Raw genomic sequence first — 69804 nt, 5'->3', positions numbered from 1 at the left:
CTGGTTCTCCCACACTCCCCCAAGGAATAAACAGAGCATCAGGGAACAAAATCAGGTGACAAGGGCTCCAGGAGGTTGAAAGAGAAACACAGATATGTTAATACCAAAAAGAAAAGCCATCTGGTGCACTAACCCTGGCTTGCCACTCCAAAAGAGAGTCCTGTGTACAATACTTACACGTTGTGGGCACAGATGCTGCAGTCGTTGTCATAAGTGAACCCATCTGTGCCACACACCGGGAGCAGGATCCTGGGGCACCGGACCAGGTCTTTGCCACCCTTCACCTTTCTGGCTGGGAATTTACTGCAGTCAAGCTACAAAAAAAAAAAAGCAGCAGCATCAAACCTGAGGAAGACCTTTTTCTCCAATAAAATAAATTCCATCATAACCTCCTGCCATGTCTCTAATGCTGGGATGCTGAGATAACACCAGTGCTATGACTCAGTTCTTACTAAACCAGGCTGAGTCAGCTCTGCCTGAACCCTCTCACACAGGGGGAACTGCACAGCACTGCATGAGGCGCCAAATCCCTGGCTTAAGCACCTTGGTCACTCCCAACTACAAGATATGTCAGAAAAGAAAAAAAAAAATTGAAACATGGACCCTTTTTAACTGTACAGCAAAAGAAGTTGGACTTTGCACTTGAAGGGCCTCATCAAAGGAAGATCAAAGCCCAAACTGAACAACTTCCACATTTATGTGTTAACATGTCCTACACAGCAGCTGATACATTCCAATCAAAACTTCAGGTGTGCTCCACGTTTCACAATATGTCCCCACCCCAAAGGCTGCCGTAGGTGTGAATTCATCATGAGAACTCCGTGCATGGCTCTCACCCAGCCCATCTGCCAGAGCTGTCGGGCAGGGAGGGCCCAGAGGACACCTGCCTCAGGACAGGTGAGATTTGCAGGCACCCTCGACACAAGGAGCTGACAAGACTTAAAAGCCAGGTGGAGAAAGCCAGGCTTCAGGCCAGCTCACTTTCAGAGTAGATGTCACCTCAGAGAACCCTTCAGCTGATAGAACTAAGAGGAGTAAGCCTTATATTGAACACTTACCTCATCAGTTTTCTCTCTGCACTGTCCACTGTGCCTCTTGCCAACATGGGTCTTTTTTTCCCTGGAAGAGGGAAACAGTAAAATAAATGCTTATACTCTTGGTCAAAGTTATGTGCAAAATGAAGCAAACCATGGCTTCAGACTCTTTAAAAAGTGTTCAGAATTGCTACTTATTACCAAGCTCATCCCATCTTCTCATAACGTGCAATTTAAAGCAATATTCTGAATTGTTCCTTCCTCTGCCCAGCCCACGGACTCATCCAAGGAGATGCCTCATGACTTCATCATGAGAAAGAAACTCAAAGCAAATCCAAAACCATCCCATTGCTAAGAGACTTGAAGAAACAGTCAGGAGCAGAAATGCAGCAGGACAGTTCTCAAGACTGAGGAGGAGCACTCTGGGCATGGCACTCACACGTTGTGGGCGCAGATCATGCACTCGTTGTTGTATGTGCTGCCATCTGTGCCACAAACTGGATTCCAGTCCCTCGGACAGGCTACCAATGTTTTTCCGTCTTTGCTGGTTTGTGTTTGGTACCTGGTGCAGTCAACCTGTCAAAATAAGGATGAATTACTCTGGAGAAGCCCTTGCTATGCAAGAAAAGTTGAATCAAAACCTTTTTGGTCTGTATTTCAGCCTCAAATGTTTTTGTAACAGGACAAAGCCCTGTTCCACTGAAGCTAAATCTCCAATCAGAAATTATATTTCTGAATATTAGCCTAGTTCTCCAGGAGTCAAGAAAAAGGACCATCTTGGAGAAGAGGTACTTCAGGCATAAGAACATGTACAAAATTTTCAGTCTAGTCTCATTTAAAAAAATCTTGAATTTGCTAAGAAACATTTTTCAACAGCTGTAAATCTGAATAACACTGTTTCAGTTTGTGTTGGTTTTCTCCACACTTTTCCAGCTCTGTGATTTCTTCTTACTTCAGATTCCCTGTAGTTCAGTACAGGATTTGAAAGGATAGGAAAGAATGGTTATCTACCTGTTGGAGAATGGACTTCCTACATCCCAGAATTTTAGCACTGAAATACAGAATCTTCTCCTTCCAAGGCATCAGACTGTTGGCCTCAGACAAAGATACAATAAACTATGCTCTATAAATATTTATGGTTAGTGCTCTTATGAGTCTCACTACATCTGTGAATACAACCAGCATGGGAGTTTTGAATCCCTGCTGCTGAGGGTGGAAACACTTGTGGTCTCCAGAGAGAAAGCTGCCAACCTGCACAGCATGCTGGCAAGAGAAATCTTCTGGCCCTCCTGGGGACACAAATCAGCTCCTCATCCCATATCCATCTCCTTCCTCTTTCCTCAGTTTGGTGTGGTAAGCATGGGGTGACCTCTCAGGGAGGATGCCAAATCCACCCCCACCATGTAGAAAAGAAAATTAAGGACTGGGACCCTCGTACACCTTGTCCTATGGACTTCTTGCAGCTTCCTAGTGAAATCTGTGAGGTCCTCATGATTTTATTAGCAGCCCTAAGAGACGGGGTTTTGACCTCTATTGCACTTACAGCAACAGATTCCTTGCAGGGTCCTTCATGTATTTTGGTAACGTTGGTGTCATGCTCTCTGAAAGGAAGAAAAGCTTTGGTTAGGGAACATTGAGGATAACTTTCCCCATGACACTGCAGGCACTGGGACAACAAAGCAGGGTCCCACCCTCCCCCTGGGAAACCACAACTGCCTGAATTCTCTGAATGTGCCCTGCAGATGGCAGCTGCTAATGTACACTATTCCCATGGGAATTGTTAGGAGTAATTAGGTGTTACAAGCAACACTTTGATCTGCTCATGTCTCTACTCTGGTTCTTTTTGGGATTCCCTTCATGAGCACAGGCCAAAAAAATGGGGAAGAGCGCTCGGGTTGGCTGAAGAATCATGAGAAGCCAGCAGCAAGGAGACATACAGAGACACCTGCCTTAAAACGGGCATTTTACAGAAGACTCTGGGAGCCTCAACTTGCTGATTATCCAGAAGGACATTCCATGCACAGGACTTACGCATTGTAGGCACAGATCCCGCAGTCATTGTCATAAGTGAAGCTGTCTGAGCCACAGACTGGTTTCATTATCCTTGGGCATGCTACCATGACCTGATCATCTACTACAGCTCTACGGTAATTACTGCAATCAACCTGTAAAAATAGCAGGAATAGAGAAAAAAGAAAGCATTTTTTTGACATAAAGATATAACACTCTTACACAATCTTCTCACTCTCCCTCAGCCTTTGGGGACAAATCCAGCATCAAAACAATTTCATTAGCACAAGTAGAAACCAAAAATTCTGTGGGAATTCTCTCCAATGAAAAAAAGAAGGGATAGTAAAGAAGACTGTGATTTGGGTTTTGTGAGGTCCTTCATAGGATCCTGCTGGAGGCATCCAAGTGGTCAGATCCAACCTTCAGCCAATGTATTATTTTTATTTTATTCCCAATTAGAAAGGTTTGAAGTCTGAAGTAGAAAATAACAGAGAGATGGTATCAGATAACCTGTAAAAACCCTCTCAGCTTTGGTTATCACCAGATTTTATTTCGGGCTGTGCACACCAGCTGTGCACTTTCTGTCCCACACTTCTGCATGGTGATTGAGTTGTCCCCATTACAGACATTACATCTTACCACGATAGGTTTTGGGTCACATTCTCCATCGTGTTCCTTCTCCACACTGGCACCATGTTCCCTGGAAGAAAGCAGACCTGTCTCAGTGATCAAGGGACAGCATCACCTCAAGGCTGGTAGTGTTGTCACCCAGCTGCAAAGGCACATGCTCCTCATCCCTAGGGAGCAAAGCTGCCACCCCTGCCTGGAACCCCCTGCCCCGAGGCCTCTGTGGGGTCCCCAGCAAGACTCACACGTTGTGGAAGCAGATCCCGCATTCGTTGCTGTACGTGTTGCCATCGGTGCCACACACCGGTTTCAAGTGCCTTGGGCAAGCAACCCCAGGCTTCCCATCCTTGCCATGGGTGTACTGGCTGCAATCAAGCTGTGGAAGCAGCCCAGAATCAGCCTCAATTTTGGCTCCCCCATGGAGTGAAACCCCCCAGCATCCCCCCACCACCGCCGTGCCCGCCGCTGCTGCTGGGAGGTAAATTAGAGGCATTATTGGGAATCTGCTCAGGCAGTCAGGAATCTTCCCTACAGAAGTTTCTGATTATGCACTTCTGCTGGGGTCCAGGGAGGCAGGATGGCTGTGGGTGAGACAGTGCCTAATGAAGGCAGTGGTAATTGGGAGCCCCTCGGCTCCGCAGCGGATCCTTCCAGATCGTGCTGCACTCTGGAGAGTTCCGGGAGGCTCGGAGCTGCGTGGGAGGAACCTGCAGACAAATCCACGGCTCAGGCCCTGCTGGTTTTCTCTCTGTGATATAGGTAGAGAAATTTATGCAAGGAATTCTTTGTGCCTTGCTGTATGGAAGCAATTATCAGAGTCACAGTGTTTGATGTTTTCGAGCGTGTCATCCTAAGACAGTTTTCCTCACGAGGAGGCAAACTACTGCCTTTGGCTGGGAGTAACTAAATTATGTCTAAGAGTTAATATAATAAGGGTGTACAATTACTTCTTGTTTTTTCATTTTATTTAATGAACCGAAAATATTGCAAAAAATGGGGATCTTTTACTTTCTCGTGAAATTGGAAATGTTGTTCAACCATGCACTGGCAAATATTATTTTAACAGCAAAGATTTTATTAGATTTAACCCATGTGCTCATTGGGTAGCTACATACTGCTTCTACTTTACCAGAAGCCTGAAAAGAACATAATAAATAGATCTGTAACTCACCTGAACTCCAAAAGCAGTACCTGAAAGAAAAAAATGGAGACAGGAAAAAAAACAACAACAAATAATTAACATGCAGAGAACACATATGTAAATATTTTCATTACATGAGTTAATTCAGTGATTAGTCAACACTAATTTATTTTGTTCAGGAAAGTGTTGAGTTTTACATTATTCCAATAAATGGCTGTAGGATGTATTAAAAGTTACTAAATAAAGTTTCATTGCCCTTCTGAGGGGAGACAAACCTTGTGAAAGCACATGTATTTATCTACCCCCAAAATGTTACAGGTAAGTGATACAGGTACCTTCAATTATATACTCTTGGATTTTAACCTCTTCTAAGAGACTTTTATGTTTGACTTTCAAAAGTTTGGACATGCATGTTTAAGATAATTATTGCCACCATCACTGTCCACCTCCAAATCCAACATTCTCAGTTACCACGATTAACACAGCAAACTCCCAGTGCAATCCTAGAGGTTAAAGTTTGCATTTCTATTGCTCACATGGGTAATAAGGCCATTTTCTACAGCTTTATTTTGCCTTTATACTCAGGACTGCCATGTGCAAGTCCCTACCCTGCACAAGAACTGCTCCTACAAACCAAGAGGATAACAGCTGTATGATGTTTGCTGAAACCTCAGTCTTGAAACCTAATTTCTTTGTTGTGCTCTCTCAGGAAAGCAATTTCTTCATGGAACAAGGCTCTCCTCCATGTTGCAAGACCCAGAGGCTTTTACTGAAATAAAAACTCAACTCTGACTCAGCCAGATCAATCTTTGCACTACCCCAGTGAACACTCACCTAAGCAGCAGCAAAGGGCAATAGCTGCCCTCACCAAAACTCCTGTCACCTTCATGGCAGCCAGGGACACCCCTCGAGTGCAGCCTGCCTGCTCTCTGTGCGGGAGAGGAAGATTGCAGGGAGGAGCAGGAATATATAGCACACCACGCTACCAAGTGGTCCCACCTCATTAGGCAACGCTCCCCGCCTGTCATCACCACTCAAAGCCAAAAACGTGTTTACCCAGCTCTGGGTATCTGGCTAATGATTGATACAAGTGTGTGTGCCAGAAAGGGGATTTTGTGTGGCTTGAGGTGAGTGGGAACCGTGCCAGAACCCCCCTTGTCCCGCACACTCTGCCCAGCCCTGGGCTGCCCCTCGCACGGCTGCAGCACATCGTGGGCTCACATCTCCCCTGTGCCTACCTAAATGCAATTAGCACTTTCCCCTCATCCACAATTTTCAACTGAGCTGCCAACTGATAGCCAAACCCCCCCTTATTTAACCACAGAACATGATTTTGCACTCTTCTCCATTGTATTTCAGGCCAGTTTGAGCCCAGAAGGTCACCCTGTGCTCTGCGGGAGGAATCCTGCTCTTCTCCTCTTTAAAAAACTCAGCAGTGCTCTGCTGTTCGTGCCAACTTTTCCTGTAACATAGCAAGGAGCAAAAACACTAAGTTTGGTCCTAAAAATCCATCTTTTTGGTTGTTCACTGATAACTCCCATGGCACCTTCTGCTCATCTGCTCCCACCCCCAACATGGCCAGTCCCTGACCCACCTTACTGAGCCTAAGTGACACCATCCCCCAGGGCAGCAGGCCAAATTGCCTTTAATGTCTGCACAGACTAGATGTACTGTACTTCCTTTACCTAGGAAGTCAGCCAACTTTGCAAAGATTGGTATTAGCCCACGCATGGTTTGCTTCCTGAAAACTCACTGTGTACGTTATCTCTTTATGCTTTATATCTTTAGTTTTCTTCAAACATCTCCTTAAGGTTTGCCCACTATTCAGGTAATGGAACTTAAGATTGGCCTTGAGCACATTTTTGTCCTTTATGTAAGGAAATTTTTGGCAATTCTTTGGATTAATCTCAATTGTAGACTTCTCAGTTGGGATCCTAAATCCTCCAAATCTCTCACTAACTTTTCATTTTTCAAATTCTGTATTTGGTAATCAAAATCCTTGCTTGCAGATCTATTTTTGACATAATTTAAACAGAGCGAGCTTGTGTTGAATCATCACAGTTTTATTTTCTAAGAGAAGGACATTTCCAACATTTTTCCCACTTGAAAAGCAAATCCACAACAACACAATTTTAGGGATTACCTAGTGGAAAAATATTTGCTTTCATATCCAGGAGTTCTGCTAATATTAGTACTTTGCAGTGTGCATCTGCAAAACTAAAGCCTCTCCAAATGCCAACATTTCCTGCTACATTAGGGACACGAGGGATCGTGTCCTTGTTCAAACTCCTCATTTTCATTCCTTCCCCCTGATGTTCTGCCCTGTGTTTCCTGACCTTCCCCTTATCTCAGTTCCACCAAGTGTCCAGGACTCCAGACCTTTGGCTGGATGCAGATCTCGGCTACAAGGACCCCTTCTCATCCCAATTACAATATCCATCTCCCAGGGCTTATTCCAGCCAAGGCCAGGATCCATTAATGCCTCCTGGCAGTGGAAAATGATTCCTGACAACTTAATTGCCAGGCTCTGTAAAAGCTGTCATGGTCAAGCAAATTCCTGCCAATGTCCACAGCGATGACACCTGAACCCTATCGGAAAGGAGATATTATTTGCAAACCAAATCTGCAGTTAAAGTGGATTGACTCAGCATGTTCTGTCAAGAGCAAAGTAATTCTCTTCCAACCAAGCTATTAAATTTGGGAAGTAGTTTGCAATAGGAGAAAGAGTAAAGGGACAGGAGAGCAAACACCTGTCAAGGATCTAGAGAAGGAGCTCAGATTTAGAAAACGCTGCAGCTACAGCACGTGTCTGCTGTCCCCTGTGTCAGCCGAGGCACACAGAGCTCAGCTTTGCACTCCTGCCCTGTGCAAGGGAAAGATCCATGCTCTGACTCTCCCAGCGAGCTGCCTGCTTCACAGAGTGTGATTCAGCAGAGCTTTTCCCACCAGGAACTAGGAACTTGTCCCTCAGAACAGAGCCTTTCAGGAGCAGAGAGGCAGGTGCAGCACATTCCACCCACACTGGACAGGGAGACCTTTGGCTGTGTTTACACCCTTCTGCTTGTGCAACTCCCACTTGCAGTGATGCTGTGTTGACATCTACCTGTTTATTTTCCTTTGTTGCTAATCCCACCTGGCTGAGCAGCCCTGGACATGAGCACTCCACCCCCTTCTTCTGCTGCCTCTCCAGGTTACCTCTGGTCCTATGAATCATCTGTCTCCATCTCTGCAGAATCTCACTGACACAGGCCGAGAAAGAAAGCAACCCCTTTGAGGCAAGAAGGCAACAAAGCCAACTCATCTGTTTTTCAGAAATATATGCAGAAATTGTCTGTGCTTCCCACCCTCAAACCACAGGGATGGTTGTTACCACACCCAGCACTAAAATATTTCTTTTGGGACCTCCTGCATCAAGGGTCTGGATTTCTAATTTGCAAACAGTCACATCTCGCTTTTAGTGAACAACTTGAGTAGAATTTCTCATACCTTTATGCAGAGGAAAGCATTGGAAGTTCTTGTGTTGCAAAACTTCTTCCAGGGGAAGAGGTGGGCAGCAGGAGAGATCTTGCAGCAGAATAGAGCAGTGAGACCCCAGGGAAATTGCCTGGAGAAGAGCTCCCTGTAGTAGGGAGAGCCTTGCAGGGAAAGACAGATGTTCTAACAGCTGCCAAACAGAAGCCCTGAAGAGAGGAAAGAGAGAAGCCCATTCATGAGTCCCCAAGGTGAAAGCAGATGGGCCATGGAGCATAAATTGTGATAATCAAGATGAATAACATTGAAATCCCCAGGTACCCATAGCAGAAGTTGTGTGGTGGGACTGAGCATCACAGGGATGTAGGGAGAGTCAGAAAAGAGAGCTCTGCAGCAGAGCCACAGGGGCTTCCCTACACAAACAGCATCAAACTCTCCATGTCACAATTCACCAAGTTCTTAAAGGAACAAATGCCCCTAAACTGAGAGATTTCCAGCACTGCCTGCTGTGGCAGCCTGCAGAAGGTGCCCTGGGCAGAGCACCCCAAGAGGCCATGCCAGGGCTCTCCCTCGGTGTGGCTGGAGAGCAGCAGGGAGTTGCTGGGCAGAGCTCCCAGGCTCCAAATGGACAGAGGATTGAAAAACACCACTGGGAGTTCAAGGTCTGCTGAGGCATCTGCCAGAGTCAACAGACTTCACTCTCTACCAAGAGCAGCACTTGTATGCCCTGAAGACTTGCATAAGTTCCTGACACCTTCTATGAAAAAAAGGAAGAAAATCCTGAGACGCTTAAGGTCCCGGCAGAGGGCAGTTTAGCTCAGAACCCAATAGCACTGAGAGGCTGGAGACCAAAGAGTCAGTTCATAATGCCAGTTCTGCAAAACCTCAGGAACTGCTGTGAACCACATGGGGTCTGTGGTTATTGGCAAGCAACACCCTTAATAAAGTGTAATTTACAGCAAACCGAAGAGTCTCCAGAGCGCTGGTACCTTTCCAGTTTCATAGAAGACTGGCGTGGCCTCGTTGCCATTTTAAAGGGCAACACAAAGGGCAACGAAGAGCAAACATAAAAGAAAAAGTGGTAAACCTCCAGCACCTCACGAGCCTTTGCCTCCTTCCCCCCAGGAGTAAAAACGCGTGGTGTCCCTCCAGAGCTCTGCTGCGCCACCGGGGACATTCCTCATCGGCCAGCCCTCGGAACAACCTGCAAAAGGGGGTTGAAAGAAAGAGGAGAGCAGCAGGCAGACTGCTGGGAGCAGGATGGAGCCAGCCCTGCTGCTAACAGCAGCACAGGCAGCTTTAGCAAGTCCCTGTCCTGTGCCCCCTCAGCAGATGGGCTTGGAATCTGATTAACGATCCCTTATCACCAGCTGCGATTTTTGTGGATGGTAATTTCTGCTGGCAGCAGGAGAAATTTAGAAGGTGCTCAAATACTGACAGAAGAGGCTACTGGGGCAGTCTTCATCAGTTTATTGCTTTTCAAGCATAGATAATGAAGGTTTTAGGGGTCATTATTTGAAAACTTAAATACCTGAAATCACTACAAATCATAGCAGCTTTCAAGTGCACTGATTTTCATTTGCAAGAATTTATTTTAAGCCACAAATTGTGTGCTGCCTTTGTGAAATCATGATGTCCCTGCACATGATGTTAGCTGGAATCAGTGAGCAGACATCATCAGAGAACATTTTTACTGTCTGACATTCATCTCAGACTGCATAAACAACATTCAAGAATGTACTTGTTTCATCTCTGCTCAAAGACAAAATCTGCATTCCCCAAAACAGTTAACCAGCCCCAAACTGGTGACTCTCACCCTACATGACTCTACTTAGTGAGGGGATTTTCCACGTAGAAAGAGGCAGTCATAATTTGTTTCTAAATCATAGTGTTTGCTCATGTTAAAAATAAGCATATGAACTATTAACAACCACTTATGGCAGTGTGCTGATAATAAAATCAATTTTTATTATTATCAGCTGCAATAAAACATGATGCATGCGTAAGCATTTAGGAGTTTAAAATCAATTCTCATTAGCTGCAGTAGAAATAGAGGAGTTGATAACTTATTTGAAAGAATTCTACGTCTTTTGTGGGAATGAAATTAATTGGTATTAGGTAAAATCCTGTCAAAATCTGAAAATCACTTCAACCTTATCTGCAAGAGAAAAGTGTTTACAGATCAGGTCACAGCTAAAATGGACTCAAACACTGCAAATGTTCATTCAAGGTCTTCTGGAAAGGTCCTGCAATACAGTTTATACAAATAAAGAACCTATTTGCTTTAAGTAACAGCTATAGAAGAGAGTACAGGAAGTACGTGCAAACCACCAGCAAATTTCTAGTAACTTGCCACCAGTGCCTCCTGTTCTATAAACCCCATCCCAGGCCCAGATCCACTGACCCCAAAAAACCTTGGGAACCCAGGGAACCCTTGGCTCAGAGGCCTGGCTTCTTGTGAGCACAGTTTCAGAAGATGAATGAGTTAGAACCATCTGTAGGTCAGTTACATCGCAAGGCAACAACCCTTCTCCTTAAAAAAATTACAGTGTTCCATACCATGGAACTTCTCCACCTGCCCCAGCACCAGAGCCCCAAAGGGAGGATCCTTCCCTTCTTGCAGGAGATGGTTCCTGAGACAGGAACTGACTTGAGCCTACAGGGAAGTTCAAGCCAAAGCAGAGGGTGACCCAGCAGCAGGTGGTCCATGGGCCACCACAATGGCTGAGCTTCCTGCACTGCCTTGAGGGTACCACCAGTGCTTCTGCCTTCTCACAGCAAGAAATGCTGGCCAAACTCACCCCTGCAGATCCCAGAGACCTTTCTGGGCTCAGCACATCTCCTAACACGACCACTCAACATGCATCTACTTCCCAGCACTGCTCCAAACTGTGGTCTGGATTTCCCAGCACCTCACATGAGAAGCCTGGAAGAGGACATTTCGTGCATCATCTAAACTGCCAGCCCAAGATATGGGGTGCTTTAAAACCAAACTTTTTCTCTGTAGGTTTCCAAATGTAAACCAAACAAATGTCAAACAACCCTCTGAGGTAGGTAAATATCATTTAATGTTCGTTTTACAGGCAGGGGAAAAGGGCTGATAGGGCAGTGAAGTGATTGACCCAAGACCCCATGACAAGCCAGAGAGAACCTGACCCCTGACCCCTCCTCACAAAACCCCAGACCCTACTCTTCCTCCTTGGGTCCCACATCTTCCCCAGGTATTTACAGCAGCTGGTGCACCTCAGGCTGCTCATTGCCTAAGGAGCACGTGGTGCAAAGCCAGAGCAGGGACTCGTGTGTCCCTACCCTGAGGCTGAGTGAAGAAAAGTGACATGAAGCTGAGGAGTTATCTTTATTGGGAAGCACGTTAAGACACAGCGAGGCAGCAGGAACTGCAGCAACACGCACGGGGCAGACCTGGGAAGGCACCACTGAGTCCCTTTTGCCCTCCACCTGAGCAGGGATGGGCCCTGTGTGCTGCAGAAGGGGATGAAGGCAGCTCTGGCAGTCCTGGGGACTCGGCAGCTCCCCTGATGCTCGACATCGACGCTTCCTTTACTTGCTCTGCAGAGACAGAGAGCAGACAGATTATTACTGTAGTCCCAGGAGGCAAAGGGACCTGAAAGGACCATGAGGAAATCTTAAAGCTGTGATGTTCCCATGCAGGGGCTCTGGGCCATTCCTGCCTCCCTGTGATGGGGGACTGCTTTGCCAGCATCCTCTCTGCTCTGCAGAAACATCTTGGCAGGAAAAACAGAGCCAGGAGAAAGGAGAGGGCAGAGCCCACTATTTCAAATCCCCACATGCTCAGCCCCAAAAAAGAACCCTCTGTCCCAGCCCTGCAGCTTGTCTGGATGAGGTGGGACACTACCTCCAAAGGACAGGCTGGCCAAGCAGGGCTAAGTCCCTGCCTCTCTCTCTGCCCATACCTTTGGTCACAGCTGATCCCTGGTGTTTGCTGGCAGGCTGAACTCCATTACTCCTGGAAAGGAAGAGGGAAAAAAATAAGCCCATCCCCAAGCTTGTCCACTTCTATGTGACACTGGCATCAGTGTGACAGCCCCTCAGACCAGCTCAGTGCCACATAAGACAACTGCAGCAGAACCTGGCACAAGGGCAGTTGGGTTGGGCCACTGCCAGCTGAGCAAAACAAGACTAATTTCAGCCTCAAGCTAGGTGCTTTCCACACCTATTTTCTAACCTGGGAAAGATCCTGCTTTTCTTCTTTCCCTCCTTTCACTACCTTTAAAAGTAGTGTGGCAAAACAGAGAGCATTGTAAGGAAACTGGGACTTGCCCATTGCAAACCTGGGAGTTATCTGTTTGTTGAGAAACAGGTTTAAAAAGGAAAAGGAGAAACTGGGTAACTCCTTTTCTCCCCTAATTTATTGACCAGCGTGGGCAGGCTGGTGACTACTCCCAGGTGATTACTGTGAAAAACCTTTGAACAAGTAAAGGAACTGCAAGATACACAGCATTAAAAGTCAAATGTGGTGGAAAGACCCACAATCAATTCATCCACGTGACACAGCCCTGCAGGACCAACCAGCCAGTTAACTTACCAAAAAGAGATATCTTATCCCACGATGCTGACCTATATTTGTCATCAGTAAAGCAGAACAGGATCAAAGGAATTCAGTTATGGCAGAGACCTCCCAGGGAAGGTGGCGAGACTCAGTCCTGACCAGTGGGGACAGGCTCTCCCTGCAGCAAGGCTTTCCACCCCAGTCATGCCCACATACACCCTTTAGTGTAAAATCTCTCTCAAACCACACTGCTCCCAGCCCTTCCCACAAGCATCCCCCCCAGATGGCCATCAGGTCACCACAGCTACCAGAAACACCTGGAGCTTTGCAGGCAGGAGTGGATGCAGGCACTGGGCTGCAAAGGGATGAGGCAGCTGTAAAACACATTTTCTCAGGCAACCCATAACTCTCCATGGGTAATTTAAAAATACAACTCAAGGAAATACTACAATTTTTGGTTAACAATTTCTAATCTTCCTCCAAAGCATTTCACATTCTGTACATTGCAACTCTCTAAGCACATTTCTGATGCCAAAAGCACTGTTGGAACTGCTTTCCTCCAGGTTTTAGTAGCGTATATTGAGTGCCTGAATCTTCAGCAGAAAGAAAAATTCATTATACTGCAAGTGAGCATGAATTCCAGTGCTGAAAATAACATTGCTCTGTACATTGTTTATAAGCTCTCATAAACTTCCAGCCCAATTCTTCAGGTGACTTAATAAACATAAAGAATAAATCATTGCGCAGGGCAGCTTTCATTTGGCTTTTGCCTCAAGAAAAAAAGCTTATCACTTTGACTTTTAATTGCATCCATCTCTCCTTGGAATACTTGACACAGCTGCAAGCTCTCTGATTTTCAGTAAATGGCATCCCCTTCTTATTGCAAGGGCTTGAGAGCTGTAATGGCTCAGTTAAACAGTAAGGAATTCCAGACCAAGCACAGATTTTTGGGAATCCTCTCTATTTTTCAGTTGCCACAGTGTATCCAGTCTCATTCTGTCTTGGACACAGTCACTACCAGACTCATGTAGTGCCTCATCTCCCTGTACCCCCAGGCCAACAGCAGCTCCATCTCCCTGAAGACTGAGACACAGAGGCCTCCAGTACCATCACAGGCTAAATTATTTCTCCCTGTGCTGCAATTTCTTTGACTTTAAGCAAAGTTTAGAGCACTTTGCTGCTCTAGAGAAGAGGGGGAAAGGAGCCAGGTTTACTGTGTTTGAGGGGCCTGCTGGTGTCCTGGCATTGAGCAGAGGAAGGCATGGAATGACACTATGGAATGATGGTTCTCTCATACCCCACATCCCACTGTGCCTACAAACGCATGGATACCACATCCATACTCAGAAGCCAATGTTCCCACACAAAATTTCCCAGAAAACTCTTTGGCAGGGCTCAATATTTGGATTCTCCACAGGTTTAGAGTGGGAACCAATCTATTTCCCTGGGGATGAAGATTCAGTTTCTCAAGAGTTCATGCCAACGAGGACAGTCCTCCCCAGGTGCTACAGGACCTCCCGTGCACAGAGTCACAAACTGGCTGCAAATCCAAGAGCTGGAGGCTGTCCAGCTTCCCCTGGTAGAAAGACAAAGCACAGCTGAGAAATGTTTAACTCATCTGCTCTGTGGGATTGCACAAGATGTCAAGGCTCAAGACCTTTCCTGAAAATGTGCCGCCTGGTGAATTATCTTAATTTCCCAACCGTCTCCCTGGATATTATTTAGGGAACAAGGCCTTTATGGTTTATACAGTTCTGGTCTGTCTAGCTCTATTGATGTCCCAGGAAGAAAGCCAGCTGTTTTCCCAGACAGAACACACTCCTACCACACAGCCTAGGCAAAATATGGAGACTATGCCCAGGTTATGCATGAAATCCAAGTCTCAACCTGTATTTAAACATCTGGACCATGAGCATCCATTCCTGGGGCTCTAATGATCCTGTCACAGGTGCAGAGGCCAGGCTGGCTCCCCAGCAGGCACCTGGAGTAAAGGAGGATGCTACATACAGCCAAGAGGCACTATCTTTCCTTCACCTCTCACCATCATTCCACTCCAGGAAAAAAGATAAAACAGAAATACGAGCTCCAGTACCTCTCTCTTCCCTCTCAACCATTGTGGCTGAAGAGCAGCTGGAGAGCATGCCTTTAATTAGCCCACTGTTACCTGCAGGAACAAGCTAACTCTGTTAACCTGCCAGTGAGGTCAAAGAGTGGACACCCAGCTCCTGCTGAAGGGCACAGTGGGCAGCTGGTGAGTGCCAGCCACTCCTCATTCCTCACTCCCTATTGTGTCTGCCTGGATCAGGTCACCACAGGCTGAGACGGTGCCAATGGGGAATTTCCACCAGGGCAAAGGGAGAGATTGATGTTTTGCAGCCCAGCTGTGGTTTGCTGCTTACCGCTTCAGGGGCAGGCTCTCGGCACTCGCCTCGATAGTTTACCGTGATGAAGTTTGAAGCTCTCCTGCAAAGGGAGGACAAGATATTGCTTATTATTCACTTGCAATACCACAGCTCTCAGCCTCTGGCATGACAGTCCTCTGTGGGCTCCTTAATGCTTTGATGCTACTTCCAGTGTGATGGCATTTATTACTCCCCAAACAATCTCATGATTGGGCAGAGAGGGAATAGGGGACCCTGGCAACTTGTGTATCTTAATTAGCTGTCATCAGATTAATCTCAGGCATTTTGATCTATGTTTGCTTAACAGCGAAGCACCAAGGACACACTTGATAGTGAGTCATGATGTATCAAAACAAACACTGTTCTGCAAAAGACACTCGGGAATGGTGGATGGCCCTGTATTACTGAAATCTCTCCGCCTACTCACATGGCAGCTGAACACAAGTCACATTCATTTTTGTATGTTTTCCCATCAGTGCCACAGACTGGTTGTGAGGATTCACTGCAAAAAATCCTTCCACCCTTTACTCCATGCAGAATTCGATCGCAGTCCAGCTGAAGAGAAAAAGAAATCACATTTGGTGATGGTTCACTTGCAAGATCCTCCTTTATGTGACCCAAAGGTGCTCACAAACCAAGCCTTGCATGGAGCCCCTCTGCCCTGTGTCACATCCAGCCAGGCCAGGCTTGGAAAGACATTGTGTCTCTTGTTGGACCAGTCAGCCAAGCCTTGGGGGACAGAGCCCTCAAGCCCCACTCACTCATCCACCCCAACACCACAGTCCAGGGCAAGGTTTATTTCTCTCAAACTGCATCCACAGGACAAAACCTTCTACCTGTACCTAGCCTTCCTTATCAGTGTACTGACACCATTTTATCTCCAAGGATTGAGATGAAACCCATTGGCCAAACTTGAGGAAGAGCTCCAGGAGCCCGTGGGTGGTGCGGCACGCAGAGCTCCTGACGCCCACCACGCCGAGACACACGAGCAGCTATGACTAATGAGGGGTGCCCTCCTGCTTCCGCTTGAGCACAGCAGCGGGAACATTTGGGCACAGTTTTCCCCACAAACCACTCGTGGCACAGCCAGCACACACGCTGACAGAACAAGGATCGACCTACAGGGATCCCCAAAAAGCCTCTCGCACCTTGTGAGCAGAGAGGAGCAGGTGCTTTGCACAGTCATAGCAGATTTCCAACAGCAGAGGTCAGGGATAGCACAGCCTGTTCCCTGGCACGCACAGCCCCTTCCTCAGCCCCACTGCAGCTCCAGGAACCGAAAAAAGAGATGAAGAAGCGACTAATGGGCTCCCAACCCCTTCCTCCAGTGCTACAAAATGTTGCAATGGCTGCAAATGGTGCAGTGGGTCTGGGAGAATATTCCACTTCCCCCTCTGCCTGGAGATGCAGCATTTAGCACAAAATTGATGGTTTATCAGCAGCAGGAAGTACCCCAGGGAAGAAGGATTTCATTCTGGGCAGCACAGGGGAGGTTTTGGTGATGCTGGGGTGCAGTGATAGCACCTGCTGGTTAAACGTCACTTGCTAATTTCCATAATGTGCTGCTTCCTCCCTCATCTGGGTAATTATCAGTGACGTGAGAGCAGACAATGCTGACCTTTGCAATCCTCTGCTGGGTGCCTTCCTACGCACCAGACATTGCTGCCTGCACCACAGCCCAGGGCAGGAGGCCACCCCAGCAGCAGCTCCACACATCACAGGTGCCGGCAGCCAGTGCCACCACTGCTTTGGCTCTGGGAATAGTCTGTGAAAAAGCCCACAGGTGGCCCTGGAGAGAGGAGAGGAGCAGATCTGCTCCCTGAATCACCTCTGGTCTGTCAGGCTCATCGGCTTCCACTCCTCCTCCAGTGCTACCAGGAAATACCACTAAGCCCTGAAGCACCAGCCTCATTACACCTAATGCTTCCTCTGGAATACATCAAAATTGCCGTACCTGAACTATCTATTGGGTTTTTAATTCAAATATCCCTTTTCTCAAAGCGGTCAGTGGCAGAGGCTTCAGAGAGAGTTAAAGCAGTTGGTAGTAGATCCCTCCAAATCCATAGAAACACATTTCCTATCTCTTCCAAAATGCTATTTAAATTACTGTATGAAAATTCTGGAGGAATTAAAACATCAGGTATTTTTTAAACCATCCTACCTCTAGACAACACCCTGTGATAGCGAGATCCACAGTTTAGTCACCCTTTTTACGGTAACTTATTTTCTCTTATTAGTTCACATTTTCCACTTTTAGCTTTGTTGGAACTATTCCATTTTCTTCTCATGAGAAGGGAGAGCAGACACCCCCACCTTCCTCCTACATTATTCCATACACGGCTGTCATCTACCACTCAGTGTTTCCCCCTTTAGCACTCCTTCCTTCTGCCAAACTTGTCCTCATCCCCTGGTCAGCTCCACCACCCTGCTCTGACCATGGACTTTATCTCAGCACTCTTTACCCTGCTTTGGCTGCATGTGGGGCAAGATTCCAACCTGAGCTCAAGACCCACACCCTCAGAGCTGGGGGTTCTCACAAGGAGCCAAGCCCTCCCCTCTGTTTCCACACTGGGTGATCCAGCGGCTTTCAGCAGGCCTCTGACTCATTCAAACCCTTCCAAGGACATGGGGCCAAGTGAAAAGCTTCAGGGTTACAGCAAAAACAAGAAAAGCTGCTGGGAAAGGAGCAGGGGTGGCTCAGCACCAGCAGAGGAGCACCCTATGGAGAGACGTCTCAAATTCTGCCCACACAGCTGCCACCCGAGGGGCAGGAGCCCAAATTCTGCTCACACAGCTACCACCCGAGGGGCAGGAGCCCAAATTCTGCTCACACAGCTACCACCCGAGGGGCAGAGCCCAAATTCTGCTCACACAGCTACCACCCGAGGGGCAGGGGGTGGATTTACCTCCGGGTCCTCCTGGGTGTCTCTGCTCTGTGACTTGCGGCCTGGTGGCCGGTTGCAGTTCCTGCCACGCTGAGCTTGTGGGCTGGCAGAGAGAGCAGAGATAGAGTCCATCACCATCTCCTTCCAAACAGGGGGAGCAGAGCGCAAACCCACCCTCCCTGCGGACCTCCACAGCTCCTGGAGGGCTGTTTGCACCTTGGCACCCACCCACCCACAGCAGAGGAGAGGGAGAGGAGCCCCCAGCTGCATGAAAGGGAGAAAGCCAACAGCAGGACATGGCCCTGCCCTGTGCTCAGTCTGAGTGCACCCCCAGCCCAGGGCTCTGCACCCCCGGCCCGGGGCTCTGCACCCCCAGTCCGGGGCTCTGCACCCCCATGTCTGCTGGCAGCACTTGATGGAAGGGGGACATGAAGGAATTGCACCAGTCAAAAGCAAGAAATCTCAGCATGCTCCAGAAAAAGCAGCAGCTGAGTCCTGCTCAGGGCCAACAGCTACAAAACAAACAGCTCCTGCCTTCCTGACCAGTGCCCAGAAAGCACGTGGTGCTCTAGGCACAGCCTTTGAGCCAGGGCCAGGCACCCACGAGTGCACTGCCAGGAGACAGATTTTGCTGGACAGAGTGTCCTGAGAGGGATTCTGAGCACAGCAATCACTGGTGCTTCGTACACAGAACATCAAGGCCAAAATGGAGCAAGGGCTGCATGAGAGACATGCCCCAGTGTGTGTCTCTTCCCCATCACCAGCTCAGCAACTCTCTCAGCTCACTGTGGTGAGCACCAAACAGCACAACATGCACTGCTCCACCCCAGGCCATGCTGCTCCTATGTTATTGAACCATTCTTGCTCCAATTAATCTCCTAACCACCCCTAAAAAGTACAGGTGCATGGAAGGGGGCAGAAACCAGTGCCAGGACTGGTGGTGTGTGTGGGGACACCTCAGGGGCTGCTGAACTCACCCTCTGCCTGATGAGAAGGGACGCCTCTCGTTTACACCCTGCCGTGAACCACCACAGTTCTTCTGAAAAAGGGGCAGAAACACATTCAACAACCACAGAAACAACTTTCATGCAACCAGGAAAGCAGCAAAGCTAAAGCAGCTCCTGCCCTGCCCCCTCATCCTCCCAGACCCAAAGAATTACAGTTCTTAAAGTAGCAGATTTGATACACTCCATACCCGCCAAATGTTATCATCCAAGGGTTTACAGGATTGTGGGCAGTCTGAACCTGCCCTTTATCTCTCATATAGCATCACATCATGGGGAAAGTGAGAGGGGCCGTTCTGTCAGGTCCAAACGTGTCCAGTTTGTATGCTCGCACCCAAATCCATCCCACTAATGAGGGAGGCTTTGCAATACAACCAGCTTCTCCCCCATGATTAGCTGGCTACAGAACCCTGAACACATTGATCATCCCACAGGCTGACCAGAGGCAGTCCCTGGCCATCCACATCCCACAGACTCTCACCAGACCCTTTCTGAGCTCAACACAGGCTCTGAGCTACATCTCACCTGGTTTGTCCTCTCTGAAGAGGGCAATTTGTTGCGCTGGACAGTTCCACCCCCTCTTTGAGCTTCCTTTTTGCTGGAAGAATGAAAGAAGAGAAAAAATAGAGTGCTATGGTAGTGTGAGTGCCACCAGCACCCAGGGCTGCCCTGTAAGCCAGTGTCATGCCACTAGGTACCACCTCCCCATCCACAGTCCCTGCTCCTGGTGGTCCTGTTCCTAATTCCCACCCCTAAGACTTCTCCCTTTCTCCTCACCATTCCCACTGTATGCTACATCCTGGTTCCAGGTGGCTGCTTTCATATCAGGTCTGCTTCTGCATATGCTCTATGGGAGTAGAGAGAGAGAGAGCATCTGGAAGGCAAAGTACACATGTGGGAAACTCCTCAGGAGCTGCCCGTGCCCGACAGTCCCCTGGGAAAGGGGCTGCTCTCTGTCAACCTTGCTTCTCCTCCTCTACTCCACACTGCTTCTCACCTGCCCTCGGGCCCTTAGTGCTGAAAGGGAAGGGGGAAGAGAAGCCCTACTGCCAGAGCATCTCTTGGAGAGCCACTGGGAGTCAGGACTTTCCCAGGCATTGCCCAGATGCAGCTTCACAGGCAGAAGCTGCACTTTTGCAGCCGGAGGCTTCCCTCCTCAGAGGAAGGGGTACTCACAACTTCTCAGCACACATGAGACATTTGTTGGTGTGCTGCCTGCCAGAGGCATCCCGGACAGGGGCGTTCTCCCTCGTGCAGGACAGGCGGCCACCAGCTTCAAACTGGGAGCGGAACTCGCTGCAGTCATCCTGCGGAAGGAGGGCAGGGTTAGGGCACTCTGTCCTCCTTGCCTTATTGATCAGGTCCTTAGAAACCTGGGGTTTCCTGCCAGGAAAGCATGGAACCATCACAAATGCATCACAAGAGAGTCTGGGTGGGGGTGAGAGAAGAGGGTGTGCAGTACCAGCCACTTAGCATATAAACAGAGGGGTGAGTCAGAAAAATTCCGGGTCCTTCTGCCCGCACAGCACGTGTTGGGAGTTTTCTAGTATGGTCCCACTAATTATTATTCTCCTGGCTGGGCTATCCAAAACATGCCAGTGATGTGACCCATACAGCAATGAAGTCACTCCCTTTTCTCCCAACATCCTTAATACACAGCTACAGCCTTTTCCCAGATTGTAGCTCAAGATAATTTTCTTTACAAAGCGCGTAGGATCCTCCAAACCAGCCATACTTTGGGACATGTCAATCAAGAAGCAGCAGTTAAAACATAAAAGCACAAAGCAAACACACTTAATAGCCCACGAGCACAGGAAGGTTGTTTGGAGAGGGGATGATTAATTTGTTCCTTGTTCAAAACTGCTGTACAGAAACTGTGTTAACCTGTCCCTGTTATGTAACATGGATGGAAACATTCAGTCCCCTTAATTTCAACTATTTCACACACTGCAATAGGCAGTTCCAAATAGTAAAGTACAAAGGATAAGGAAGCGACTTCCACTTACCCTTTTCTTTTTAAAAACAGGTTTTAACACTTGCAATTTTTTGCCCATTTTGTGCAGTTTTGCCAGCTTGAGTGAAGGTCCTTGGCAGGTCACTGGCCTCACCCTTTGCTTTGCTCAGAAGTTTACAATACCTCCTTCTCTCTGCCAGGGGAAAGCTTCCCCAGTGTTGTTCTGCATCCCATCCAGGGCACCCCAGCCTCCACTCCTCAGCTTTCCCACGAGGGTAATGCTGGCAAACCACTGAGTACAAAGCCCCACATTTCCCTAGAGCTACCTCAGCCACAGGTAGCAGAGATGATCTGGCCCTGGCTGAGCCTCTCCTGCTGTGCCAACAGCCATAAAGCATTTTCCCATCAGAAATAAGTGTTGCACCCACTCCAGAGGGGCTCCCCACGAGCCTCACTGCTTCTCCCCACCACCAGCTCACACCCCTGCACCATTCAGGCAATGCTTTCCCTTCCCAACAAGCCCAGGAAAGTTCTCCTTGTCCCCTGGGACCGCCTCAGCTCAGCAGCCCAATCCTCTGCAGACAGATCTGACTTCCCCTAAAAGCCTCTCAAACATTTTCTCTTTGAGCCAGAGTTTCTGGAGCCCTGTTCAGGCCTGACCTCTGCTACAAAAATCTCACCGAGTACATCCGAGCTGTGCATTTTCCTTTTTCATGGCCTGTCACATCCCTGACCCGCTAATAAATGTGGGGCTTTCTTATCCTTTGTCACTTCTAGCCAACGAGTAGGAATTCTTGTTAATCACTGACTGTGTGATCTTGCACTGCCATTACATTTTATCTTGTTTCTATTACTCCAGGCCTCAGCACTATCCAATTAGTCTTGAGTGATCTGCTGATCCTCCTCTGGCCTCCCAGCTTTGCCATCAGCAAATTTCACTTACACTTGTATTTTTTGGTGCCAAAGTCATTAGAAAAAGCACTAAAACAGGATTATCCCCAAGACTGAAGCTTAAGGGGGCCGCATCAGTCCCTCCCATAGCAGGAAGCAAGAGGAAAGTGGTGGAAAGCAACTATTTTCTCCTTTACTTGGCTGCTTTTGCCAGCAAAGCATCAGTGCACAGCGACATGGTGGCTGCAGCATGCCAGGGAGAAGGTGGCAAATCACAGCTCCATGAGAACAAGTTTTTCAACAAAAAAAAAAAGTTAAAACTGAGCCACAGGCCTGGAGATAGTGCAGGGCTGATATCTCCCAGAACACAATGATCTCTTAAGCTGTGCAGAGTTCAGATTTAGGGCTTTTCACACACTTTTCTTTTCCACCTAATTAGCAGCCTCAGCAGAACTGACCTCTCCACCCCTGAGCTGAAATTTGGGACAGCACAGCACACCTGGCTTCCTGCTCTGTCAGGATTTGCCTGTCCCTAGATCCACAGGTCAGCAGAGCAGACCATAATATTCAGGCACAAGTTGTTCACATGAGGGATTCAAGAGCATGAATAAGAAATAAAGAGCGTAAAGAAAGTGGATCTCAAAATTAAGTCAGAGGAGAAAGAGCAACGGAGTAGAATAACATTCCCTTTTCTCTGTCTTGGGTGAAAATCCAATAAAGTTCCATATTGACCTGCCTAATACTTTAATCTCACCTTATCTTTTCCTTGTCTGTTTTTAGATAACTTCCGCTCATTCTCCCTTTTGCTGGAAGAGAAGAAAGATGAGAAAGTGAATACCAGGGTGCTCCAGGGAGGAGAGGTTTCCCACACTCCTTTCCTTTACTCACAACTTCTCTGCACACATGATGCACTTATTGCTGTGCTGCTTCCCGGAGGCATCCCGGACAGGGTCGTTCTCCCTGGTGCAGGAGAGTTTCCCTCTCTTGAACAGATCCCGAAACTCCCGACACTCATCCTGTGCAAACACCGAAAGCATGGGTTGACATGGATGTGCTGAGAGAGAGGCACATCTCCCTCAAATCCACACAGGATTATCCACCCAGTGAATTGCATTTCAAATGCTATTTTGCTTCCTTGAGGCGTAACTCGGTGGAAAACCAGAATATGCAGCATAAAACAAATAAATCCGTATGTTTAGATGAGCAGATCTGTCATTTGCATCCAGGGCAGCCTTGCTGCTATTTCTAATAGATAACACATGTAAGAGCCTGCCCAAAGGACCTAAGCTCTGCTCCAAGTATAAAATCCACAATTTCAGTGAATTTTAAATGAGAAAGTTAGTTTTCCCATCTCTCGTGAGAGAATGTGCTACTAAAATTAAAGAATTTTAAAATCCATGCACAGTAAAAAATCGAAGCTGCAGGCATAATAAAAATACAATCCTTGAACACCTCCTATTGCCAGGTACATGAGAGTAAGAGGTGGGTGTTTTTACCTTCCACTTAACATGACGGTATGTGTTAATTGAACCAAAGCACTCGATTTCACAAAAGGCTTTTGTAGCAAAGCCCGCTAAAGCATTTCAGCCTGGCCTTTACTTTCCTCTGAACAGCCTTCCTATAACTTTCAGGGCAAGTCTGGAGCGTAAGAAATACATGGAACATGTGAGGTCTTCAGGTTCATTTATGCAGCACTTACAGCCTTATCTGTTATGTGATCTGTAATACATTTTTCCTCTCACACCATGTAGAGGAGATGGCTTGATAGCTTATCCCAACTCTGCAGATGGGGAAGTCAAGCCTAGAAAATTACTTGCCAGAAGCCAGACAGAAAATCTATGGCTTAACAAAGAAATTCAGTGTAGGTCTCTTCCTGGTGCTGTAAAACTGTCCTTCTGCCTTCTGGACCACACTTTGGCAAGTCAGATGTCTAAAGGAAAAGATCTCCCTTAGGACAGCTATGCCTTACAAAGCCTTTAATTTGTCCAGACACACAAGAGCTAGAAAGCTACACTGCTTAACCAGATGTAAAAAATAAATAAATCAATCACTACAACCAACACTATCTGATGGAAACCAATTCGCTCCCATCTAGAATAAAAACCCAAGGCTAAAAGGACAGCTCCCTCCACATAAAAACCTGCTATCTAGAAAAACAGCTATGGGTAAAAGAAACCAGCCAGGTGCATCAACAAGATAAACAAGGGACAATTAGAGCCAGCCTGTTCCCACACCCTGCCCTAGTCAGAGCTCACATGCGCCAACCTTGCTATTAAATATTTTCCAGATACCAATGGGATGCCTTATAAACAGGCAGGCATCCTCCTCAGCCAGGGCTCTGGGTCAGGCACACACCGAGGTGCCGTGATTGCCTGGGAGGAGCCGCCAGGAATTTTGGGTTCTTTTATGCTGGTGGATGGCACAAAGCCTCACACTCTTCCCAAGGCTGGGCATGTTTGCCCTGTTCCCATTGCAGGGCCCTTTCCCAGGCTGCAGACGAGGAAGCGCCCTGGGCAGCAGACAAGATGCCATCACCTATAAAACTGGCTTTGGCAGCGATTTCACCTCACCTTTCCCAAGGAGTTCACATTCCTGTCCATCTCTCCACCACTCCCTTTGTTTTTTGAGTCTCTTTCCCTGCAAGAAAGGCAGGTGTGAGTGACAGGGCAGCGTGCAGTGCTCAAGACACAAAGCCAAAATAGGGGGTGATTAAAGGCCAGTCCAGCCAACCCCACCTCCCCATTGCACAAGGCAGCAGCACAGACCAGCAGCAGGGCTCAGCTCCCTGACAAATGACCAGGGTGTTTAACACCCCTGCACTGGGGGCATCGTGCCATCCTTTCTCCCTGCCTAACATCCAGCTCTCTCCATCCTAACAAACACCATCTCCCGAAACAAGAAATTAATCCATGTAAGTTTTCAGTCTGCATTTGTTCCTCACGCTCTCTGGTGAGAGCTACTGGGTTCACAGGTTTGCTGAAGAGCTACAGACTGGTCTGGCTGGCCAGGGACAACAACTTCATAGCATGGAGCCTCCTGAGAGCTGGCTCCCTGCTCTGGGAGGAGAGGACATGCTGTGGGAGGGCAGGGCTGCCACTGGAGCCAGCAGGCAGCCGATACTCACAGCAGCCTTTGGCACATCATGCACTTGTTCAGGTCTCCTTTGTTATTTGGGCTGCTGAAAGGCTCCTTGGTGGTGGGACAGGAGAACTTCCCGCTGCGCAGAAGCGACCAAATTTTCCTGCATTCGTTCTGAAAAGCACAGAGCAGGGCAATCAGTGGAGGCTCCCAGCAAGATCCCAAGAACTGTTTGTTCACACTCAATCTTTTTTTGGGTGTGCTGCAGGCTCTCAGAAGCACCACTTTGCTCACACAAACCACTCTCTCCTCCTGCCCATCACTGGCCACACACCACACGTGGCACAGGCTGCACCCAGAGCCCCGCTTGTGGCTCCCGAGGCAGAAAAGACAGCGAGAAAGTTCAAAACCCATTGCAAGAACCATTAATCATGGGGAAAGGAATATATATTTAATGAACGCGTTTAATTTACATACAGCTGCAAATTGCTACCCGCTACAGCAGAGAACGCGTTATAGAATTAGCCAGTAGCAGAAAATACAGCCCTGGAAGTGCCAGAGGGATGCAAGAGGAATAAACAGGACAGAGTGACTGAAGAGCCATTCACGTTCAAGACAAGCACAGAAAAGCACAACCCTTGCAGGAAGCAGAGCAGTAATATTGTGCAATGTTGCAGCAGCCCATTGCATCTTCTGCTGGGTAACTGGGATGCAGACCAGGGAGAAGCAATGAACCATTTAGTTATTTTTGGCTACTGTGTTTCCCGAAAGGATCTTTACCAAGGAGACAAGCTTGCTTGATTAAAACATGAATGGAACTGACTTCTAAGTCATTGAATCAAATTATTTTCTGAGACTCAAAGGACTTCCCTTAATTCATTTAATTACAAAATCCAGGAATTATCGGAAGCAGGGGTTTCTGCTGGATCAGAAGCTACATTCTAAAATATCATTAAAAATATAATTCATGGCATTTCTAACATCACTTCATGAGATTTCCAGCCCAGAGCTGTTTGGATATGTTCACAGCATCATGCACCAAACACACAGTGTCAGCTGGAGCCATTGCTGTATTACCTAAGTGTTGTCTCTAAATATGGAGAGATCCGACACTTTTTCCACCACTGAAAAAGCATTATAATATCTAAGTATAGTGCATCTAAATGGACTTTGCTCAGAGCATGCATTAAGCAGTGTAAGTTGGCAAAACAAAGGGAGAATCATAACAGAAAAAGTTGGACTCGCCTTAATCGAAGCTTGACTGGCAACATCTGCGGCAGAAAAACCAACAATGAAACCATACAAAAATGTTTGAAGGGAAATTTTAAAGCAAAAGCATTTAATTAAAATACTTGATGCAGTTTCCTAATCCACCCAAATACCTCTTGATAAAAGCTAATCCAATGCATTATTTCACACTGATAGAAATTCTCTAATGCCCAGTCCTTTCTGGAACGTTGCACTTTTTGTCATTCAAATGCAAAATCACATCCATTTTTTTGTGTGTCTTTGTGCCCTTCTTTACTGTGTTACTTTTCTCAGGCTTAAAATCCAAGTTCCAAGGATGGCTCAGTAACTGTTTCTCCATTATCCTATACCCCTGCCTTGGTAGTTGCATCAAACTTGCTTAAACATTTTTGGCATGCTTCACCATCCCTTAAAATTGGGATACCAGAGCTAGGCCATTGTTGTTTGTCCAAAATAACAAATTCCTTTTCAAGGCCCGTTCCATCTGCAGTACTTCACACAAATTATCAAATTAATAATGAGTCAGCAGGTGAGTAGCTGATAGCCATTTCTTTTTACTAAGCCATTTAAAGCTGGTATAATGTGTTTCATCCTCCTTTGCATCATCAGTGGCATTGCAAGGAACTGCCAAGATCTTCCATTAGCACTTTTTCAATAGAAACCGGCAGGAAATTGAAAGACTATTGCTTCAAACCCAACTCCTGCTGAAGTCTATCTATTGTAGCCAAATTACTGCAGCCATGTGAAAATGCCTTCCTTAGCAAGTGTTGACAGGACATTACCATTTTTCTGAATTTACAAAAAATTGTATTACATTTTTGTTCAAAGTTGGGCTTTTTATGGAAGAACTCGGTCTGGTTGGAAATTGGTATTCTTCCACTTAGACAAATGGGAGTTTGGCTTTTTTTGGTTTTTACTTAAACTGTTAATTCTATTTGAAATAGATGCTTTCCTCTACCAATAAAACTTCACTATTTCCACATGAAAAAGAAAGAGTAGTTAACAAGACATGTTATATCAAACCAATACATGTAGTACAGCAGAAAAATGATGGTCTTCTGCTATACCACCATGCTTTTTAATAAACAAGGGCTCTCTAATCCTCTCTCTCTGTCTTTACGGGCACTCCCAGGCTGCGTCCTCTGCCAGTCCCAGATTCCAGCACAGAGAACATCACAAGTTACTAACCTGAGAAGAAGCAGAAAAATGCCAGAGCAAGGACCACCGAGGCACCTTCTATTTTCATGGTGAGGGTGGTGGCAGCTGTTTGCCTACGTTGGCTCTACTAGAGCATTGCTCAATGAAACCCAAAGAAAGGGCTCAGGGCTGATCACATATATATAGATGACCAGGTTCTCCGCCTTCCTTATGACATAACCTTCCCAAGAACCATCATTAGCTGCAAAAACCAGTTTGTTCACACTACTCTAAATTCTAATGATCCCATTAACACAATTAATTTCCATAAGGATGGGACATATTTGAGTCACTCCCTGCATTTTGTCAAGGTAAGAAAATTATAAATAGATCACTTCAGATCCCCCACACAGCCAGAGGGACTCTTGCCATCCTGATAAGACAGCGGGACTCCAGCCACCACACCACAAATACCCTTTCATATCTCAACAAAATTGCTGAAAGGGTTTTATTTTAATAACTTGGCTGCAGAAGAGACAACAGGAAGTTCGGGTCATCCAAACCTCTGGAAGTCAGTTTGCTTTTATTAAAGCACCTCAGTATGAACCTAAAGAGTAAACATTCAGGAAATGTTGAAAAACATCAAGTTTGGGGCTTTGTTGAAATTCCTTGGGTTTGACGCTACAGTTCTCACAGCAGCTGTGTTCATGATAAAACCACACTGGTAAACCCTCATCCTTTCCCAGTTTCTCCCTGTTGTCTTCAGAAAATAAAAATATAAATTAAAAATTGCAGTGTTATTACTGAAAACCTTTCTTCAGCCCAGGTGGGACCTGGCAGACCATTATAGATGCTGCTCTTTGAGGTGTGTTGTTATTGATGCTAAAGGGTCCAGCAAAGCAGCCCTGCTCTGGTCTTTTCCAAAGAAGAGATAAGATGAAAGTAATCATCCTGTGCAGGGTTTCTCAGGAGTCTCGAGAGAGGAAAATAAAGATGACATCAAAGTTTTGGAATGTGATTTACGTGGGAAGAAGCTGTGTGCCTTGTCTCCAGTGAAAAGAGAAGAATTTGGAGAGAAAAGTCATTTGCAAGGTTTGAAAGGGGTGGATAAATGAGTCAGTCAAGCAAAGCAGAGCAATGAGAGGCTCAAGCACAGGCTGTGGCTGCGCAGAGAGGCAGATCAGCACCATCTGAGGAAGAAAACATACTTCTGTGTGACATATGTGCCTGGCCAGACAGGCCAGCAGAGCTCAGTATAAATCCTTGTAATAAATTGCTGCCACACATTTCTCAGATCAGAACAGTCGCTCGTGCTCACAACTGGAGCCAAAGCCAAGGCAGCACAGCCCCAGTTTGGAGTGTGGTCACCCCTAACATTTCTTTTCAACCCAAAACGAAATCGTGTGCAGGTTGAGAGTGGAGAGTTTGCAATACAGTAGCAAAATGCCCAAGGCCATGCAGATGGCTCATGGCAGATCTGAAGAGCCGTGTATTGTCCTGAATCATGAGATAATTTCTGCATGCGTACTTGGGTGTGGAATTGGAGGGGAGGCCAACAGGAAGAGAGGAAAACTAAGCTGACAGAGCATGTGTCAGTAAATCCTTGGGAGAATTGGAAGATAAAAAGAGAAAAAAAAAAAAAAAAAAGTGTATGGTAGTTTAAAAGTGGTTAGAGCTTGGAAGTCTATCTTGAAGGACAAAAAACAAAAGATGCTACTTGTTACTGAAGTGTCTGCCCGTGAGTCAGCCATGAGGTGGGAGGGTTTGGGAAGGGGAAGCGCATTTTTAAAAATGGTTTTGTTCTTGAAATTTTCTTTTCCTCCAAAAGTTCTATTCCCACAGAAAAATGAAACAATTCCCTGACTTAAGACAGCTGGCTGACTGCCCTATTCCTGAAGGAAGCAGAGTGGGTGCCAAATCAGGTCAGACTGGCCAGGTGAGAGCAGCTCCCAGCCTGGCAGTGCAGGGTGACAAGGAAAAGGAGGGGGAGGGACAGGTCCTGACCCCACAGTGGCCTTGTGACCACCTCATCTCCCCCATATTCCAACCACTGCAGCCCCCTGCCCACCAATTACACCCACACCAACATGTGGGAGAAGCTCAGAATGGCCCAAACACACCTTGATACCAAAACCAGACCTATGTTCTGTAACAAAACTCAAGAGGGAAAAAAACCTAAAACATGTAAAAAAAATTTAAAAATTTAAAAATTAAAAAAAATTCCCAGCCTAATTACTGCTGCACAACTACAACCTCGTAAGAAAACCCAGTAATGGTATGAAATGTGAGGGGATGGAGAGGACCCAGCAAAGCCATATGGTTTGGAGGATTTGCTTGAGTTACACAAACCTGGGCACAGTGAGGGATGACAGCAGGAGTGTATTAAGCATAAACCTCACCTGGCTCACTTGATTGCCTCTATTGATCGATTTACATCATATTGATCCATCTACACCATGAAGTCTCAATCCTTCATTGGAATCCAGACAGCCCATTAATTTCCACAGGAATTCATATCCCATAGGATTGGATCTGGAAGAGAGATTATCCCGATGCTTTATTAATATCTTTTTATCACGGCATCTTGCTACTCTTAATTTACATTATATGCCAAACAGCTGGAGAGCAAAATGCCACTGAGAAAAGCAGATGAGGGCAAGAAGAGATATTGCAAAGGTATCCTTTGTTCACATCTCAGTTTAAAAAATTCAGAAAAAGAAATAGCATATAATGATGCTGTGCCTGGTAGGACAGCTCTCACTGGATCTATTTTTCACCACACTCTGCTATGAAAACAGGAATCAGGATAAAAATAATCATGAAGGAGTAACTAGGAAAATGCAGGAGAAAACAGAAGCATAACATGAAATTTAGGGAACCCCCAGGCAGCTGAAAACCCAAAAGGCTGGGACAATGTCGTGCAGCCAGCAATGTGGGACAGGCAGGACACAGCCACAGTGGGCATTCACCTCTTCCCTCTCCAGGACCCCAAGGAGGATGGGAAGAGAGGCCAAGAAGCAGCCAATTGATTCATACCCTAATTAGTGATGAACATCACACTCCTTTTCCTACAGCCATTCTCCCCTTTTCTGATGTTCCCATATTTCATTCCCTCACAGCCTGTGCCTGCACAGAAATATATCTATAGACAGGGAAAAATAATTGAGATGCCTTGTCCACTAAGGAAGTTGTTTTTCTTCCCATTAGTGACATGGCACTGTTTTTTCAGGCAGGATCAACTGCTTCCTAATGGGTTTAGCATCACTTTGGGATATTTTTACCAGGAAAAACCTTTCTGGCACCATAATTGATTGGGATGGTGATGGTGGGGATGTTGTTTGGTTTGGGTTTTAGTTTGGGAATTTTTTTTTAAGGTAGTGGAGGGAGGGTTTGCTTGGGGATTTTTTTTGGTTGGGTTTGTGGGTTTTGTTAAACCATCTGTGCTTTGGTAGCTCTTCCCTGTTTGAATGCCAGCCTCCAGCCCAAGCAGCTCTGAAGTTGCCCTAAATGCTTGAGGACATGAGCTGTGTTGTCTCATTCTCACCCCAGAGCAAGGCAGTGTTTCGGGTCAGGCTTCCAAAGCCACCACACAGTGGGACAAAAAGCCCTGATGAGGATCTGCAGCCCATGTTTCACCCACTTTTTCCCTGGCAGCAGTGCCAGTCTCTTTCACAGCACCATTTGCCCTCGTAAAACTACAGACATGCCCATATTCCCACCACAGATGTACTTTTCTGTCCTGATTGATGCAATTCTTACCTCCCACCATGTCTCTTCTTCTGAGAAACCCCATCAGCACCACTGCTCAACACCTAATTTCTATATAATACTGAATCTGCTTTCTTTTCCAGCTGACCATTATGTCCCTGTCCAGCCCAGAGGTCCTCAGGGAGAAAAGGGAAGAGACAGAGTTGTTTGGCATATTTAACAAAGGAAGCACAGAGTAAATGGTGTTTTGCTTCACAGCCAAAGCTGAATCCAGAGCTCTCAACTTCAGCAGCTTCATGAGTTCATAAGATCACGGAATGATTTGGATTAACCAAAGGTTATCTCATTCCAATCCCCTGCCATGGGCTGGGACACCACCCACCAGACCAGGCTGCTCCAAGCCCCTTCCAACCTGGCCTTGGACACTTCCAGGGATCCAGGAGCAGCCACAGCTTCTCTGGGCACCCTGTGCCAGGGCCTGCCCACCCTCACAGGGATGAATTTCTTCCTAATGCCCAGCCCAAACCTTCCCTCTTATAACTCCAGAGTGAGGCATTCCTAAAAGGGGGACTTCAGAGACACAGGATGGTTTCCTGTCCAAACTACTCATTTACGCACCCACCCTGAGCTGGACTCTGCTGCAAGAGGAGCTACAAAATTCACCCATCAGCAGAGCCTAGGAGGTTCCTCATCCACACATCCCATGCAAGAACAAGATTTATGATGCTGGACAAAGCTTTTCCTGCCCTTCCAAGACCAAAATCCAGGTGCTGATCAGCCAAGAAGCCAGCAAACCCCAAGCTGAGTTTGAGTTTCTGGGCTGCAACAGCCACATGTCCCAGAGCTCCCATTTGTACCCTCTGCTGCTGCCCAGACCTCCAGGGAAACAAGTGTCAGTCATCCTGCAATCCCACTGTCACTGCAGGTACCCAAGGCCCCCACAGGCCCTTCCCTTCAGACAGGAAAGTTTCCTGACCCCAAAGCAGAGTTCCAGCAGTCTGACACTGTAAAAAGGGACACTGTGCAGCCCAGCTGCTGGCTGGTCACAACTCCTGGCTGCATCCCTGAAAATGCTGCAGGTGTTAACTCCCTTCATCCTGGAGCACTACTCCTACCCTGGCAGCTCACCAAGGAGGAGAAATTGCCCCAGGCCAGGACAGGAATGATGGGAATGTCCTGATTTCATCCACTTCTTAGAGTAAAGTGCACAGGGAATGCTGTGCATCCATGAAGCCTCAGTAAAATGCATTTCAGAAACACATCCAGAGCACAGCAAGTCCTTACTGAAGGATAAAAAACACTCAAAAAGAAGGGAGAAAAAGAAATCTGTGTCAAGTGAACTTACTCTACCAAAAGGAAACAAAGTAGGCAAACTGAATTTGGAATGATTGTTTTGCAAATCTCTACACGCTGAGAGCATTTAAGAATTTCCCCGAAATCCAGCATCTGCTGCAACCTCCTCGGTACCCAGTGTCTCACAAGTCACACCCTTCGCTGTCACCAGGTTTCCTTTCCCACCCAAATCCGCCTTTTTAACTCTGATCTGAAAGTCACAAAAAACATGTTGGGTTATGGACTGACCACATGCCCCTTGGACATCCTCCAGCACAGAAAGCTCCTGGGTGTCCTTGGCACCCCTGCAATATCATGGCAGCAACTTCCAGCCCCCTGCGCTGGAACCAGAGCACGAGCCTCATCTTTGCAACCCTTCCCAGGCCATGAGCCACCATGACATGTGGCTGACTGGCCTGGACAGGCCTTTGCCACTGCTGATTTGGCTTGACAGTGCCAGGGAGGAGGGGGAAATGAATCAGGAAGTGAGCAACAGTGAGAGGTGTAGGTCCAAAAGGCGGGATGAGGCCAACTTTGGAAGATCACAATAATAGCGTGTAACACATGCCATCTTCAAAGGACTAATGAATCCCTAGAGGGTTCCCCTATTATTATTTGCATTTCACAGATGGATATGTTAAGATGTAGAATGCTGCATTATCCTCTGGGTCACACCTAATTCGGTCTATTCATCCCTGGTCTTATATTGGAGCTCATCCCTGCAGCGTGAGAGATCCTCCCACACGGCAAAACAACTCTGCTATCTCCCAGGCTGGCCTGCTTCAGGAGCCACTGCTGTGTCTGGGGGCTGATTTGCACAGCACAGCAGACTGGCTGGTCCTATTGATCTCTTCTGACCTTGAAAACTGATTAACTTATCAGTTCTCCTTCCCTCCAATCAAGCTAAGGACTACAAGCCGCTCTGGCTTAAAGCTGGATTTAATTTTTTTAAATGTACTTTTCTTCTAGATGAGAAATATAAGACAGAAGAACCCAGAGGAGAGATGCATCTGAGTGTTCAACACACTATCCAGTCTCATTCCAGCCCTCACTCTCAGTCTGGCTGCAGAAAGGACCCACCTTCCAGCCAGGAGCTTCCCTGCAGCTCAACAGCTTTTGTTCACAGAAGAATAAAGCTGCCCTGGGAAACTGCGCTCGCTGGGAGGGCAAAAGCTGCAACTGATGCCATGTGGGGCTGGGGATGCTGGAACTGGTCTCTGCATTCAGAGGGAGATCCAGCATTGAGGCAACAGGCTCTCCCTGCCGACTCTGAGGAAGCAGCTGCCATTCCTGCTGTCAACACTCTCCTGGGCGGCTTTTGCTCATTGAAAATTGTGAGGCTGGAGATGGCAGGAGTTGGGGTTTGATCTACAAGGCCTCAGCAAGTAACATCTGCACGCTGAAAGGACTTCCCGTGGCAGGGCACCACGGCATCCCCTGGAGCTGCCAAGCACTTGGAGCCTCCGAAGGCCACCAAGATCTGTGCTGTGATAGTTCCTCCCAGAGCCAGCTGATTTCACCTCCCTTACAGTATTTGTAGCTTAGATAAGGGTAATCAAAATCTCATCATTCAGGGTGGAAACTGATCGCCTGCAGGGGTTAGAAAGGAGTTTTACTTCGTGTGTAGCGTTGCACAACTGCCAGGATTCACTGTGGGTATTCTCCAGCCTCTGCTGAGCACCAGGCGGGACCACAGCAAAAAGCAAAGCACAGCACACCGGCTGAAAAGCCGGAGTCATCGTGCAAAACAACACAGCCCTATTGTTTGGGAACAAAGTAGAAATTTTTCTGACTCTGGATTCAACTCTCACATGGAAATGGAAGACAATGACTGTCACTAGGCTACTGAAACAGCTGAATTTCTACAGAGGAAGAAAAATCTGTCCTGAGATCATTTTCCTGTGGACAGCAAGGGGAGTGCCTGGAGAGCACTGAGGATTGCACTTGTGTAACTCTGCCCCATCCTGTGCAGCCACCAGACCCTCTAAGTGCTGCTCCAGTAAGTGGCACTAAAACCTGTCCCCCTCAATGAGGACTGAGCCCCCCTATGCCCCCCAACAACCCTCATGCCCCTCCACCCCCACCTGAACAGCAAGCCACAAGAACACAGTGTTTGTTCCCTCTGCAAAATTATTATTTATGTTTTATCGGCGGCAAAGGCTCCACAGTGCTGGAATTGGCCGAGGGGTGTGGTGGCCTAAGTGCCAGTACCCATGGCTGCAGTGACAGCAGGAGGCCAAAAACATGCCCCGTGTGGGTGGTGGTTGCTCTCAGATTGAAGTATCACCACGCCCCACTCTCCTGATTGCGCTTTGAAACCCTGGTCTCTGCCTGGTCCCACAGCCATGGGTGCCCTGAGCCACCCATGGGATCCCCCAAAGCTCCTGCTGCCCCTCCAGGAGAGCCCACAGCAAGAGGAGAGCCCAAATTTCCTTGCTCTGCAGAGGGTAACAGAGTAAGGCATTTCAGGACCTGTATGTGATAGAAAAGCACAGTGTCATTACTTAAGGCGTCTGCTGCCATGGATTGTGACTGGAACTGCCAGCCAAAAGGGAGAGTTTCCAAAGAAAAATATCAACTTTCCCCTCAGAAAAAAAATAAGCAGATGCAACTGAAAGTTGAGTGTGCTCGCATGAGAAGTATGGATTTTCCATACATTAGATTTTCCAGTACCTAAAGGGGGGTTCTAAGAAAGCTTGAGAGAGACTTTTTACAAGGACTTGCAGTGATAGGAAAAAGGAAAAATGGCTTTACATTGAAAGAGGGTAGGTTTGGGTTAGATATTAGGAAGAAATACTGATTACCCAGAGAAGCTGTGGCTGCCCTATCCCTGGAAGTGTCCAAGGCCAGGTTGGGAGGGGCTTGGGGCAACCTGGGATAGTGGAAGGCGTCCCTGCCATGGCAGGGGGTGGAACTGGATTATATTTAAGGTCCTTTCCAATCCAAACCATTCTATGATGATCTGTGTCCTTCCATGTCCCCCAAACTTAAGGAAGAGCATAAAACAAATATTTGCATTTGGTCCAAATACCCTATTTTTAATTTGAAAGCTGCAGAACCTATTAGAGGCACCCAAAATTATCATTTTTAAGTCACTGTACAACCTTTCTCCAGTTTGCTGGTAATGCAGCAGTACATGGGAAAGAGGACATTTGTTTCTTTACACAAGGTGCTAAAAGCTTTAAACATTTTTTTTTTTGTTGTGGATGGGAGGCATTTTGCCAAACAGCATCAGTACATTCAATAGCATCACTCTGGCTGCTGAAGGAACAGTTCAGCCTTATCAAAGATAATGGCACAGCCCTTGATGCTGCAGAGAGAGATCACCAGAAATGCATCAGTATTTTGGGGAGTCGCTTGAGGTCTAATGCACTTAAAGCATCTCCATTCAGTCCTCACTCACACACCAAAACCCAAGTTACATGCAAACATGAACCTGGAATCTGCTCCCCTGTGCTGCAGCCACCAAATCCCTGCAGGTTTGTGCTGATTTTCAGTGGTACACTCACTGCTGAACCAATAATCCCTGTGCTCCTGAGGGAGCCAGGCCCTTTCTGGCAGCAGCACAAGGACAGCATGACAGGTTCCAGCCAGGACAGCTTCCCCTGCACACAAACATGTGGCACAGAGCTCTTATACCTGCAGCAGGAATGTGCTCACCCTGGGAAATCCTGAGGTTTACCTTGGTGCATTTAACTACCTGGGGCTTTTTTGCTTGCATTTCAAAACGATTTCCCATAGCACAGTAGCCTGCATATCCAACCCAACAAACATCCCATTTCCCACTGCAGCTGAATCACCAGGATAGTGGTGGAGATCAGCTAACAAATGTCTGATGATCAGTGGGAATCAACACGTCCACCAGCACTGACTGATTTGGAAATTGGCAGCCAGGAGTGACACATGGCAGGCAACAGCATCCCAGATCTGAAACAAGGACAGAAAAGACCTGAATCAGTGTGATTTCAATGTTTTTAAGGAACACCTAGATCACGGTCCAGTCCTTTTCATCACCAGTTCGTGCCTGGCAGAAGGGTCAAACCAATAAAATTTCAAACAGGCAGCAGGGGTGCTCAGCTCCTTTTGCTGTTCACTTTGTCCCAAAACATCTAATGTTTTGGCTGAATATATTCCAGGTGTTTATCCATGATGCTACAAGAACCACAAAATAGTCTTTCCTGGTGGACCATTTCAATCTGCCAGTCTGTGGTCCCTTCCAGGGATGGGATTGCATTTACTCTTTGTTTCCCAACTGAATATAAAGCCATAATTCAATATTTCAGCTGCAGGATCAGATCCTTCTGAATAGGACTGAGGAAATTTGCATAAAGCTTGCATTTGTAGCTTTTTAGGGAGCTGAGGATGCCACACACCAGCTGTTGCACATGAGAACATCTGTACAAATGGGAGCACATTCCACATAGAGCATGAACAAAAAAAAACCCCAAGAGACCTCCCCTTTGCAGCACTGAGCTAGTGACAGACAGCCCTGGGGCTGGGGAGCAGACACCAAGCTGCTGCCTCAACAATTCCCCCTTCATTTCCTTCAGTCCTTGCTTGTAGCAAGGTAGGTCTCCTGTATTTGCAGAGCCCTTTTCTGTCCTAAATCTGTTGCATGTTCACTTAATCCCTGCTGCTCCCTGTCCTACCATCCAGCTGCCTTCACTGCAGAGGTTCATCCTTGCCTGAGTTACTGCCTGGCCAGGTCTGGCTCAGGATTAGACACAGCAAACAACACTCGGGGCCCAAATGCCATTTTTGTCCTGTATCCATTGTGTGCATGTTTGGTCCATGTGCTGGAGTGCTGACTTTAGGGGACACACTCTGCTTTGCCAAGCAGAGCTGGAGCCTGGCTCCAAAGGTGTAGGACAGAAACACTGGTGATCGCTGTGGCACCAGCACTGCGCTGCCTCCACGGAGCACACAGGTGGAAAGGACTTCCTGGGTCATCAAGTTCATCTGCTTGTCATCACCAGTAACCACATCACTAGATCAATTAGGAGCTGTTTGATTGGCCTATCACAGCTAATGGGCTCCCCTGCCTGGCAGAGGAATAACAGGATCCAAAGGTGATGCCAGGCTGGAAACAAGGGGTGACCATTTAACAGTGCCCCATGTCACCCACAAATCTTCCGTCTATCTTCAGTCTAGCCTGAATGTTGTGCCAAGACCCCTTTATCCAGTGGCTTTCTGCTCCAAAACTGAGTCTGGGAAGCTCTGGACAGCAGTCCCATGGTTTGTGAGCAGCAACAAAGAAAAGCAGTTTCCATCAGCTGTGGAGTAATACAGTTACTGAAGTTTGGCTGGGTTTTGGTTTGGTTATCTTTTAAGGGATTTCTCCTTCCCTGGGCAGCACCAAAGAAATCAACAAGCTGAAAGAGGAGGTTCAAAAAGAAAAAGAAAACAACAAAAAAACACCAATCTGAGCATGACAAGAACTAATTCTAAAGAGCCCTCTGGCTGCAGCTTTAAAACCCACCCCAAGTGCTGTGCCCATCACCAGGTTTACAAAAGCAAGGAGTTAAATGGAATTTATTATTTGTTTTCAAGGTATGGCATCAAATAATGAATCAAAAACCCCCACATTCATGTGCCCTTTTCCCACATGCTTTTGAAGATGCCCTTTGCAGATTAGACTGACATCTAAGATAATTAGCATATCTTCAGGCTGGAGATTTAATGAATAACAAACAAATAATAAGTCTCTCATACTTACTAAAAAGCCTGGGCAACCTCTGTTTTAATATTTTCTCCTAAGTAAACATGTATACACTGCACCATGGTTATAGTGGGGCTAAGATTCACCTTCTGATCATTATCAGCTCCAGAAAAAAAAAATACCAGAAAAACTCAAAGACTTGAGGGAGTTAATTTTTTTTTTCAGGCAAAATAAGATGTTTTGCTTCATTCTTGAGCTTTTCTATATTCCACAATTCACATAAACCCAAAATACCTCACTTAAATGATGCAAATCACTGCAACAGCAACTGCAAATCACTGCAACATCCCAGACACACACAAAAATAAACACTTTCATTCCATGGGGCTATGTTTCAGCCTTGTGTGGGATGCTTAGACTATGTGATTTAGTGGAATTACCCAGAACTGACAGCACATTCTACACAAGGGATCATGAATTTGTGTCAAGAATGTAATGGAGAGGATTTTGAAACCCTAAGTAACAGGACATGAATTCACCTTGCACTGAGCAATAGGACAAACAGTTAAATCCTGCTCAGGGATGGAAAACAACCCTGCAGCTTCTCATTGGAGATTTGTGGGACCCCTCAAAATGCAGCATCCTTGAAAAGGTGCAAAAATTGTATGAAAAGAAACAAGCCTAAGTATTTACACATGATTATGGCACTGTCCATTTACTCAGTCTTTCCCCATTTATTTGGCATCCAAAGGGGTTTCCAAACATCCTGCTCAGTGCAATGGGAGCACACAGCTGGGACCAGAACATCAGCTGTGTGCTGAATGCTGATGGGGTGATCTCTCACTCCTCTGAGCTGGGGAACAGCTCCTGGTGAGGTCTGAAGGGTCACCACCAATGCAGGACGGAGAGAGCAATCTTGAAGGCAAGATTCAGCTTAAGGCCAGGACCAACTCAATAAAATGCTCAGAAATGCTTCCCCAAGTGCCCTGTAATGGAATCCAGGGTCAGCCCAAGGTGCAGAGTGTATACCCTGAGGACAGGCTTGAGTAGGTAGGACCTTTACAGAAAAGATACAAATATTAAATCCAAATGAAAACAGACCAAGGCTACTGGCACATAAAGGATGTCTTTAAATATTGTGGGAAAGCCAATTTGACAAGACATGTGGCTTGGGAAAATGCAGTCTCCAGTGGAGAAGTCATGAAGATTTAGTATCCTTGAAGAAAAGGATAGGAGAGAAGCCAAAAACAGGGGAGAGCCAGCAGGCCCAGCTGGCAGCCCTGCCAGGGCTGCAGAGAGGGAACAGGACAGGACACCAGGTGTGCATTCCTATGCAGGCAAGTGTAAAAGGCCAGGTGAATGAACAGCAGTGCCCTGGTTTCAGGTGGGGCCATTAACATAACCAGCACCTTGGAAACCTGGTGGGGGGAAGATAAGCAGCAGAACATGGTAATGAGAGGGTACAAATCACACAGGAATGAGAGTAGGCTGTGCGGGTGCGGGGGGTGAGCATCAAAGGAGCTGGGCACTGAGAGCTTATCAAAGAGCTTAACCAAGATAACTGTATCAACAAATAGTTGATACTGTTAGGATTGCAGTCCCATGCCCAGACATTGTAGTGTTAGAGTTATTCCATCCTCCACCCACCCAGAACAGGCCAACAACAGCAAACCCTTAAGGGGGACGAGTGAGGCTGTGATGGACGTAAGCAGAGACAAACACGAGCACGAGATGTCCCTCTCCCTGTACAGATGGGATCACTGGCAGGAAGGGAACATGTTTACATTTAAAATGGAAAGTTACTGCTCCCTCCAGCAGTAATTTATGACCTCTGACACAAGAGCCTCTTCAGCACATCCTGAGCAGCGCCCAGGAACCAGCGGATTTGATTTCAAGCACATGGCCAAGGGCTCTTTGCACTTTAAACCTGACAAATCTTGAGGGCAGCCTTGAAAACCTGCGACAGTAAGTTTAGCTTGAAGAGGATACTGCCTGAACACACAGGCACTTGTTCAAAGAAAATTAAAAAGGAAAAGCCCTTAAGGAAAAACACACCCAGGAGGTGGGAAGACCATTTGAAGAAGTCATTAGAGTAAACACGTATTGCTTAAGGGAAAAAAGAAAAATCAGAATAAAAGCTAGTGTGCTTAAAGTGAGACAATTAACAGTAAAATGAGACTAAGGAGAAGCACTGCCCGAATAGCAAAAATGTAAAAACCAAGAGTAAAATCTAAAGTCTGCAACTGTGCCAAAATACTCCAAAGACTGAGAAGAATTTTCCAAGCCACAGCACTAATAACAAAACACATTGAGGAGTCCTTGATCACAGGGCTAAGGGAGCCTCCAAGGAAGATAACAGCAGAGTAGAAAAGCTAAATTAACTTATTCACAATAAGCTGATAAATCCTGATAACACAGAGCCACTGTCAGGGATTAAATCCCCCCTCAGCAGCACTGAAGATGCTGAAATGTGCTCTGCTTTGGGGGAAAGGCAGGAAAGCTCATCCCAAGAGAGTAACAAAGCACACAGAGAGAAGTGACAGACTGGGGACGACTCATCACAGGTTTCTGGGGACAAGTTCTGCCTCATCATTCCATCTGAGTCCCCTGAAGTGTGGGTAAGCCATGGCACTGCTCGACACCACGAACTTCTCCTTCTAATGAACCAGTTACAAGAATACAAGGTGCCATCAAGTAAAGGAAGAGTTTCTTTGAGTTAAAAATGGTTAAAAATGGAAGCAGTAATAAGAGGTCAGCTCTCCCAGTGGAGGTGAGACTCAACAGGCATCTCTGCAGCTCAGCTTTTTGTAAATGACTATGAAAAGGCAATTAGCAAAGGGACAAATTGAATGATTCGACAGAGTTCAAAGCTTGGAGTCAACTGAGAGAAAACCACAAGTCACTCAGGACACAGTGGCTGGACAAGAAAGCGGCAGACACATTTGAGTGTTGAAAAATGGGGAGAGAGGATAAAAGCTTGCTGTGCTTTACCTGCACATTACAACTCCACAGTAACCATCTCTGTCAGGGGTGTATTAAGGAGTTCTGTGGCTAAGGTCACAAATAAATGTCACATCATTACCAAGGAGCAATCAGGAAGGTTTAGCACCTGATAGGAATTGTTAGGAAACATGGAGAGGATAAAACAAACTATTTCTGTCATGCTGCCTTTATGATTGCTGGGTCTGGCCAGCTGCAGAGTTGTGGCACTGTGGCCTTCATCATCATCATAACAAGGATTTAGAGAGGTGCACATCTCTCCTGGCCACAGAGAGGAGCAGAAATGGGAAGGGCTTTTCTCTAAACTCACAGCAACTCCCCCAGTGGAAAACAGGCTTTAGAGAGAATATGCTTATGACAGTCCACAAATTCAGGGGGAACTCACAGAAAATAAAGAGTAGCTGCTGTTCAGGATTAATCACAGTGCTAGAATTAATGGATACTAAATAAATTACCATATAGGAGGTTTAAACAAACAAAGGGAAGGGTTTTTTCCCCTCCCCATAAGATGTAATTGCACTGTGGAACTCATCGCCCCAGGATGTTGTGGATGCCAAACACATCAAGAGAGTCAAAAGTCAATTAAACAAGTTCATGGACAGGTCCATCAGTGGCTATTAAACTTGATGATGGAGGTGCAGCCTCTGGCTGACAAGTGTCTGAACCACATGAAACTTTATCACAGGAAGATTTACTTTGTGCTTGGCCTGTTTGTTCCCCTCAACATCCACAGCCAACCATGGACCCAGGTGCTGGGTTATTCCAAGTTATTCCAAGCTGGGGTCAGCTCTCAGAGTTGAAGTGAGCATTTTCAGGTCTCAGCACATGCCAGCTGTGGTCTAGAGTTCTAGACTTCCTCTTTGTCCCTGTCCTGAAGTGACATTAATCTTTTGAACACAGGGTGGATTGCCAGCATCTTAGGCTAAAATTTTGGGCTTTAAACCTCAGGAGATTGCAAGGACATTAAATCCAAAATCACACCCAGATGTCATCCCTTTGTTTGGATGTCATGATTTATACTATGAGTGTCACTTCCTCTTCTGTCTCCCTAACAATGACAAAACAAAGAGCTATAAACAAAACCTGACTCCAGATGTTCTTTTGCCCTCATTAGGACCAGCTTGGCTAATACTATTTCATCAGCCCTTTGTTTCAGGGTGGCAAGCCAACATCAGCAGCTCGAGGACACTTTGATGGGCTCCCCCCACTCGGGATGCGACAAATTCCCAGGACACTCCTGCCCAACACTCACTGCAATAACAAGCACAGGGCTGAATTACTGCCCTCGACAATGTTTGGTACGTGGAAAAACTTGTGCTTGCTAATTACCACGATTGCTCCATAAAAATCCCCCTGGGGCAGCCGCGTGCAATGCTGGTGAGCCGCAGCCCTGCCCCTCGGCAGCAGCCCAGGTGGAGACAGCCTTTGCTCTTTGAAGAGCCTCCCCAGCACCCAAGGTGTCCCACCCACTCACCAGATCTATTCCTAGACATATCAGCTCTATTTATTTTCCGCACTGGCTCTTACACCGGTGCAAAGGGTGAGAATCAGCCGGGCCAGACACATAAGTAGGCTACAAAACAAAGACTCTTCCTCTTCCTTTGAAGCCTACTATCCATTATTTTTTTGATAAGAGGTGCAGCAGATTTATTTCTCTGGTTTGAGAGCTCCTAAGCCTCTTTACTAAGCCTGGCAGCAAAAACCTCAAAGCAGATGCCAAACTCTGCAATCTTTTTATGTGTGGTAGAAATAATCCCTGTGCCTGGGAGAGCTGAACCCTGACATCCACAGGAGCTGCTGATGGACCAGCACTTGGGAGCCAAAGAAGAGCCAGCAATGATTTCTTCTCCCTAGCCAACCAACAACCACACACTTTGCTTTTTTTCTGAGCTCCAGCCTCACCCTTGCACCAAGGTTGGGAAGAAATACTCAGATCTGACCCCAAAGCCCATCACATCCCCCTGTGCCAGTTCTTCTAACAAAGGATCCCTCACTACTCCTGCCCCTGCAGTTTCACATCTACCTTTAGATGCTTTGTGAGTTGAAGCTCAAAGAAGCTCCCAAAGCCACCCCTGCTCCCAGATTAACACAGGCCAAGCTAACAAGGTCTTTTTGGCTGGCTGGCTGCCTTGGGCTGAGGAACTACATGAGTCACCAAATCCCAATGCCAAATCCCCAGTACCAAGGTAATTGCAGACATTTTGAACCAGATTAAGCTGCAAGGGCAGAGGGAAGCTAATCATAAAAGGAATAAATCAAGGGGAAACACTTGGCACTTCACTTTTGGCAGGGAGGGGCTGATCAACTTTTACTCTGGAGGGATAGGGAGTGAGAGAGGGAAGCTTCACTTTCACTTGGCTCCCAGGATGTCCAAGACTTTCACATCCCTGCACAGAGAACAGCTGCTGTATGTCTTTACATCTCACAATGATAGATTCCTCATTTAAAAATAAATCAGAGCAGCCTGGGATAGATGCCAGCACATTTCCCCCAGTTTTCCCACATCCTACATTTTAAAGGCAGCTGATGAGCTCCATCCTTGCTGATCCCTCATCCTTCCTTTAATAACTCCCCACATTCCCATTAAAACCAGTGCATTGCCCTCTGCACCTTTAAATTTCCCCAGAGCTGTAGTTCCCTGCTTTGGCTGCTCTTGCTCAGTTTTGTATCATGTGGTGTTACTGCTACAACAGCACCAGCGCTCTCTGAAGTTCTTTTTGTAACTTTTCTCCACAGGCATCACCACTAAACCCTTTGTGTAAAAAAACAACAAAAAACCCCAACAAAACAAAACCAAAAAAGCACCTCTACTGGGCTAATCCACCTCATCAACCATTTGTGAGAATGTTTTAGAAGTTTAAGTCAATAGCTAGGCACAGCTGGAACCATCTCCACATATAGATCTTGACATTCGGGTTGATATTTTCCCCCAAAACTTATAAAATGGACCCAAATTTGCAAACAAGGTGCCCAAGCACATCATGTTGAGCAACAGAGGCTATCAAATCTGAGATCTCATTACACCCTCTGCCTCCCACTCCGGGCTGTGTTCCCTTGTTACATCTTGTTTCAAATTAGACTGAGAGCTCCTCACGCCAGCGGCAGTGGCTCCCGGTGGCACCACTGCACCAAACAGGATTAATAAGCTAAGACTAACGACAGCTCTCAAAAGTACAAAAAACTTACAAGAAACAAAGGAATGAGGGAAAGTCTTGCCCCTGCCCTGGATAAAGAACTCTCAAGATGCTTGAATAACTTCAGGACATCTGTGAACTTGGCTTCTCTATCCTGAGTTTCATTTTTCACTTTTAACCTCTGCACTCCACAAATTAAGCGAACCTAAATTAAAAGATGCTATGGATGGTCTAAGATTATTTTTTTTAATGTTTTAATCAGCATAGCTCAAAGATTTAAGTAGTCCATTCAAACTGGGTCATTTGTGTTATAGACAAGGCACACTCAGCAAGCAGGGAATAAGGATTTTAGTAGCAAGAAAACAGGCAGCTTCTCCTTTGTCAGCAGGCTGCTCTGTCCTAGCCCAGGACTTCACACCCCCCAAGGCATGGTTTTATCACTGTCTTCCTTCTGGTTTAGGACTTACCTTGAGAATTAAGCCACCCCTGCCACAATAACATCTGGCTGGGGAAGTGCTGCCTGCTCAGCCTCCCACCAAACTGCACCCAGAGCCCCTGGTGCTGCCCTTCCATCAGGGCACACAAAGATGTGGCATTTGGGTATCTGGCCATCAATTCCCAGGGGTTTTACACCAACTGAACCACTTTTCCCATAGCCTGAAGGGACTGACCTCGAGCAGTGTCTGCTTTTTATCAGCTGGGATACAGAAAACAGAGATTTGCCAGTGGCCACCAAACAAGTCAGTGGTTAAGGTAATGTGCTCTTTTCTCTGCCTGGACCTGGGATTCAGTTCACTGTCCCCATCATCTTTTCACACTCATCTGCTGAGCTCCACGATGACAGCTCAAGGTTTGGGAGAGCTCACAATGCCCTGCCATTTCACCCAGCTGCAGCTGAGAGTTTTATCCCTCCTCATTCATCATGGTTTCATTAACAGGAAGCTTTCAGTATGATAAGAATTCCCAGACCAAAAAGTATAATTCTGTTAGTTCAGCTTCACAAGAGCAGATCAGGTGTCACTGCTTCCCTGGAGGCCTTAAATCCTTTCTCTCCCTGCCCACCCTCCCTAAGGGCATCATCTCTGAGGGTTCACTTCTTCCCAGGGCTAGCAGACAGCAACTTCCAACACCAAAAATAATGCCCAAGTGGTGGTTCTGGTGATTTTCTCTAAGCAGGCATAGCAGGCCTGCCTTAGTGGCAGCATCTCCTCAGACAGCGCTGCAGTCCCTGGCACCATGGACCTCCAGGGAAGGTGGGGCTGGGGGCTCACCTCAACTCAGTGCCCACACAAATGAGAAGGGAGCAACACTAGAAAGCAGAGCTGTCATTCCATGGGAAATCCTCATTTTCAAACAAGATTAGTTCTGCCTTTCATCATCCTTCATCCAACCAACGCTTAGGACAAGAGGACTTGCAGGCAAAATTCAACCTCCCTGTCTTACCCTTTGCTTGCAGCTGTTGTTGCAAAAACACACAAATGAGACCATATTTGCATGCCATTTAAGTTGGCATGACAGTTTTCCTGCTGGAAGGAAGGCTTCCTCAGGCTGGGTGGTGTAAGGCAGTCCAGGAACAAAACCCTTTTCTACAGAAAAGGAGGAAGAAGTTAGTGATCTCCTGCCTTGTCCCAGAGCTTTGGAGTGAAGGCATTTATGGCAACAGCAAACAAGTGCTCAGCAGCACTTCAGTGATGTGGTTTAAGCAGAAAAAAAATCCCTTTCTTGAGCATGGAGCTAAGCAAGCCCCAAGCAGTAATGGGTACATGATGAATAATAAACCCAGCTGAAGCAAGATGCATGAGTCAAGCCAGATGAAGAGTTCCTCTTGGTTCCTCCCTCCCCCCTGCCTTTGGCTGCTCCTTGGAAAACCCATATGCGTTACAAGGGTGTCCACAAAACAAACATTTGGCTGCTTTCTTCAAGAAAGCTTGGAGAGCCCAAAACTGGCTGTGTGGGCTGAGTGCTCAGTGGGGTACAGTAACCAAAGCAAAGAGAAACCTCCTCAGGGGCTGTTTGAGCATTAGGGATGGGGGAAATGGAGCAGAAACCTTTGTAGAAAAGCTATTTACATCTGTTTGACCCTCGTAAAACAGGTCCCCAGGTTCTTCCCCACTCGAAGGCATTTGGATGACAAGGCTGCAGCAGCAGTTTGATCCTTCCCAGGGGAAAGGAATGGGGCAGAGCCAGCACGGGTAACCACCGAGCACACACATGCCACAGGCAGAGCGGTCCCACCTGCTCTGCCAGGCAGGAAGGGACAACAGGAGGCTCCCTGGAATGACCCGGTGCTCTCTTGGCTCACAGTCCCAGGAGGAGCCAATGAAAGTGAAAAATACCTGCACCCTCCTCCAGGCTCCACCTTGCCCCCCCAGCCTTCCCCAACAGGCAGCTCTCCTCCCTGGGAGGTTGTTCATCCCCTCCCACTCAAATCCCTTGATCTGCTTGCCAAAGCCCAGCTGCTCCAGGAGGGTCTGGCTGCCCACAGCTTGTGCAGGGCTGCAGCTCAGCTGTGGGTGCCACAGGGCCAGGTGGCTCTGGGTCTGCTCTTCCCTTGCTTTATTTCAAATGCCCACTGGAGATGTACGTGTTCACCCATCCCAGCAGCTTGTGCTGGCCCCAAACCTTGGGAAAGCCAATCCCATGAGGTACAGAGAAGGGGGATCCCTCGTACTGAGAGTCTTTGCTGAAACTAATGTGGAGGCACACAAGTGACCGACCCATGCCAGGCACAGCTCCTGCTGGTGTGGAGCCAGGCTCACCCACAGCTCACTGCTCACTCTGCCTCCACATCTGCTACCACCACAACCTTCCTCACCCCAAGGCCAGCGCCACCTCCACTTCTCCCTGAATCATCAGTGGCACCAAGCCAGGAGGAGTGTGGAGGTGGTCTGCTTGCTATGGACCATGAACAGCAGAGAAATGGGTTGACAGAGGCTGGATTTGCACAGTTCCACACCCAGCAGCCTCCCAGCAACTTTGTACCATGGGAGGTAGACCACAGGGTCCGTAAGGGGTGGCAGGTGAATGCTGACCCACCTGCACAATAAGCATCCTTCCAGAAAGAAAGTTTCAGGTCTGTTCTCATCCAGGACAGCACCAGGTGTGACAGCCAGCTTTGCTGCTGGGTTCTGGCGCTGCTTATACCGCAAGACAAAGCTTTGCTCTGTCCACTACTCCAGGAAAAGAGAAAGTGGGTTTTGACTCCTTCTTCCACTGTGGATGCCGTGCAGTACGCAGACAATGCAGGGGGCTTGTCTTGAGGGCTGATACACAAACCCCAGGAGTGCTCTGCCTCAAACCCAAGGTGTTAGCCACCTCATGGAAGCTCCCTCTTCCCTGGGCCATCCCATCACACCTGGGAATCCTCACCAGGCTCGTCAGCCACCAGCCACCACGAGCAGCCAAGTGAGCATGGCCTCTTCCAGCCTGTTGAGCAACCCCCAGTGGGTGGACACACACCCAGGCTAAACACAGCTCCAGCACGGCCGCCCCCACCCGCCGTGGCTTAGACCCAGGTCACCAAACACATTCTTGCTTTGGGTGCGCTGGTTCCCATGCTCCTCCCCGGGAGAATCCCGTCTTGCTCAACCCCACTCAACTCTGGTTTCCCCAGCGCTGAACCCGGAACCAGATTTCACTCATCACAAAACGTGCCAGCCCTTCTTGCCACACAGCTTTGTCCCAGGGCCTGGCTGCCAGCGAGAGCTGGTCCATAGCCCCATGGCCCTGTGAGCAGGGCTGCAGGCTGGCCCAGCACCACTGGGGAGGGAAAGGCCTCTGTCACAACTGCCCTTGTCCCTAATCCCTGTTTTTGACCAGATCAGCCTGTGAGATGCTCGAGACCTGAAGGACAGGGATTTTACGGTTCCCGGTGCCTCCTCAGCACAACCTTTACCTCCTTATGACACATCAGAGCTTTTGCAACCTAGGTTAGCACCAATCTGCCCTATTTCAACTTCAAAGCACTTCACAAACATTAACCAATTAATCCTCTCGCTGCCCTCTGAAGGAGGTGAGCATCTTTACTTTTATCTGTTTCCCTATCAATGAGAAGGAGAGAGTTAAGTGCCTTTCCCAAGGCTGTCTGCACTTGACTCCCAGCCCCAGGCTGGGGCCATCAGAGAATGGACAGGTGCACCTCAGACACAGGAAATGCTGCAGGAATCACAGCAGCTAAAGCAAGCAACTTGGGTTTTCTCCATGCCCCAGATGATTCAGCTTTTGGAGCATTTTCTGTTCATCGTGAGTCAATGACCTGGAAGAAAAATTATCTGAGACAAGCCAGACAGAGGAGACCACTGACACAGCAACCAGGACCAGCTGGAGAGCCAGGGGCACACAAAAAGTGTTTTTAATAAGCCAGGAAAAGTCCTACATCTTTCAATAAAAAACAGAGCGCAGCATGGACAGTTCCAGAGTAAGGGGACAAACTTTGATGTGAACACAGGTAGACAGACAGCCAAAACATGGCATGAGCTTCTGGCAGTGCTTACCTTCTGCTAAAAACTGGGGCAGAACATCCCAGCTCATTCTGCAATTAAATTGAACTTATTTCCTCCAGCTCAGGTAAAGCTTGGTTTAGGGAACCCTAGGAACCTCTGAGGCATTGGCACAGACAGGGAGCTGGAAAGGGAGCTGGCCTTCAACTGGGAAGCTGCAGGAAGTCAGCAGGCATCACAGCAGCGTGGTGGCAGCCCCCTCAGGATGGGACACGTGTCACTGGGAGCTGTCCTTCCCCTCAGCCATCCTCTACATCAGTCAGGATTCACTCAAACACTGCCAACAAAGAGCACAGCACCCACATTCACCAGGTCCATCATGCACCTCTGAGGTGCAACCAGCCAAAAAAAAAAAAAAAGCGTTTTATCATCTGAAATTACTATTTATCTGTTGAAGACATGAGCCCATGAGCACTCCTCCCTCCCCCAGCATCCAGGAGTGCTGAGGAGAGGGGAAGGAAACACCCTGATCCCAACAGCCCTGGGACAGGAGGCTGTGCAGAGCCCACCATCAGTGATGGCTGCATTTACTACAACCTTCTCAGGACTGTTTCTGCTGGCTGGAGAGAAGGAGTGCTCCTGCTCTTCCCGTGACGCCGTGGGACGGGCCAGGCAGGGCTGGGATGCTGCTTCCAGCTCCCTTTCACTTCTGCAGCAATTTCTGTCCCCAGGGTTCCTCAGAGCATGCGAGTGAAAGTCTCTCTGCTTTTGCAACACCACTGACCCAGGGTGGGACTCCTGCTCCTCCGCTGCCCCGGTGGCAGGGAAAACTCACAATTGCAGGGCTTACAGGGAAGCACAGGTTCATTTTTCTCATCATTTCCGATGGCTGTGGCTCAGCACTGACTGCTGACAATTACTCATTACCACTCACCCCGAGGTTCCAAATTGCTCGCTAAACCCTGTGAAGATGCAGGAATCCCAAAGCCTTTTGGATGGAGAGGGGCAACCTTTAAACAAAGCTCTGCCATGCCAGATCAATACTGGCAAGAGCTGAAATCAGTCCAGCGACTCACTTAAGTGGCTGGAGAATTTCAGGCAGATGAAATGCAATTCTCTAACTGCAGTTATTAGAGGCAGCGGGGGTAGAAGCCTTGCTGGATCTGGAACAGAAGTGCCATCCCGAGGGAAGGCTTTTCTTAGCATCAAGAATCACTGTATGTACTGTTTTAAACAGGTATTCAGAACATGCCTTGAATTTATTGCTAAGCACAGGCCTCAAGTCACAGCAGCACCGTAAAAAGGGAGATTTGCCCACCTCCGCAGAGGGTGTCACATCTGCGCCTCCAACACGGGCTGCAAACCACCCCAGGGAGTGAAGCAGAGCTGGGGCTGCCCCAGGTGCTGCTCCCACAGGAGAGCCCCAAGGAGCAGGGACAGCGTGGGGCTGGCTCACAGCAGACAGTGCCACCTGCTGTCACCTGGTCCCTGTCCCCTCCCTCCCACCGGGGTCCCCAGGCAACCTCCCGGCTCGTCAGTGACAGCCCCCACACCAGCCAGACCCCAAAACACAGCTGCTTTTCTACATAATATTCTTGTCTGCTCGTCAGGGCCTTCCCCTTCTCCCTGTGGTTGTGTGGGGCAGACACTGAGCTGCTGGATGAGCCACTCTTTGTCCATGACCTTCAAGGGGTTTGACACCACACGCTGATACTGTTCACCAAGGAGAGGAGGAAAAGGCAGGCAGCAGCTCTGGGATTCAGATTCTGGATTCACAATTCTGGAGAGTGCTTTGTCATCCCCCTCAACTGAAAACCCTGGTTTTGTGTATCTTTCTTGAGTATTGACATCATCTCTTCCACTCCTGAACCTCTCACCATCTTTTGGGGGCATGAAGAGGAGCCCAAGCTGCTTAGAAACACCCTGGAACTGAGCAGGGAGATCATCCTGCCCTATTCAAACACCACAATTAGGCATGCATTTGGATACTGCAATTGCATGACGTGCCCACAAACCCAAAATGCCTTAAATAACAGTTATGGGGTTTACCTTAACCCCACAAGGATACAACACCCTCACAAAACTCCTGTGAACTCCTCCAGGCAACCTTTGCAGCTTGGCTCAGGCCAGAATCAAAATATGAAGCAAAGCCACCAAGCTCAGCAGGACTTTGGGCCCTCAGGGACTCAGCAGACCCTTGACATTGACCACAAGAAGCTTCTTAACAGATGAGTGGATTCTCTAGCATGTTCTCGAACTTATAAGCATTTACCTTGCCCTTCTTTTTGACAGAAGTCACTGGAAGGTGGAATCCCCCTCCCCAAGAAATCTACTTGCCCTTGAAAATCTTGCACTTGAAAATCCCCCTTTGCAAGCCCAAATTTGCTTCTCCATTAACTGGCCACCAAGATCTTGACCAACAATATGTAAACCTTTGTCACATTAGAGAAGTGAAAGACCCAAGGATTCACTAGGACAGATACTTAAACCAGTTTACAAAGCAAAGTTCAAGTTAGAGAGAAAATCCACACAAATAAGAGGGAATGGACATCTAAAACATCCTAAAACATCCCTTCCCCAAAGGGATTCTTTCCTTAACCAGAATACAACAAATCCAAATAAGAATGAAGTGTTTCTCAAGAGCCCACTCTGGCTCTCCTGCTGGGGGAGTTGTTGGTGAGCACAGAAACCCTGGCAAGAGCTGGCACAGCAGGGCTGCCCAAAAACCTGGCACACAACAAACTCCTCTCTGCCCAGGAGGAGATGCAGAGGCAGCTCTGACATGAAAGCCTGTGCTTCTGAGCTGTCTGAGAAAGGTCCACCCTGGGCAGGAACCATTTAGAAAAAAAATCAACTTTGTTGACATCCCCCCTCCCACAGACACTTGGCTTTGAAACCAAATAAACTATCATAAATCACACACCGGGTTTCAAATAAAGCCCTACAAAAGCAGGGCAATCCCTGAGAGTATGCTTAGTCCCCTATCAACCCCAAGCCTCATTATTACCTGAAAATCAACTTAATTTGAGAGCTCACATTCAGCCTGCATATTCCTCACAACCAATTATGCCAGGATCCATTTCTGCCTGGTGCAGCACCCAGGGCACTTCCCAAAGCAATCCCACTGCTGGCTCTCCCAAGCATACAGCCTCCCCCTAAATGTGGGGGGGCACAAATTTATGATATCAGGAGGAGTCACACGCCTTAGGTCAGCTGAGCTTGTTTCCCAGTCTCCTTGCTTTCAATTTCCCTCCTTCAGTCAGAGTGCTAAAGTGGCACAGGAGAACCAAATTCAATTAACAGGATTAATAGCAATTAAGCTCCTATTGGAGTTAGGGTTGTGCTCTTTAGTCCTGGAAAGAAGCTAGATGTCACTGCAACAAGATAAGCAGCAGGTGATGCCAGAAGCTTTTTATTTCTGAGGAGAAAAATTGGTTGTCTTCCTGAAAGTCCTCTCCTCCTCCTCCCCACCTCCTCTGATCAGAATTTGGCCCACATGGAGCCACTTCCCTTCCAGCCTGCTCCTACTCAGCTCCACTTTTTGCACCTGGAAGAGCTCAGCTTCCCCTGAACATCAGTTGTAGGGTCTGAATGAACCACCCCAAAGTCACTCTCTTTTTCCGTGCCTGTATAAAAAAAAAAAAAAGAAAATAAAAAACCAGCTTCACAAGATGTGTGGGAAAGAGTAGAGCACTTGGATGTGATGCTGAAGTTCCCTTTAGTTTGCTTTCTCTGTAGGATTTGCTCCTGACCCTGCTGCGCGAGGAGGTTCTGCCGAGAGGATCAGTCCCAGTTCCCGGCGCACTGGGATATTCCCGCTCCCTGGCAGAGTCCTGACCCTTCCTTCCCACAGCAGGGACCATCCTGGAAGGCAGGAAGGCACTGTCACACTGGCAATTTATCCTCCGGTCTCACTCTGTTATCACAGCACCTCACAGAAGTTATTTTAGCTACAGAGCTGCTTTCTGGCTTCCTGTGTAGTTCCTTAGTGTTCTTCCTAATTGAGGGCTTTTAACATTAACAGCCTTTAGCAGCTGTTCTTCTTCCGGAGGTGGAGGGGGAACCAAATCTTTTATTCAAATTTCTTCTCTAAAAAGTGGAAACATGACCCACATCCTAAGATGTCCCTCAAGTGACAAGCCTTCCCCACTCTGTCACAGGCTCCTTTCAGCCACTGCTCCCCCCATTTGCTGAATCCACCAATCCATACATAATCCCCAAGCAGGAACCAGAATGATATTCTGGCTGAATATTTCCTACAGAACCAGGAAAGGGGCTCTGCATGGCTTGGTGGGAGCTGGAGCCTCCCAATTCCAGTGCTGGCACATCAATGCCCTCTCCCTGCCGAGCCACCTGTGAGTGAAATACTGCACAAAATGGGACTCCTGTCCGTGGAGGGGCAGAGCAGCAGCAGTGGGGGGCTGTGGGCTCGTCCCAGTAGGACCAAGCGAAACAGAAAATGGGATAGGAAGGGATTGTGGGACACACTGAGGTTGGTGCCTGCAGTTCCTCTCCAGCCAGGGTGGGATCTGCATGGCAAAAAGCTGCCTGAGCCCTCAGAAGAGAGCTAGGATTTACTTTTGTCAGAGCCTTGAGTGTTTTGAAGTCTGGAGAGCAGCAAGAAGCAACAAGCTCCACCAGTGCCCCCAGGAAATTGCAACAGAGTCACCAGTCAGAAGCATTCAAAGATCACAAACCAGATCCAGATGATCATGAATCACAGCTTAGAAGTCACAAATGGTTCATAAGCCTCTTCAAAATAATGTCATTTACCAACAGGCTCGTTTGGAGCGGTTCGCATTTTCCAGCCGCCTTCTGAACCCTGGAGAGAGAATGGGCTGGAGCAGGAGCAGAGCTCCTCGTGCAGCCCCAGCTCCTGGGAACTGGGGTGATCTCAGGGCCACGTTGGGATACCTGGCACAAGTTTACCCGTGGTGTGGTGCTGGGGCTGTGGGAAGGGCTCTGTGGTGTCAGCGAGGGTGGGCAAAGGGTGACCCTTGAGAGGCTGAGCTCGGGTGTGAAGGAGAGCAGGGAGTCTCTCACGTGGTTCCCAGCTCCCTCCAAGGCTCGTCTGGCCTCACCTGCCCCACGCTCACCTTTGGAAGTCTGAGAGATGTCAGACAACAATTTTGTTTCAAAATGCTTCCTGTGCTTTCCATCAGGGAGCACACAGAGGTGATGTTAAGTGAACTAATGTGGTAAAACACCACAGGCTCCTTGGTCCACGTGTGTGGGCAATCCTGAAGCTCCAGACAGAGCAAGACCTACATCCCAATAATGCACAGGCAGTAAAGCTCTTACGTGTCATCAATGTTTTAACGCCCCATTTAAATATTAATATAATGGAACAGCATAAAAGCAATACCCCTGAAAGCACAGGGTCAATTAGTCCATTGCCCTGTTCTCAGGAAGAATCCAGAGACCTCCTCCAAGTGTTTTACTTCCCCAGTCCAGTGCTGACTTTCTCAGTCTCATAACATTAGTTCTAGTAATAATAATACATCATCATAATGCAAAGCTGGCCATCATGATAATTATTTATGACTTATGCTTCTGGCCGTAACTGAATGTTTCTGTAGAGGTTTTAATTATCATTTATGCATCTTTGTTCCACATCCATAAAAAACCCCACGGCTCTGTATGGCTGAAAGCTGAATTTATAGAATCCTGGGAATGGCAGAGCCCGGATCCAGTGAGACAGGCTGCTCCTAACCACCAAAATGCCAGACCCAGTGAAAGGACATGAATGTCAACAGGGCACAAAATGCAAAAAATGAGTCCCAGCAGATGGAACTGCTGTTCCTGGAGGAAAAGGGACTCGTGTCAGCTGCATTTCTGCCTGATCCATGTCGGCACCTTGATGGAGATGACCAGGGAGAGGTCTCTGGGTCTGAACCCCAGCTGGTTAAGAGGCTGACAGCACACAGAGAGGAATTTGGGCTCAGGACTTGTGTCCCCTCCCTCCCTTGCTCCACAGGGAGCTGCACTCAGGGCTGTCCAGCCCCTTGCCAGGAGTGTCTGATCACCCTCGGTGTAACCCTGGAGGGTCCTCAGGGAGAGCAGGACCTGGGCACCAGCAGCCCTGCGGTTCATCCTGAGCAGAGGAACAGCAAAGCACATAGCTCAGGGATGTCTCAGCTAAACAAGCAGATGTAGCATCATCAGCTGCCTCCAGCACACCCCTCACCATCTGCTCCTGGCAAACACCTCAGCACTGGAAGAGAGATGCCCCAAGTGCAGCCTCTGCGAGGCTGCCTTGAGCTTGGAAGCAGGCTAGATTCCTTCTTCCAAAATACACAGAGGGAAAAATACAAGATGCAACACCCCTGAGTATTTGCTACAGAAACCATGGCATAACATGAGAACCTCGGCTGTTTTTAACTGGAAAACCAAGTTTCTTGGTAAGTGGGGCTTGAAACTGTGAGCCAGGGGCTTCCAGAAGCTCAGAAAATGGGGAGGAATGAAGAAAAGAGGATCTTGGCAGGGATTAATAAGGATAAGAAGGAAAAGCATACTGCAGGCAGCAGCCATGGGCTTTGGCAGCCACTTCCTCTTGTAGAAGGAAAAAAACCCAATTTAAAAGCTGCTTGGGGAAAAGGAGGTTCAGCAGTGGATTTTTTTCATCTGTTACCAGAGCAAAAGGACTGCTCCTCATATCCCTGATGGGCTGAAGACAGTTGCCTTCACTGCAAAGCACCTCGCTCTCACAACCAGGCTGGAAACGTACCAGGCATCAGAAATAAATGTCACTTTTATTAGGGAAGCACTTCAAGTGCAAAACTCACCAAGGGATATAGGGAGCTGACTACATGCAGAAATCAAAGGGAACCCTTGATGGAGAAGAAATGTTTAGCCACTGTGTTCAAAGGCTCCCTAAATCAAAGACAAACTCCTTCTTTAATCAAGGCCATTGACCGAGGCTGAATGCACAGAGAACTGCCAACAATTCCCGCAGTGTTGCTTTTTATGGCAGGGCTGCAGGTGCTGGTGCTTATACCCAGTATTCTTCCCCCAACATCCTGTATTTGTGTCCTAGGAGCAGCTCTTGGCACTCAAAACACAGCAGTTTTGTGGGGACAATAAACCTCAACCACTGGCATTCCAAACACCCCAGTGCCCCTGTTTTAGCTTCAGGAAACGTTCATCCTGTGCCTCTGAGCTGGAGGAGTCATTAGGAGGAGGAACAAGTGCTAATTGGGCTGTATCTAATCTCAGCCCGACCCAGGGGTCAATAGCCGTTAGCTAAAGTTTATCAGCAGTGTTTGGCCATCATTTATCAGCTTTGGGGAGATTGGACTGGGACAGGTGTGTGAGGTGCTGACGCACGGATGGGGTCAGGGAGTATTGATTTCCCAACCGGAGAGCGGATACCAGCCATTAACAAGCACACATTTGTTGTGGTTAAAGCAACCAGATGCTGGTAGGGAAAGAGCTGGCCAAGAATGAAGTGCACATTCATGAATGGACTCGTGAAATAACATGGATCTCACTGTGCCTTGTGGCAGCACAGCGCTGAGGGAAAACCATCTCTGGAAGCAGGCTCGGTGTTTCCCATCTCTGCTGAGATTTATGTGCAGAATCAGAGTCCAGCAATGTTATCCCCAGCTCTGTCTCATGTCTGCTACTTGTTTTCCCTTTCCTCGCAAAATCTCTTTTCTATCAGTCCGTGAAAAAAGCTCACTGCTCATTTTAAAATCTCTCTGTGATAAAAGGAAGAAGAAATGTCAGAAATTAAATCCTTAGTTCATAATTTGCACTAGTTTTCTCTTCCTATCCTCACCTTTCTAATTTTTTTAATAATATTTTTTTCCTATGGAGCTAAGCAGGCTGAGAGCTCTCCATTGGAAAAACCTCATCCCCTCTATTTGTCCAAAATGGCACAGTGAGCTGGACCAAAGAGCTTCAGCATCCTCTAGACATATGATTCATTGAAATCAGAAGTATAATACTGTTTTTTCCTATTTCTGGGCCAGTTCTGGGTGCAAATCATGTATCAATAGCCATTAGTGCTGCCAATGGGACTCACAGGAATAGCTAGAAATGCCAAATATTTCTGGGGTTGTGATGAAAGTCATTTGCAGTATATTTGGTTTTGTTGATCAACTGGCTTACAAAGTGATGGAAAACATTACAAAAGCTTGACAAAAACTTTGACAAAATGTTTTCAAGAAATTATGTGGAAAATGTGAAAATATCCTGTATTTCAGACCTCCACTAAAAAAATCTCCTAGTCCTGGAGACAGTGGGTTAGCCAAGGACCACAGAAGGGCTGTTGTTTCTCTGCTGGTTTCTGACCAGTTTTTGTGGAAAATATCAATTCTTTCAGTCATGTTATGAACCTCTGCAAGTATAAAGACTTCACAATCTTTCCTTGGTCCAGCAGCAGTGTTTGTCCACCCTCATGGTGAATGGTTTTTTCCTACAGTCCCATTGGGATAATCCTTCCTGCGGCTTGTCTCTCCCATCTCCCACCCTTTTGCTGGTTAGGTCTGGGAGGGCTTTGGCTCCATCTTCTTCCCATGTTCTGCCAATCCTTCACCTCCTCACAGCAGGACAATGCACCCAGAGCTCACCTGGACTGCAGCCAACTTTCCAAAGAGCCGGTTTCAGATCGCATCACTTGAAACTCACCTGAGGGAAAGGACAACAGTCAGAGAATCACAGAATGGATTGAGTTGGAAGGAGCCCTAAAGATCCTCCAGTCCACCCCCCTGCCATGGACAGGGACACTTTACCCTAGACCAGGCTGCTCCAAACCCTGTCCAACCTGGACAACACTTCCAGGGATGGGGCAGCCACAGCTTCCCTGGGCAATGGACAACAGCTGCAGGCAGACAGGATCTGTTATGCACACAGCACCAGGCACGGGAGATCCAGGATCCTCATCAAGAGTGGCTCATACCAGAGCTCTGAAGTTACCTCACACACACTTCAGAGTGACATCCAGCCCTGGACAAGGGACATGTGGTCCTTGGGAGCAGAGACAGAGCTGCCTGAGCTGAGCAGAAGGACAGATTAGACTGGATCATCCCCCCTGAGTGTGTGACCCTGAAACGACAGGGACCATATGCTTCCCATCTTGTAAAGCTCCGTGGAAGAGGGAGTGGGCACAGGGTGCTGCTTCGAGTTGGAGAAAGGGGGAGTGATTTGCTGGAGGAGATTGAAATCTGTGTTTGCCCAATTATCAGCCGCAGTGCTTAATCACTCTGCCCTGGATCTCTCCGGCAGCCGCAGGGGCAGTCGGATGTGGAGGCGGGAGGCAGATAGGATTTAATAAAGAAGCAATTTTATGAAGGAATACTTTGCTTTTGGCATTTTCTGTAGGAGTGGGAAAAATGATCTTTTTTTCTTCAGTAATGCCAGGGAAAGCAAGAAAAGCAGAGCTCCGTGTTTCAGCTCCTGTGGGATCGACTCTCTCTCCACGTGTTCTCACTGCTTCTACATCCCATGGAGATCCTGCAAGAGACCCAAGGAGAGGAGCATGAAAGATCAGCGGAGAAGGGGGGGAAAGCCTGCCCAGGAGCTGGCACCCCTGCACTGACCCAGGGTCCCACCTGCAAGGGTCAGAGCCCCGAGGTCACCAGAGCTGAGCACAGTCCAGGGTTATTCCCAGCAGGTGTGTGCCATCACCCAGCAAGTCACAGCAAAGGAGGGAAAGGTTTCCATGGGCTGAGCCCCTGGGGTTTGGTGGCACTGAGAGGTGGGAGACCAGATGCAAACAGGCCAGGATCTGGGCTGGGAACTTCCACACCAGGCTGGGAACTCCACCCCAGCCAATGTCAGCCAGTAATCCCTACAAACACAGAGCCTGTCCCCAGCACATTCGTCCTCCTCGGGAAGCATTTGATTGGCATCCAGTCATGGTCTCTTCTGAACAGCCCAACAAGCTGTGATTTATGTGATGTCTTTGTCTTTAGACACTGCTGTCAGCAATACCCATTCTCAGGCAAAGCTGCCGATGCCTGCACATTTCCAGAGGTCTCTCTCATGGACAGGCTGCCTTTGCTGAAGGATAACAAACAGAAGCTTCAGTGAAAGTAGAAATGATGATTTGTAATGTTATCCTGTAGCTATGCCCAGGGCCCTCCCCAGAAACCAGAGGTCCCAAGTCCAAGATTTCCAGAACAGAAGAGAAAAATTGATATGCTGTCTTGGGCTCCAGAGATTCTTCTGCAGCTGGAGAAAATATGTGATGCTTTCTCAGCAGCTACTCACAGGATCCCTCTTCCTACACTGTCAGAATGTTCAATATCTTCCATGCACCCAGAGCAACAGAATAGCTTTTTCAGCATTAAATGGGAAAGAATCCAAGACAAAAATCACTACTGACCAAATTACAGTTTGGGGCTGTTTCTTTTCTGCAGGAAAAACCAGTGTTTGAGCAGTATTCCCTGGGCAGAGGAGCAGCTGATCACTGCACACTGCTCTCACCTTGCTGATGCAAAAGGGCTTGGTCTGTCTCACATACCTTTCAAAACCACTTTGGATACCATGGGCAAGGTCTTGGCTGCACCTGCAAGATCCAGGCCTGGCAAACAACACAAATTTAGGCATTTTTAGCTTTTAAATACAACACAAGCAGCATTTTGGACCTAAAAGAGCTTTGAGCATCTTGGGAACTGTTTTTTGTGACACCTCTAGGTTTCGCATTTGCATCAGTCTTTCTCCAAATTTCACTCATCCCACCCATTGCAGGGCAGCAGCAAAGTCCCCAGCTGCCTTGCTGAGATCCTGAGCGCTGAGGAGCCTCTGGTGCCAGTCCTTCATGAATCCCAAGGAAAGTCCCCACAGCCTCCACCAAGGGACCAAGCTCAGGGGTGCCACCAGCACAGGGCCATGGTGCAGCTCTTGGTCACAGTCATTCCTTGGTGAAAGGGGTTGGGACTGCACAAGGAGCTCTGCTCCTGCTTTAGCCCGTTCTCTCTCTGGTTCAGGAGAAGGCTGGAAAATGTGAACCACCCCAAATGAGCTTGTTGGGAAACGCCATTATTTGGAAGAGGCTTAAGAACCATTTGTGACTTCTAGGCTGTGATTCATGATCATCTGGATCTGGTTTGTGATCTTTGAATGCTTTTGACTGGTGACTCTGTTGGTTTCCTGGAGGCATTGGTGGCTTTCTCTTTGTACATCAAGTCTCCACAAAAAAAACAAATTCCAGCCCTGATTACAGCAAGTGATCCTCCAGCCTGTCATGGAGGGACCATCAAAGGGAAATAGGTAGTTTCCCAGATTTTTAATTCCCCTGCAATGCAATTTTTTATCCCTTTGCAACACTTTACTACTGAAATGAATGTAACTTAAAAACACTCAGGTTTGGTCAAAAGTCAATACAGAAATTCATCCTGCAGAAGGAGAATCACCTCTTCCTGCTGGTCCACCTGTAGGCAGGCCTGGCAGCTCAACTTGCCTCCTTACCCACTACCCCTCCCCTCGTGCCTTGCTTGGCATCAGTTCTCTCTCCAAGTGCTCCCAGCATGCAGGAGGAGACACCATCAGCAGCTGCAGAGATCTTGTGTCCTACACCACATGTGGTGGCCACCACCCAACAAGGTGGCCAAGGGGACGCTGTCCCACGCCAGCACCTGCTTTGGGACCCGCCTGTCCCCTCCATTTCTCCACGACAGGCTCAGCAAGTCACACAGCATGGCTGGCAGAGCCACCTGACTCATTTCTCTCTACTCCTCCAGCTGATGTGTTTGGAGGAACACGCTGCTCTGACAAGGTGACACATCCTGAGAAAAAACCCACACTGCCGAGGACGGTACCAGGAGCACCCAGTGCAGGAGCAGCTCGCAGCTCTTTTTCATTCCTCCCCAGTCAAATAAGCCCCAAGCATTTCTGTTTGATTTTCCTGAAGGATATTGAATTGTTGTCAATCAAGAGAGAGGAGCCATGAAATTCCCTGTTTTTGAAGGCATCTCATAAAGACACAGCTGTCAGTGGAGACGCTTGGAAAGGAAGAGCATTTGCTAACGGAGAAACTGCATTAAAACCCAAGTGTGCCTGCTGTTCAGCTGCAGCCTATGCTGGAATCTTCTTTTGGCAGAGGCAACTGCCCTTGAGTCTGTTGGTTTGGCTCAATTCGTTGTGGAATAATTAAGTTCAGTCCATTGCACTGCATAATCTGGAGTTTCTTCAACCTTCCTCAGTAGCAAAGTACTTAATCTCATCCAGCTCTGGGAGCAGTTGGGAACATGAAAATCAGCCAGTGCAAAGCTATCAGGAGCCTAAGCAGTAAGAGGATGAAGAGAGAAGTGTCCAGGAGGCAGGGGAAGGTCAGCACCCTGCCTGTGCTTTGATGCCTTTGAGTTCAGAGGAAGGAGAAAACCATGGCATTACACACACTCAAAATGTCCCACAGTTTCCACCTGCAGAGCATAAACAGTGAGGATTTACCCATCCAACTCAAGTCTGGAAATGTGCCTGGGTGTTTCCAGGGAATCTGAGGGAAAACGTTTCTGTTCTTGGACAATCCAAACTATCACGTTTCCTGCCTACAGCAAGGATCTCTAAACTGAAAAATGTGTTTTACCAAGAGTGGACACACCCCAAACATGGGTAATCAGAGAAATTCTTTTCAGCACTGCTCTATTTACATGTCTTAGACTGAAGCGGAAAAATAACAGTGCTGGACTGAGATGAACCTCTTTCAGCTGTAAAAGATGGTCATCCTTCCCTCCCTTGCTCCTCAGAGGATGATAACACCACCTGAACAGTTGTCCCAGGCACGCTAAAGGATTGTTTTCTGTGCTCAAAGGTCAACCAACACCCATCCCAGCCCCTGAGAACTGCTGAGCAGGTCATACCCAAAGCCAGCTTTACCCTCTGAGTTAATAAAACAACAGATGCCACCAGGAGCTGTTCTTTCTGCCTCATGTTGCAGCTCAGCCCAGGCAGAGCAGAGGGAAGCCCAGTCAAGAGGGAGGAATCTCCCCATGACCACTGAAGCAAAATCATCAGAGATGTTCATGGCAGGGGAAAGCAGCCTCCAGAGCCACATGGGGAATGAGGTATCCCTTGGACAATGGAGCAGCTGCCAATGGAGCTGAGATTTCTCCCTCTCAAACAGCTCCTTGAATTGCTCTTGGCGTTGACTTTTTCCTGTTCAGCTAATTAAAAATCTGTCTTTGAGTCATAAGCCCCCATTAGTAATAATTTGCTTTGCACTTCTCCAGTGATTTATGGCTGAGATATCAAAGGGCTTTAGAAACATTAATTAATCCCTCTAATCCCCAAGGGACTGATCCACTCTCTGCAATGCACCACTGGTGGTGTAACTGTAGGAAATCCCCAGGGTTTACTCCCAACTGCAGGCAGGGAGAGGGGAAGGGAGCAGCGTCCGACCCAGCAGCCGATTTCGGCTGCTGTCTGCAATCAGAGATGTGCAGACAAAACAGCAGCACTGAATATGCAGCCACGAGCCGGCCCAAGGCACAGGCAAGCTCTGCTCTCCAGGAGCAATCCTTGCTCCCATTCCTGCCTGCCCAGGGAGGGAAGGGGAGCTGCAGCACCCCAGCTCTGCCCCATGGATCACACCAGGAAAGGTGTGTGTGGATCAAAGCCATCTTCACCCAGAGGTGGCCTCACCAGAGAGCTTCACCCTGCAAGTGGCAGCAGCAGGGTCATTAATCAAAGCCACAGTGCTGCTAACTGTATTTCCCTTGCTGTTCTGCCCATTTCTCCAATCTTGGTTCTTTGTACAACGTTGATTTATCGCAGCTTGGAGTGCAGACCCAGGGCTGACCCCAACACCTGGGACAGGGCCTGGTCCTTGCTGGAGATAAGGATTATTGCCTCCATTGGCTTGGGAGAGGCTTTCATCCTTGCGCCCACCAATGAGCCAGTTGCCACCTGGTGTTGTCCCCATACTTTGAATGTTGTCACCACAGGACTGCAGGGTGGAGCTGGCTGTGTGGTGTGGTGCCAAGAACAGGGAAAGGTATAAAGGTGCCAGCAGACTGCCAGAGACAGGATCCCTGAGACACTGAGGAGTGTCCCAGCTCTCTCCGCTGTGCTCAGTAAAACGTCACCTTGACCATGAAGGTAGCTGGTGTCTTCCTGCTCCTCTCCCTGGCACTCTGCTTCTACCAAGGTGAGTCCAACATTTTGCTTAGGAGCTATTTCCTCTTCTTGCTAAAGCTCCCAGGTCTGCCACATGGGAAGGTGAGTGTGGGAAGAGACCAGCTGTTCCTGGGGCTGGGCAGGGGATGCTGCAATGACCAGTGTGCATTAAACCTGCACCTGTCTGTGAGCAAACCCAAAGCAAAGGCTTTGAAAGGGTGCACTTGCTCCCAAAAAATGAACAGACCTGCTGGGCTGACGCTCTGTCTTCAGGGGTAGGATTTGTCCTGTAACTGGTGATTTCTAGGACAGTGTGATCCTTTCAGAGTGAATAGGTGCTATTCTGCTTTTAAAAAAGCAAATCCAAGAAGACAGGAAATGAATCTATGCGAGGGAAAATGCAGCTCTCACTACCAAAGCCAATGTTTAAGCCAACTGTGTTTTCAAAATCCCATATGGTGCAGAGGGATGAGAACATGAGCTGTTGCTGCTCCTCAGGTCCTGCTTTAGTGGGCTCATTCCAAACAGGAGGGTGCTTCTGAAGCAGGTCCTCTGTCATCCTGTTTACTGCACAGAGGCTGCCATTGCAGGGCTGTCTGAGCACAAAATCTGGGCTCATTTCAGATGAGCTGAGCACGTAGTGAGCTGCAGCTCCTGGGCCTGGACCAGTGATAGCCCAAAGTAAAATCCTCAAAATATTAAACAGTGTGGCTACCAGCTCTTCAGCACCAAAATGTTTCACTGCTATGGGCTGTGCTGGTTGTTAATACAGATGTAGTATAAATCCTCCATCTAGGTGACTTCTGGGTTTGTAAAAAAGCCCAGGAACTTCTTCTCAGTTCTGCCTTTTGCCAAAAAAATTCAGGTTGTTTTTCAAAACACACCTACCTCGTGCTCCACCCATGTGATCCCAGCTGCCAGCTCAGGGCCAGCTTCTCCATGGAGAAGCCCACCAAAGTCATGGCTTGATCCCACCAGCTTTGATGTGTAACCTCAGGGTCTCCTTCTAGTAGAGATTTTCAACAACTTGTCTTTTGCTCTGCTTGCTTGTGTTAAAAACTGATTAACAGCAGAAAAACCACCCTGGATTTACTCCAGCACCTGTCCAGTGTCAGCAGGAGTTTCTCAGTTACTCATGAACATGTGGTAAGACAGGACAAAAGCCACCTTTACTCCCTGACAGCTGGCAGGTGACATCTCCAGAAGTGCATTTTGGCGTGGCAGGACCTTGCACCATTACAGTGTTTCTGCCAGGGGGTGACACAGCAGGGAGGAATACAGATGAGAAGTGTGAGAGATCCAAGGGAAGAAGTTCTTTTCTAGGACAAAGGTGTTTGAGTGAAGACATAGGGACATCAGCCTAAACTGTCTTTATTCTGTCCCACTTGAAACCAGCTCGAGTGATGGGTGCTAAGATGTCTTCTCTCTCTCTCTCTCTCTCTCTCTCTCTCTCTCTCTCTCTCCCTCCCTTTCTCTCCTCTTTCTCTAGGAAATGCCAAGGTGGATGCAGCTGCTGTCACAGGAACAGAGGTGAGGTCTCCTCATTTCTGTAGCATAAGTGAGACAGCACTAGCCCATGCACTGGGGAACCACCTTTGCTAAATACACTGAAGCAGAGTGGGCTGACAGCCCAAAGATGCCAGTGCCTGGGAACCCCCTTCCACCTGCTGTGCCACAGCAAAATCCCAGTGATTATACTGGTTTTCCACTGCATTTCCCCCAAACACTGAAGGAAAAGTTCCTAGAAAGCTAAATATTGCTGTTACCTGCCAAGAAAGTCAGAAATCCCCTTAGTCTCTGGCTTGCAAGTGTGGGGCCAGGTATTGCTGTGGCATAAAAATAAAAACTGGGGATAAGGTGCTCAGGCAGTGCCCATGGAGCAGTATTTACTCTACACTGTTACTCCTAAGGCTGTGTAGCAGTGCCAGGTGGAGTTCAGCTGGCCAAGGGACATGGTGGCAGATGGCCCCAGTGTTTCTGAGAGCCCAGAGTGGAGCTCTGAGGATGGGTTATGAAGACAGACAAAATGTGCACCTCTCTGGGAAAGCAAAGCTCCTTTGGTAAACTGAGAACAGGCTTAACATTTTCAAAATTAACCTTCCGTGTCTCCAGCCATCTTGTGAGAATTTCAACCTGAGAAGAGGGTGTACAAGGGAGTTTGACCCCATCTGTGGCACGGATGACATCCTGTACAGCAACGAGTGCCTGTTGTGCCTTCACAACCTGTGAGTATCTGGAGCCGCTGCAAGTCTAAATGCCGCACAGACGAGGGCTACCGCATATATCTGGGATTTCCTAGAAAGAAATCTGTTTGCATGCAGCTGGGTGGAGCTTGGGCAGTGAGCCCAGCACATCTGGCACGGATCTGGCCTCCAGCACAGCTGCTGCGCCCGCTGCTCTGAGCGCTGGGCTCCAGCTGAGGAATGGGCCCGGTGCGTGAGGCTCACAGCACACACGCTGCCCACAAACAAAAATCTCCCCATACCTGCAGCTGCCAAGCAGCAGCGAGAGCTGGCAGGCATCCAGGATCTCAGACAAATGGCAAAGTCCTCCAAGTCTGCCCAGAGCTAGCAAACGGGCTGAGGAATATTTCTCCAGATGACCTCAGATGTGTGGTGGCTGAGGAAAAAACTCTGTTTTTTCGCCCCAGAAATTTATAGCTGAGCTCTGCTCTCTGTCTTCTCTGCATATGAAAGGATACAATTTGCTCTGGGTATTTTTAAGAATGAGCTTTATATTTAATCTGTGCTGGTGCCAGATTGCACTGTTCTAGCAGAAGGCCAGGTCCAAATGCTAAGGGTGTCTCTGGCAAGACTTGATACATTTCATCTGGCTTGGGCCCTAGGTAATTTAAAATATATTTATACACTGGAGGCACTCTGTGTCAGACAAGTGAAGGAATTACTTCCAATTCAATGCTATTAAGTGGTTCAAAAATCTCTTTTGGGAAGATTGAGACTTATCTGGAGCCAGATGCCCCAGTCTGCAGGGCTAAGGGAGCTTCACCCTTGGCTTCACCTAGTGTAGGCAGGGATTTTTGGTGATCAGGCTCACAGGCCCATCTGCCATCAGCAGACACATTTGTAGCAGAAGCTCAAAGTCCAGCTTTTCTGTCTCTGGATGAGTGGGCTTGTGGAGCCAAATTCTGCTTTCAGGAGCATCGCCTCCCTGCTGGCTCTGCAGGAACAAGGAACAGAATCCACATCACCAGGAAAAGAAAAAAAAAAAAAGCCTAGATAAATATTGTCAGTTGGGTTGTCCCCTCTTTGCTTCATTAACCCAGGCTGCTGCCACATATTCTGTTCCTGGCCTGCTCAAATGCTGGTTCACCTTTCAGGGCTGAGTATGATGCAGTCAGGCAGAGAGAGGCTGAGTGGGATCTCCTCAGCAAAGACACCGCAGTTAATGACCCGGCACGGCCTGGCAGGGCAGTAATGACCCTGCTGGAAGCCAGCAGCCCAGCACCAGCTGTCCCTGTATTGTGCAACAGATGGGGGTGGGAGGTTCATCAGACACAACATCATTAGGGCTTTGGCCACGAGCCAAGAGCGGGGTGAAGTGAGCGGGGAAGGCTCCACAGTCAGCTGTGCAAAGTGGTGTCCAGGATGCTCCATCTCCCCAGAGCAGAGAGCAGCCTCAGAGGGGACTGGGAGAATCCAGTGCTCACAAGAAGGGAAACTGGGGTACAAGAAAGAGAAAGACTGAGCTGGTGGTGTATTCAGAGCTGTCCAGGAGTTAGAGGAGGGATGGGATGGATGAGAAACTGGTGCTGCATCCTTGTGCTGACAGGCACTGCATTCCCAGAGCTCCTAAACCTCCTGTTTGTGCAAGCTCCGAGCAGCTGCAACTGGAAATGTGCTGCTCCTGTGGGTCACAGCAGCACATTTCCAGCACTTGCAGCTCCCCTGTTCTGTTCCCAAGTGAAGGAATTCTGAGGTTAGGAACAGCCATTTGGTCTCCTGGCCAGGGCCATCTGGGCCGGGCACCAGGACTCTGAAGCTGTCTGGTGCCAAATGTCTTGGGGGAGAGATAAATGGAGTGTCCTCATCTATAAAGCCTTGGTCCGTGGGGGGAAGTCAGCCGAGAGGCAGATGAAGTGTCATTTGCAGTTTTGTGTGTGCAACTGGCCTGACAAGAGCTGGAAGCCTGTGAGGAGTCTGGGAATAGAGCATCTGGCGGGTCCCTGCGGCAGCAGCGTCTCACTTGTCGCCTGTGGTCACTTCACTGTGACCAGCATGCAAAACGCTTTTTGCAAAACGCGAATCATTTTACCAGCATTTCTCTAACGCACCTGAGAAATGGAGCTGTCTTTCCAAAGAGGAGAACATCATGATTCCCTGTGAAAATCGAACAATTCAGAGGAATCAGGTTGACTATTAGGCAAAATGAAGATAATAGGGTTTTTTTTAAGGTGCCTTTTTAATATTTTCCTCACTTTTGCTGCAGAAGCAATCATGAGGGGAGGCTGGGAGCAGGGCAAACCCAAGTGAGACACAGTGGCAGTCTTTTGTTTCTGAAAACCTACAAAACAAATTCATAACCTTTGTTGTCTGCAGTCAGACAGGCATTAGAGGTGTCTCAGTGCTGTCCTGCAGCACAGAGGTGAATTATCCTGCCAGGAGGTGTCAGAAAGCACTCTTGAGCTTATTGGAATTAATTAACACATGTCCATGGTAACCCTGAACTCCCTGTCAAGAATATGTGGCCTTGCTTGCTGTGAATAACACTTAGATGATGATTTAAGCAGTATTTTCCTTTCTTTCTGCCTTTGCCCTCTGAGCCAGGATCTGCTGTGTCTCAGGGACCCAAAGGCAGCCCCCCAGCATTTTTAACCTCTCTTGCAGCCAAAGAAGCACCCACGTGCGCATTAAGAACAGAGGAATGTGCAGAACTCCCCGTGTCAACTCTGCTCTAAACTGAGGCACAACCGTGCCAGAGCTGAGAGCACAAAGCTGTCCCCTCACCCCCTCAAACCCCCAATAAAATGGAAGCATCGCCACGTCTTGTGCTGGGATTTCTTACACACACAGCAGTCCCCTGTCCCCAACACTCAAAGCACCTTCCTGAAAAGCATGGCTTGTTCTGGTGATGCCTGTAAAGAGCTGTGAGTGAATTACTGACACAACCCCAGGGAGAGGGCTGGGATGTGCCCAAGGAGAGAGCCAGGCTCTGGCATAACAGGGAGGCTCTTCTTTTGCATCAATAATTTTGTTTTCCTTTCCTAGACTCCCAGTGTTCGAGCAATAGATTTTTAGCATTCTCATGACTTGCAATTGCATTTGCTAAATACAGGGTACTAAAGCCCTTGCTCCAGAGCCTTTGCAAGGAGAAAGAACCCCAGAAGTCATTTCCATGCTGACCCATCTCCAGCCTTGTCCATATGCCAGTGCCCCATGACACAGCCCCTGTGCACCAAGAGTCACCAGCCTCACACTTGTCCTGCAGGTCACAGCTACTCAGTGCCTCAGAAAACCAAAAGAGCTGGGAATGCTCAGCCTGAAGAAGAGAAATCTCCTGGGAGACTTCAGAGCCCCTTCCAATGTCTAAAGGGGTACCAAGAGAGACTTTTCACAGGGGCTGGGCGTGATGGGACAAGGGGGGATGGCTTCAAATTGAGAGAGGGCAGAGTTAGGTTAAATATTAGGACAAAGTTTTTTACCGTGAAGATGGTGAGAAACTGGAACAGGTTGCCCAGAGTTGTGACTACCCCATTCCCGGATTCATGCAAGATCAGGCTGGAGGGAGTTCTGAGTAACCTGGTCTCGTTGAAGATGTCCCTGCCCAGGGCGGGGATGCTGGAGCAGATGTCCTGTAAAGGTCGTTCCCAAGCCGCCCATCCCGCGGTTCCGCGGCTCTGCGCGGTGCGGGCAGGACGCGGAGTGCGGGTTCCTCGATGGAGCTTTCGGCACTGGAGGCCGCTGTTGCTCCGCCGCAGCCGGTGCCAGCTGCCGGAGCCGAGCCCGCAGCTGGATCCCGCAGCTGGGTCCCGCAGCTGAATCCTGCAGCTGGATCCCGGAGCTGGATCCCGGAGCTGGGTCCCGCAGCTGGATCCTGCAGCTGGATCCCGGAGCTGGATCCCGGAGCTGGATCCCGGAGCTGGATCCCGCAGCTGGGTCCCGCAGCTGGATCCCGCAGCTGGATCCCGCAGCTGGCGGGGGATGCGCGCCCGGCCGGGCGGGGAGCGGCGCGCATCCCCCGCGGGCGCTCAGCTCCTGCCAGCCCTGCCGGGAGGCTGGAAGCCGCTGAGGTGCGGTAACCGAGGCACTCGGCCTCGCCACTTCCCTGTCCCTCACTCCCCAGGACCCACGAGCAGGTTTGGGGGATGCTCCGGGGCTGCAGGGACAAGAGCGGCCCCGGCGGGTGTGCCCTGCGCTGGAGGAATGTGTCTGTGTCTGCCTGGCGCTGGCACGGCGCTGCCAGCTGCTCCCTGGAGAGCTGGGCACTCCCCTGCTTGTGCCAAAGGGCTGTCGTGAGTCAGCCCAAAACAGCCTGGGAAAGAGCATTTGGAGCTGGGGATCAAACCCTCGTGGGGTTCCCTATGATTCACAGCCCTTCAGACTGTTTGTATTTGGGGCAAACCCGACACTTTGTTCTTAGGAAACCCTGGACTTCGCTGTGGGTAGAAAGATGAGTTCTCTTTATGAAGTTGCTGAAACAAACACAAAAAAAATATATGCATGATCCAGCTGAGAGAGCTCCAGTGCTCGTTTGAAATTTCAAATGTGGCCAGATGCAGCTGGAGGGGGGGAAAGCACAGGCTCCTCTTCTCAGATCTGCCAAAGAGTATCTGCAGTTGAGGGAGAGATGAAAAACGACTCGCTTTGCCCACATGTAAAATTAATGCACTAAAGGTGGTAGTCCCAAATAGGCTGGGGACTGTGAATTGCCTTGACATCTTTGCACACAGGGGATCCTGGAAATCCAGCTTCCCACAGCCGGGATATTGCTGATACTGCTGCATCACAAGAAATGGAGCATAGCTTTTATCCAGGGAAATCTCTGCCAGTGAGGCTGGCAGGAGGGGAGACTGATCCTCCCTACACTTCTTTCACTGCTCTTGG

General features: G+C 48.1%; 3 protein-coding genes across 5 annotated transcripts in view; 1 reads left to right on the top strand and 2 right to left on the bottom strand.

The window, feature by feature from the left end:
* Positions 1–5797, bottom strand: part of LOC102105864 (ovoinhibitor-like) — a 10648-nt gene extending 4851 nt beyond the window's left edge. The window contains exons 1-9 of the mRNA XM_005523630.3: positions 5647–5797; positions 4843–4862; positions 3917–4047; positions 3684–3744; positions 3066–3199; positions 2578–2635; positions 1474–1610; positions 1059–1119; positions 178–314 (exon numbers count right to left, since the gene is read on the bottom strand). Coding sequence (XP_005523687.2) covers positions 178–314; positions 1059–1119; positions 1474–1610; positions 2578–2635; positions 3066–3199; positions 3684–3744; positions 3917–4047; positions 4843–4862; positions 5647–5701 — 794 coding nt within the window. The 5' untranslated portion in view covers positions 5702–5797. The remainder of the gene's footprint in view (positions 1–177; positions 315–1058; positions 1120–1473; positions 1611–2577; positions 2636–3065; positions 3200–3683; positions 3745–3916; positions 4048–4842; positions 4863–5646) is intronic.
* Positions 5798–11625: 5828 nt separating this feature from the next.
* Positions 11626–51845, bottom strand: LOC106628213 (serine protease inhibitor Kazal-type 5-like). Of its 3 annotated transcripts, none has more exons than XR_015774049.1 (15): positions 51690–51845; positions 29810–29942; positions 25072–25199; positions 24518–24584; positions 22836–22963; positions 22702–22753; positions 20279–20409; positions 19628–19700; positions 19076–19137; positions 18120–18201; positions 15641–15768; positions 15211–15274; positions 12848–12879; positions 12216–12268; positions 11626–11850 (listed from the first exon to the last, which is right to left on the bottom strand). XR_015774049.1 is itself a non-coding variant. In XM_088063771.1 (14 exons), exons 1-13 carry the CDS (start codon positions 27517–27519, stop codon positions 12263–12265), a joined length of 1005 nt encoding a protein of 334 aa, XP_087919897.1. In that variant the 5' UTR covers positions 27520–27576; the 3' UTR covers positions 11626–11850; positions 12216–12262. The 3 variants fall into 3 exon arrangements, 1 of the variants encoding a protein (XP_087919897.1); XR_015774048.1 differs by lacking the exons at positions 29810–29942; positions 51690–51845 and adding exons at positions 26271–26296; positions 27462–27576; XM_088063771.1 differs by lacking the exons at positions 12848–12879; positions 29810–29942; positions 51690–51845 and adding exons at positions 26271–26296; positions 27462–27576.
* A 10771-nt stretch (positions 51846–62616) lies between these two features.
* LOC106628219 (pancreatic secretory trypsin inhibitor-like) lies at positions 62617–67742 on the top strand. Its single transcript, XM_014253070.2, has 4 exons — positions 62617–62774; positions 64233–64273; positions 64856–64968; positions 67588–67742. The coding sequence occupies exons 1-4, from the start codon at positions 62720–62722 to the stop codon at positions 67661–67663; spliced, it is 285 nt and encodes a 94-aa protein (XP_014108545.1). The 5' UTR covers positions 62617–62719; the 3' UTR covers positions 67664–67742.
* Positions 67743–69804: the final 2062 nt, after the last annotated feature.

The sequence above is a fragment of the Pseudopodoces humilis genome, chromosome 17 (genome assembly GCF_049639895.1).
Source record: "Pseudopodoces humilis isolate 2021_Gansu_Grassland_sample_001 chromosome 17, ASM4963989v1, whole genome shotgun sequence".
Lineage (NCBI taxonomy): Eukaryota > Metazoa > Chordata > Aves > Passeriformes > Paridae > Pseudopodoces > Pseudopodoces humilis.
The sequence above is the reverse complement of the archived record's forward strand: the minus strand, read 5'-3'. Positions and strand labels throughout refer to the sequence as shown.

Bases quoted from the DNA above. Each gene is read 5' to 3' on its own strand.
- LOC106628213 (XM_088063771.1), bottom strand. From the start codon at position 27,519: ATGAAAATAGAAGGTGCCTCGGTGGTCCTTGCTCTGGCATTTTTCTGC. The intron at 19,138-19,627 runs GTGAGATGTAGC...CCCCTTTTTCAG, and splicing joins CTTCAGAGAGGACAAACCAG to AAGAACTGTGGTGGTTCACG. The intron at 18,202-19,075 runs GTGAGTTCAGCA...TCTCTCTGCCAG, and splicing joins CCCTTCTCATCAGGCAGAGG to CCCACAAGCTCAGCGTGGCA.
- LOC106628219 (XM_014253070.2), top strand. From the start codon at position 62,720: ATGAAGGTAGCTGGTGTCTTCCTGCTCCTCTCCCTGGCACTCTGCTTC. The intron at 62,775-64,232 runs GTGAGTCCAACA...CTCTTTCTCTAG, and splicing joins GGCACTCTGCTTCTACCAAG to GAAATGCCAAGGTGGATGCA. The intron at 64,969-67,587 runs GTGAGTATCTGG...CCTCTCTTGCAG, and splicing joins CTGTTGTGCCTTCACAACCT to CCAAAGAAGCACCCACGTGC.